The sequence below is a fragment of the Oreochromis aureus genome, linkage group 18, assembly GCF_013358895.1.
Source record: "Oreochromis aureus strain Israel breed Guangdong linkage group 18, ZZ_aureus, whole genome shotgun sequence".
NCBI classification, from domain to species: domain Eukaryota; kingdom Metazoa; phylum Chordata; class Actinopteri; order Cichliformes; family Cichlidae; genus Oreochromis; species Oreochromis aureus.
Window position 1 is genome coordinate 11,101,951 of NC_052959.1, and position 53,816 is coordinate 11,155,766.

General features: G+C 41.1%; 4 protein-coding genes across 6 annotated transcripts; 2 read left to right on the plus strand and 2 right to left on the minus strand.

The window, feature by feature from the left end:
- Nucleotides 1-13,840: 13,840 nt before the first annotated feature.
- dmbx1a (diencephalon/mesencephalon homeobox 1a) lies at nucleotides 13,841-21,239 on the plus strand. The gene is made up of 5 exons (XM_031731913.2): nucleotides 13,841-13,993; nucleotides 17,220-17,389; nucleotides 17,952-18,130; nucleotides 18,678-19,077; nucleotides 19,191-21,239. The coding sequence occupies exons 2-5, from the start codon at nucleotides 17,236-17,238 to the stop codon at nucleotides 19,628-19,630; spliced, it is 1,173 nt and encodes a 390-aa protein (XP_031587773.1). The 5' UTR covers nucleotides 13,841-13,993; nucleotides 17,220-17,235; the 3' UTR covers nucleotides 19,631-21,239.
- A 2,840-nt stretch (nucleotides 21,240-24,079) lies between these two features.
- nsun4 (NOP2/Sun RNA methyltransferase 4) lies at nucleotides 24,080-30,492 on the minus strand. The gene is made up of 8 exons (XM_031732327.2): nucleotides 30,321-30,492; nucleotides 28,798-29,017; nucleotides 28,390-28,537; nucleotides 28,148-28,302; nucleotides 27,864-28,024; nucleotides 27,620-27,744; nucleotides 27,332-27,464; nucleotides 24,080-27,200 (listed from the first exon to the last, which is right to left on the minus strand). The coding sequence occupies exons 1-8, from the start codon at nucleotides 30,411-30,413 to the stop codon at nucleotides 27,057-27,059; spliced, it is 1,179 nt and encodes a 392-aa protein (XP_031588187.1). The 5' UTR covers nucleotides 30,414-30,492; the 3' UTR covers nucleotides 24,080-27,056.
- Nucleotides 30,493-30,588: 96 nt separating this feature from the next.
- LOC116314034 (cytochrome b-c1 complex subunit 6, mitochondrial) lies at nucleotides 30,589-33,753 on the plus strand. The gene is made up of 4 exons (XM_031731923.2): nucleotides 30,589-30,745; nucleotides 31,141-31,194; nucleotides 33,148-33,309; nucleotides 33,385-33,753. The coding sequence occupies exons 1-4, from the start codon at nucleotides 30,698-30,700 to the stop codon at nucleotides 33,415-33,417; spliced, it is 297 nt and encodes a 98-aa protein (XP_031587783.1). The 5' UTR covers nucleotides 30,589-30,697; the 3' UTR covers nucleotides 33,418-33,753.
- A 462-nt stretch (nucleotides 33,754-34,215) lies between these two features.
- Nucleotides 34,216-43,631, minus strand: pif1 (PIF1 5'-to-3' DNA helicase homolog (S. cerevisiae)). 3 transcript variants are annotated; one of them, XM_031731942.2, is made up of 13 exons: nucleotides 43,565-43,631; nucleotides 42,776-43,337; nucleotides 42,486-42,609; nucleotides 42,197-42,322; nucleotides 41,129-41,282; nucleotides 39,984-40,098; nucleotides 39,065-39,171; nucleotides 38,713-38,852; nucleotides 38,027-38,133; nucleotides 37,843-37,930; nucleotides 37,552-37,697; nucleotides 34,790-34,981; nucleotides 34,216-34,478 (listed from the first exon to the last, which is right to left on the minus strand). In XM_031731942.2, exons 2-13 carry the CDS (start codon nucleotides 43,325-43,327, stop codon nucleotides 34,431-34,433), a joined length of 1,899 nt encoding a protein of 632 aa, XP_031587802.2. In that variant the 5' UTR covers nucleotides 43,328-43,337; nucleotides 43,565-43,631; the 3' UTR covers nucleotides 34,216-34,430. The 3 variants fall into 3 exon arrangements, with proteins under 3 accessions (XP_031587802.2, XP_039457783.1, XP_039457784.1); XM_039601849.1 differs by lacking the exon at nucleotides 43,565-43,631 and adding an exon at nucleotides 43,417-43,552; XM_039601850.1 differs by having other exon boundaries at nucleotides 34,454-34,579.
- Nucleotides 43,632-53,816: the final 10,185 nt, after the last annotated feature.

Consider the following 53,816-nt stretch of genomic DNA (forward strand, 5'->3'; position numbering starts at 1 on the left):
AAGGGAAAAACACGAGGGAAAGTGCAGCAAAATGGGAGATGAAACAGATACACGAGAGGAAAAAAAACAACAGAAAAAACAGGGGAAAGGGAGACTGTAGGGGGAGGTGAGAGGAGGGTTGGATGGGGGGGAACGAGGGTCATGGTTTTAAGCGCAGGGAATGCTCTCTCAGAGGTAACAGTGTGGAACCACCCAGGGCCTCGTAATAGTTAAATCATATCAATTAACCATGGGACATGAGGGGATTAGGGGTTAATCTCTCCCATGAGAGAGTGGCAGTAAATTAGAAAGGAAAGAAAGGGGAGGAAAAGAAGAGATCATAAATGGACTTGTTAAACAGGAAATGGCTGGCACGATAAATTAGTAAGCATGAAAAACCCTGTTTCACATAAATAAAAGGAACAGCCTGTGGAGGACTTCTTCGCTTATATTATCAATTACGATGTGAGAAATACATTTAAAGAAAATGAGCAGTGCCTTGCTACATTTGCATTTCATTACCAGCACTGAAGGGAGCAGAAGTGGCATTTAGGGATTAAAAATCAACACAAAACAGGAGATAATCCCGCAGCTCGGACACACCCGCCTGGGAACTGGGGACTTACGCTATTTTCATTTTGGATGAAGGCTTCCAAAGAGGTCCGGTATTTTACCACCTTCCCTCCAAAGCCCCATTGCCCCCTCCCGCATTCAGATTTAGAAATATCACATTTGATTGAAAATGAAATCATATGCATGGAGAGATGGTCTGTGGAGGGATCTATATTTGGTGGGATTGGAGGTTTGAGCTTTTTGGGGGGAGGTTGAGGAAGCCCCTCTTTCTTTGGTGTAAATGCAAAAATGGCTGAAGTGGGTAATGGAGCCGTGAGGTAAGAGGATTAACATCGGCATTGGGTCAGGACTGATAGGGAAGTATGGGCTGATTGGAGGACAAAAGGATGAGTGGAAAAGAAAGGAAAAGGGGAAAGAAGGGAGCTGAAAGAAGGGAAAGTGAAAATGGACAGAGGTGGGCAATTTGGAGTGAAAAGATGTGAAATGGAGGATGGAGAAACTCTTCTTGTCATCCACTCTTTTCCACAGCCCAAAGACTTGCTTCAGTTTCATAAGTGATCATAGGGGATCTGTGTGTGCCCCTGACAGGGAGCAGCAGGATAACGCTAAACCTGATACCTGAACTGGCTTTGGAGACAACCAGGGGCCGAAAGTAGCTCTGCAGCCAAGTGAAGAGCTTGGATCTAGCAGGAAGGCATGTGGAGACCGGCACGTTTCAGAGTGGAGCTGCAGGATAACTTTTATAGACGTCAGAGAAGAATGAGTGTGAAGTCCAAGTTAGAAGTACAAGTGATCTCCTTGTGCAGTAAGGTTAGACGTGCACAATTTGACCTGCCCTGACAAACAGGGCGTTCAGCTATTTCCCATGCAGCCCTATGAAAACGTGACAAAATGTCAGTGTTTGCGTGGAAGAGAAGAGTAGGCGTTTGGACACATTTTGCATTTGACATCAAGGAAAATTGGCACTTTGCAAACTGTGTGGAGCAACTCTCACTGGTAAAAACATGTCAAACTTTTACATTTTATATTTTAGTCATCTGAATCAACTTTAGATTTAGTCTGCTTTAATCTAAAACTAAAAGAATGCAAATGCCTAAATTATGATTAAAACTAAACAACGTTTTAGTCAATACACTATCACTAAATCAAAATTTGCTGTCAGAATTAGTACTGATTATAATGACTACATGAGGAAACACGAGCTTGGTGTTGTCAGTTAATGTTTTTGGGGCTTTTGTTTTGCTTTTATTTGACAAAACAATGAAAACCAGACAGGAGAGCAGGGAACGTGAGTGGGGGAAGACTTAAAGGGTCCTGGGTTGGACTCAAACCTGGGCTGTCACATTGTGCCTTTATAGCGTTGTGTTGCCAGGCTACATTTGCTCAACCAGGTGAGCTAAACATGAAGCCAGTACTCTCAAAATGTAAAAACAAAATGGCAGAGTTATTGCAAGTTTTACATTTTCATTTCTGCACAGATTAAACAAACGCCACATTACATCTTGTGCTGGAAAGTAGAAATCAGCCTTATTAAGCTACAACAGCCGGGTTGTTCTCCCTGTTTCAAGTCTTTATAATAGACTAAGGTAACATCTCCAGGCTCTAGATTCACAGGAGACTGGCAGTTGTGTCTATCGTCTAATTTTTGCCAATAACTTGAATGACAGCAAAGGGCTCAGAAAATGTGTGCCAACAGACCAAGAACTGCATCAAAACTTGTGCACCAGAAAGCAGCTAAAGGTGAAGTTTACAAACTTCTTCCCCATCTGCCTTTGTGAACCAAGTTGGAGCCGAACAATCAGTCATCCAGTGGGGCCAAAGACCCTCATCTAAATGTTCCCCTGACCAATAGGTCTTCCCTTTAGCCAATTAGCTGCCATCACAGGATCAGACTGAGCTCTTATTTGCCAGCCAAAGAGGCTCAGCTGCTCGACCCCCGGCAGTAGCCTAATGGAGCCACGTTGCCTCCTCGCACTCCTCCCCGCCTCAGTCACCCCGTCCCAAGTCTTAATTCATACACTTTGAAGTATCTTGGTCTGTGGTGAGGAGCCACTCAATCAATTACGAATGAAATAATCTCCTTATGATATTTCGAGGTTTCCTCAAGTAGAGGAAGGGGGCGACGCAAGAAAAGATTATGGAAGCCAAATCAGTCTCTCAGCTGCGTCTAAAGTGACAGGGGGAGAATCAGCTGAGAGGATGGTGAGAAATTAAATAAGAAAAAAAAAGATTATGTATAAGTGTGTCACCTCCAAACACTGCTGTGAAATCTCTAACCTGATCCATGAGGAGTGGAGGAGCGAGAACGGATTATTGCGAGCTGTGTTTAAAAAAAAAAAAGGGGGGGCATGATTGCTTTAAATGCTTTTTACTCACCGCTAAGAGAACAGTGGGTATGAGAGTCACTGAAGAAAACAAGCACAGACAAAGGGCGATAACGTGAGGGGAGTGTCATCTTATTGAAAATCAGACTTTATCTGATAAACACAAACATACACCATTTATAGATCCTCTAGGAAAGGTGTAGACCCACAGACGTAATGTATGCTTTATGGAAAAACCCAAGGGGAGTATGAAATAGATGTATTTTGGAAAACAGGAAGCAACATTACATGCAGCACATCTGGAAGTTCAATAGCTTAGGTTTGACTGCAGCAGCAGTTGAAAAATGAAGCCAAGAGCTTTTGGTGAGTCTGTTCCTCGACACTCTCCTGTCACAGCTGCCACCTTAACAGCACAAACCGGCATATTTACAGTTGTGCTCTCTACAGTTAATATTCCTATTCATGAATTTTAACAATTACCTATTTAAATAGTATGAAGCATATTTATACAATCTCTTATGTGCACTTGGTGCTTGGAGTCACACTATTTTAAATTATTTGCACATTTAAAATAGTCCTGTACACATAACCTATACACCAGGCCACCTTTAAAGGTATGCAGCAATTTCAAGCATAAACCAAGTACTTTAAAAAGGATCATGAATCAGCATGCATAATTTCACACTGTCCTCAGAAGCAAAATATAAAGAAATGAAGGGTGGGTCAAGACTTTTGCACAGTACCATAAGTTTCATGAAATCAAATGAGGAGAGATTTGCAGCTAATGGAAATTTAAGAAAAATTTAAGTGAGAAAGACAAGAGTCACTACCAGATTATTGGTGTTGGAACATAAAAATGTCATCCATTAACTGATGTAGGTTGTAGATGTTCAGTTAACTTGAGGGATGATGTTTTATCATTTCCTCTGGGATTAATAAAGTATCCTGATTCTGATTTTGTAGCGAGTTGGTATAGATCTGTTTCTCACATATCACCTGGTTTTGTGGCTGTGGCAAATTCTCAAGCATCTGAAACATAACAAGACTTCTCCTCCCTTTCCTCCAACCTCCTCCATCCACTCTCACACCCGCATCAGTGTTGCTCACACATCTTGCCTCAAGCCCTCTTGATTTTCTCCATGGCTGACTGTTGTTTCTGCTAATGCAAGCTCAGCCATCAGCACACATTGATCGCTCTCCTTCATCCTCAGCGTCCCCACCGCTATACCTGACTATGGCGACTAATTCCCCCGTTCTCACCCTTCTTCATCCCAGATTGAGAGGGTCGGAGGAAAAATCAATAACGGTGCCAAGTGGGACGGGGTCAGAGGTCAAAGAGGTCCTTGACAACTGTGTCAGGGGAAGGAAGCAGTGAGAGAGAAAGAGAGAGAGAGAGAGAGAGAAAATATCTGTACGTGTGTGAGTGTGTGTTACATAAGGAGTGGTCAAGAGAAACAGAGTGACCAAAGCCCTCGTGGGCGCAAATGTCAGGCTTGTCAAGGATCAAATTTATGACCATTGATTGAAGCTGTGCACGTGTGTGTGTGCGTGTGTATGTGTGGATGGTGATGAATGTGTGTTTTTTTTGATCGTGGTGGAATCTGACAGGGGTGAGGAGTCATCATATAAAGCTCATTATAGCCAATGAAACAAATGAATCCCATGAGATGTCCCACCGACGCACCTGTCAGTCACGTGTCTGTCTGTCCATCTGTCCATTTGTCCAGACAGCTTGAATGCAATGCCTGAACTCAGTAGAAAAAACATATCTAAGACTAATGATGCAAATAATGTGACTGAGGTGTTCCTTTCTTTAAAAGCTTATTCAAACGGCTGAGGATGTGCATGCAGACAGTGGACATTGCATTTGCATGTAACTGGATTCCCAAATCCACAAATGAGACGGACAACTTACAACCCCGACCTCTGCATTCATGATCACCAGAGGGCCACCGCTCATTGAGAAAATAACCCTACGTCTCACTTAATTTATTATTGCAGTAAACACTATAGTGAAGTGTTTATAGTCTTAATTGCAGGTTTAAAGCCTTATTTAATATAACACCATTTTATTTTAATAAATTGTGGTCCCATTTGGAGCAAATGAACTTACAAACAGGCTATGATTTAGGGTGTTACTAAACCTTGTTACTAAAAACTCCGTGCACCATTCTGGGCACGCAGGTCCTGAGAGGTTAAATGCACTAGCACAACAAACAACAAAGCCTTCAGACCATGATTCTGCTTGTTACAACTGTTGGACAGGACAGGTTAAAAAGAAAAAGGAAAAAAGAAAACACTATCAAATAAAAAAGTACTATAAAAGCACACAAAACAAAACAGAAATAGAAAAAGAAACACAACAAAATAATAAAAGATAATGGAAAAACGCAAACAGTAAAAAGCAGCAAAATGCAAAAAACAAATGAATGAATGAAAGCAATGAACTTGCTTCTATTTCTCCCTCACAACACGGATGAACCTTTTGCTTCTGTGCATGAAAGAAAATGTAGGTCAAAAACTAAAAGCCAATGTTTTACAAGAAGAAACCATCTATGGGTTATTTTAAAGACTGGAACAAACACGAGACACCCTGATGATTCTGCTAAAATCACATGTCATAAAATTTCTACACTTTTGTGATTCTACGGAATAAAGATTCAAATTTTTCAATCTGTTCAGAATGAAATTAAAAATTTGCAGTCTTCCTTTTTTTGTTTCCTACTAAAGAGATGCAGGAAATGCTTCCCAAGCTAATCTTTTGAACTGGCACCCATGTGAAAAAAAACTTGATAGTCTTCAGATATCCAGATGTGCTGTTAAAATGCATTTAAACTAAAGAAGAGCACACATTATCAGAGCATATCGTGAATAAGTGCTTAGCTTAGGACGTCCTGCTGTTGCTTTATTTAATTCCACATCAGTAATTGTTAACAGTAATCTTCCCAGCCACCCATAATCACAGGCTTTCAACACCCAGGAATTAGCTCACATCTCTCCCAGGGGATTGTGTGTGTATATTATGTGAGTGGATGTGACTTGATGACATCTATTTAATAATGACCGAAACATGCTCCACGATACAGGTAATTATCCCTGTCGTACTTCACTTGTTACTGAGATAGAGACGCAAATGATACAAAGTGTGACTCGTGTTGGATTTTCCCTTCTGGAGTGAAACTTTTGCTTGATGCTTACAAACAGATTTATGCAGGTGAGTGCTTTCTTCCGCAGACGCGCACCTCTACCGTACCTCCACGCTCTGCACGTGCAGGGCAAATGGGAAAGAAAGATGAAGCCTCGAAGAAATCCATTAGCAATTTAAATGGAAATGTAATGAGTCCATGGTGGCAGTGAATTAGCCTGCTGATCAATTGATCATGTCAAGGACAAATAGGTAAACAAACATATCCATTAGCCTCCTGCTCCACCTCTTCTCTCTGCTCCCTGCTGTGGAAGGGAGCTGGAGGATCACTGAGAAGAGTGACGATGGTGTGCGTCTGTGTGTTTGCACACGAGATGAGTAGAAGTAAGGGTGATGCAGCCAGTACCGCTTCAAGTGTGTTTTCATGGGGGAGGCTCCCTGAAAAAAAGTACAAGGTGATCCCTTGCAAACACATATACACAAATGTAAACACACAGACACTCACAATAGCATACCCCACTGTGACTGCCCAGCCCAGCTCGTTACACAGGCAGTTGGGCCCAGCAAGGTTCCTTTCAGAGGCAATGGAGAGAGCAGGGGGGTGACAGGGCCTGTGAGACTCAAATAAGGAGCAAATAAGGAAGGAAAGAGGAAACAGGAGACGCTGCCAGAGGACGGAAGGCTGGAGCCAGATGTGCTGCCTCGTCTCACCCTAACCTGTCTGCGACTTTCTAAGAGCGAGAGATCATGTCTCTCAGAAGAGAGGAAGACCAATCAAATGTTTCATTAGTGATGCAACTTATTTATTGCTATGCTAAAAAACTGCAAAATCTGACCGGGTGTTAAAAAATTATCTGGAAAAAAAAGAAGTAATTTTCTGCTCAGAAATTTGAATTTGCCAAAATATTGATATTCCATAAATCACTTCAATCCACATCCCCCATCAGACTCAGCTGATTGTATCTCTAATCTATCTGTCTGTAAAAACTCAATCAACGCAGCTAATTCATGTTAATAAAAACCCAATAATGTCTTTCTCTGTTTAAAAAAAAGAAGCATGAATACTCCCTGTTATTCAAGAAAAACAGGATGTTCTGTTACATGGAAAAAGGTCATGTAAACCTACACTTTAAAAATGTGTTTATATGGGAAATATGACTGAATCACATCAATGCCACGTGACATTACTGTGTTAGCTGTCTCAGGTGGCAGCTATAAGAGAGACTGCCCTTCTGCAACCTCTTGTGATCCTGTGAATAAATTAGTAAAATGTGGTCTGGTGTTGGGGCTAAACCTGTCTACCTGGAAACCCCGAGGATGGAGCTTCCTAACACCGACTTAATGTTGGGAAGGAGTGCATTTTAACCAAAACCTTTTAAATATCCTACATCCTAATTTGAGTCCTAAAATGTAACCAAAAAGCTAAATTAGTAAGCATGCATGAGTTGTGACTGAAAGAGAAACTATTACTGAATGATTTATCTGTGCATTGTTTTAATAATCTGTTAAAAAATACATTATAACTGTGCAGAATGGACTCAATAAGTGCTATAGCTAAATGCAAATTTCATTTAGACTGCATTAGTAAATCACTTTAACAACCAACATTCAACCATAAATTGAATTCTACTTTATACACATTTGTTATGTTTTATGTGCTTCACAATGATCGACAACTGATTTGTGTCATTTCTGGAATTTTTCAGGTGTAACACGTGCAATCGTCATGCTCAGTAAAGACAGCACTGGAGACACAGGAGAGGGTGACAACTTGAACATTTCTATCAGGAGTTATTTCATGCAGACTGCCTGTTCAGCAGGCAGAAAAAACCCCCACCGCCACCATCTCCACATCCAAAGCAGGATAGGACATTACCCTTAGCCTCGGAGGGCAAGGACACATGGAAAAGCATTGGGAAATTCACATATTCCTGCATGTGCTTTGTCTGTTTTGGTGACACTTACGATTACAACTAGGTAACACAAGCGGAAAATGCACTCTTGCTTTGCAATGTGAGCTTTATGGATGCACATTCCTTGTGTCTAATTAGACAGCTCATTTGCACGTCACATGTATGCATCAAAGAAGGGAATTGTGTAAATATAGACTCTTATAATAGGCGATCCACAAACGTGACAGGCAAGGGAACAAAAAAAATTAAAAAGTGCTGATGAGGGAACGGCAGGTTAATACGGGATGAAAAGAATGAAAAAAAAAAAGCGCCCGGCAAAAAGAAAGAGCTTTTTAAAGAAGACCATTTGTAAAACAAGGAGTTTAAAGCCAGATTATAGGCCAACAATGACACAATCCCTTATGTTCATTCCTGTAATACGCTGTGAAGAAGAGGATTTATACTTTATTGTGGTGGAATGCATCAAGGCTGCTTTCTGCCTCCTTCTGCGTCTGCCTGCCTCTTTTCCTCCTCCTGAGGCCAGGTGTAATCCCTGCATGAAGGAAACCAAGATGCCTTCAGCCAACTTATAATGGTTCAAGTATTACGAGCGATGCCACCGGAGGGAAAATTACTTCAATCCAGTCTAAAGCATTTTCTCTACACAGGCTGACTGCTTGCACAGAGCGATGTTTGGTTTGGGTGGCTGCTCGCTGGATCTCTCCCTGATTTCTCTCCGTGTCTCCTGGTCTGAGATGGATTGCAATGGATTGTCTTAATTGTCTCTAATGACTAAATTGTCCCAACTATTTGCTTCATTAGCCGTGTGCTAGCTCTATTAGGAAGGAACGAAGCCGAAGAGGAGAAGGTAATTGAGGGTGTTAATGAATGTAATATGATGAGTGCCATGCTGAATGTGCCTAAAAGTAAAAGAAGTGGGGAGACAAGTGGAGATGTTTTTGACAACTTTGACAGAGTGGTGGGGCATTTTATTCTGAAAAGATCTTGAATTAAACACATATTCAAAGAGAAAATAATTGAGATTTAGCCAAAAAAGGGAAGATAGTTAAACAAATTTAACTAAGCAAAAATTCATTATTTTAACAGCAATTTGGTCCATAAAATGCTGCAGATATCTAGCTTCTCCCACCACCTATCCCTCAGAGCTATGACTTAAACTCTGTGAGCACTCAGTCAGATAAATCCAGCTCCAGATTAAAGCTTGATTGTCCAAAGTGGAGCCGATACAGTGAGATTTTCTTTGGTAAAGACAGATGTTTGAGAGGAAGTGAAGGAATTCAGGCTAGAGGCTTTAGATAAGTCATAGCTGTAAAGGTGGACCCATTTCTTTTACTGGAAGAACAACCTGGGGCAAAGCAGGTGGTGTCATAAGGAGCCACACCTGAGAAAGACTGAGAATTAAAAACTGATCTTCTTTAGCCCGCAAAAAACCACAGGTGGTTAGTTAGAGAATATAACCCAAAGCAGAACAGGAAAACTCCCAAACAGCTGAAACAGGGGTAACGAGATGGGCAGCGATTTACAAAAAAATTAAGAAGAACTGTTTTAAACATAAAATTGCAAAGAATTCTGGGTTTCTTTGGCACATAGAAATCATTAAAATATTCAGAGAGTGAGGCTGAAAACCAACACTGAATCACTGGGAAATGCCTCTGCATTAAAAAAAACATGATTCTATGCAAATGTCCATGGATTTGCAAACAGTGAACACAGTTTACACTGCATCCAAAAGGACAAAAAGCAAGCAACAAACAAAAAAAGCAGCCAAAACACTGCCATGTAATGAAAAAATATAAAAATCTAAGACTCCTCTGGGCGAAGTGGAAAATCATTCTTTAGTCTAATGAATAAAATCAGAAATTAATTTTTGTAAATGTTAGATGCCGTGTCCTCGAGGCTAAAGAGGAGAGGGACTGTCCAGCTTGTAATAACCACCTGATGGGGGTGAGGCTGGCAGTGGGCATTAATGTACACAGCAGGACTGCTGAATAGTAATAATAATATGCAAAGGCATTTTCACCAGAATGCGCTGCCATCCAGACATCTTTGCTTATTTCAGCAAGACAATACCAAACTACAGTCTGCAGGCAGCTTCTCAGCAAACAAATAATACTAACCCATAAACACTGTTGGGACTCTTAAATTGCACAGTCAGCAGCGCTTGCATTAATGAATACACATTTAATGTTAAGCATGAGCCGATGCTGCAGGTTTTAGCCTCAAAATCAAGCCGCACATTAATCAGACTGATTGAAAGGCTTTTTAGTTCATCGCCTAACCCTGTTAAACAACGTTTCTAATCATGAGTTTACATTGATCGACACACTTTTATTTTCAGTTATGGACAAATTGGACACAGCATTAACACATTTGTGCCCACGTCCACCTTGGTGTTATCTTCGCTTGTCAGCATAGAGAGATCCTCACGTTTTCTTAACAAATGCATGTCTTAAAATAACGTCCTGCTTAATGAACACACCAGCCCTCGTTCATTTCGACTGCAAAACACGAGCTGGGGTCTTTAAGTGAGAGATGTGCTACACTTTGGCAGCACTTAACACTTGAAGCTTCCCCGCAGGTGAGAGCTTGTCAGTATGACTTACCTCTTCCTGAAAACTTCTACCTCCTCCGTGTGATCTCCTGTTCAATCCGAGAACGCGTGAGATTTTTTTTCTCTCTCTCTCTCTCCAACATCTCTTGTTTTCTCTATCTTTTTTTCTCCCCCTCTCCCATTCTCTGCCACTCTCCAGTTTTTTCCTCTCTTTCTTTTCAACACATAGGTGGATTAAGGCAGAGGGGCTTTTGTTTAGATAAAGCGAAGGATTAGGGAGAGATTTGCCCCCATAAAGTTGTGGGCTTGATGGGCCTTTTATCCCTGCATGTCCCTAAAGCTGTGTTGCCTCTGGATTAGGACTATACAATGGGGCCCCTTGTGCAGAGGGATCCGGGCCAGAGAGAGACAGAGAGAGGGAGAGGGAGAGAGCAGAGAAGGCAAGGAAAATAAATGAGACAGAGGGATTGAGACAAGGGAGGAAAAGAGGGCAATAAGAAAGAGAGATGGGGATGGACGGAGGAAAAAAGAGGGGGAATTATCCAGCTTTTAGAGGAAACTGACAGGTTGAAAACTTTTAGAGGAGGGATTTGCCGAGGAGATCCTGAGATCTTGTCACCAATAAAAGGGATTTCAGGAGGATTCAGAGGCGTGGTGCTGACAATAAACCGCAAAATTGTTGCTGTCTCTTTAAATTCATATATCAAATATATTTACAAAAAAAAGATATATATATATATGGAAAGCAGCTCTTACTGTGGAAGTGCTCCTAATATTGTGTGTAAGAGGTGGCTCCTGGCAAATTGCTTTGTTATTCTTGTCAAAAAAAAAAAAGGTCTCCCGCAAGAAGTCGGTTTTAAACTACACATCAAAATGATTAATTGCTCTGGGATGAACAGATGCTGAAATACCCTTGAATGGTGCAGGAGAGGCTGAGGCTTGCTGGATTGAACACCTAATGTATTCATGAAGTTGCAGAAACATCATTAAGAGTATTAATTAGCTGGCAGAAGTGAGCGCATTAAAGATAGTTTTGTTCTTTGTCAAATAAAAAGCTCGATTTGTTAGTTATGCAAATAGTCTAAATATTATGTGATAAAGGTGGAGGATAAAACCTGAAAAGAAAATCAATAACTCATCCTGAGCCAGCGGTTTTCTTTTTTTTTCTCCATCTAAAATGAACATTTTCAAATTTGGCGTTGCTCATCGTGTGGAGGTCATTGTTTGCCCACCTCGCTTTCAGCGGTGCATGGCTGGATGCTGGGGTAAGGGGAGCTGTTTTATGGCGTTTAAGCCCCTCAGATGCGCTGGACAGCTCTAGCCGCTCTAAGGAGCTTTAGGTGGAGAGGCGCTGAGAAGAAACTCTTTCTCGCTTTAATTGCTTTAGAGACGGTCCTCACAAAGAGACAGTGGCCAGATTTACCTCCCGTTTAAGTTCTTATTTCCATTGGTTCACAAGTTAATCCTCTTTCTTTCTCAGACCTCGGAGAGAACCGGAGTGATAGGAGCCTACCAAGGAGACACAACCAGAGAGGCACACGAGTATTTATTTTTAATTTTTTTTCAGGCGAGAGGAAAGGAAAAAAAAAAGACTTTGAAGAACACATGGAAAAGTTTTAGGTTGTTATAAAAAAAAGATTGGAAAAGAAAGATGACATTTCGACCACATCGAGTTCATAAATACTAATAATACTACTAATAATAATAATTTCACACATCTTTCGTCTGTCTCAATTTATGAGGATGAGGACGGATTCTTTTAGGCTATGTTTATTTGTCAGCCTTACAATTATTAATTTTATAACTTCTCAAACATACCACTATTTCTTTATTCTTAGGCTTTGTTTATACACATCTAACGAGATTTTTGCTTTCAAATAAATAAATAAATATACGTGTGGACCCTCACCTTTATCTTAATCTCTCTCTCTCTCTCTCTCTCTCTCTCTCTCTCTCTCTCTCTCACACACACACACACACACACACACACACACACACACACACACACACACACACACACACGTTTAACTTTCAGATGACCCACGCAAACTTTTTCTGATACATGCGCGCACACCGCTGGTTGCTCCTGTGAGTGACGCGCTCAGAGGCAGATGTGTTTTCTACGTGCCAGCACGCGTTAACATTAATATTCTTTATTCCGTGAAATCTTTTGTCCACCGTTCAGATTTGTTAGAGTGAGAAACATGGTCAGAGATTTTTTTTTTTAAAAAGGAAGAAATAAAAGCGTATAGGCCAAGCACTTTCCCAAAGAATCTCCCAACAAAATATGCAAGCTTTACATTAAAAGGATACTTTGCGCTGCCCTTAATTCGCTACCTAAACGGTTTTGCTCCGGGAGAAGAAATCTTCTCTGAAAACCCTTCAAGAAGAGAAGGGCATTATTGCCCTAATCCTCTTACCCGCAGTCATTTTAAGACAGGGGTTTTTGGAGGCTGAGATGGCGTCTTGTCTTTCCTATCCCATCCCAAATCCTTCCAGGCCGGGAGAGAGGCTAAAGGCAGCACCCTGGCATCTATTAGCCATCTCTCTAAAGTCTCTCTCTCCTCCACGGCATGAAGAAAAAGCCGAAAAGCAAACAAACTATGGGTCGGATGCTTGTGCTCTCGAAAACTAACGAAAGACAATCGGATTCGTGAACGAAGTGCAGACAAGCTGTCTGAAGACAGATATGAGGAAAAAAAAAAACTAAATATATTTCTTTTTTTCTCCATAGTTGTGTTTTCTGTATGCCTGATGAATTGTCGTGAGAGAATAACTTTACTCACTGATTCAAGGTTTAAGCTTAATAAAATAAAATAATAAAATAATTGGTGTATTGAATTACACCTCAAATATTCGCAGAGTAATGTAATTCATACCACTCCATCACGATGGTAAAACAACATAGCCTACATTCCCGTAAAGTATCCAATATAAACCTTCACTTGTCATGTTTCAGGTTTGTTTATCAACTCCAGAATAAGAGGGGGAAAAATGTGTCCACAGTCACGGGTGGATTTCAGCGGGCGTAATGTGCTTAAATTGATCATATTTGAAAAATAACTCCAGCCGTCAGTGCACCGACACGCCACTGGACCCTCAGCTGTGTCGCTCCCTTAACTGGCAGCACCGAGAGCCAATAGAAAGCTCGTACGACCCCAGCGAGGCTCTACTTAAAATCCCAGCTCGGGGATCTCGCGCTCCAGCAGATGGCGGCTTCCCACTTGTGCGCGAGACGCAGAGAGAGAGAGGGAGAGAGAGAGAGAGAGAGAGAGAGAGCAAGAGGAGCGCGAGCGGACGGGCTTGGACCGAAGCAGCACGCGGGGAGGACTTTTTCCATTGAGCTGACTTGTCATCTCACTGGCGGACAAAAAGGACGGTAAAGAGGGCAAAAACACACCCGACAGAGCCGCTAAAATATCAGAAAAGAAGCCCGGGGAGGAAACGGAGGAGCTTGAGTTCTTTCTGTTTGAGGAGGTGACAGCGAAGAAAACTACCGACGCAGGAGGTAAAAAACAAACAAACCTCAAAACAGAAAAAAGTCTTTAACTTCCTCTTATTTATCTAGTTGTGTCTGTCTGTTTAGCTGTTTTATATATATATATATATATATATATCTATAAAAAGAAAAGCAGACTCCTACAGAGCAGCAGCGAGTCAATATGAAGTTTATAATGTTTGTAAAGTTTGTATGAAACGAACTGCAGGTTATTAGATGCTGTTGTGCTATTAGCTATTTGCAAATTGGATGTTTATTGTTGCACTTGATGAAAATGAAAGCAGTGCTTTGGATGATTTTTTATTTATTTATTTTTTTAATCGTCTGAGTGCGTACGAAAATACACCCCGGTGTATGAACTTAAATTCATACTGTTCACATAAGAAAAAGGTTAACAGGATAAAGTAGAAAAAAATATGCGTACATATTTATTTGTGCGCAAAATTAATATAACCTCAAAATTAAAGGCCTCCTCATTTTTTGACAGCGTCTCACTTATTCTCTTCTTTTACTTTATGAACTTCACTGTAATTTTTCAAAAACAGTTTCTTTAAAAAACAAACAAACAAAAGTTTAATTTCAGTGTGATTAAAATGGCTTAAAATGTTTATTAAATGCTGACAATTAAATATATATAGACAGTGAAACACATAAATTTAAATCTGGTCTGAGCGTAACAAATATCCTTCATAACAGCAGCTCAGGGAAAAATTACAGATGTTCCTCGCCCTCTGACAGTTTTACAGTGACACAGCAAAGAGCAGATTGTCAGGTCGACTCAGTCCCCGGAGGGCTGTTAGCAAATAACATTTTTCCTAATTTAGTCGGATCAAAGAGTTGCACTGTACATGCCAATTTACATAATGACGGTTTCATTATCGAAGCACTGAGCAGGGCAGCCAGGAGGGCCCAGCGCCTGGAGCAAAGAGAGACTTATGAATGACAATAACACCGCGGACACGGCTCACAGCGACGGGCTATTGTGCAGAATCTGATAGGGACAGGAGATACAGGCTATAACTAGTATTTTTAAAGCTGCAAACCACAAGAAGTCGGGTATAAAGTAGAAGTTTACCTGCCCACTAAAAACGGGAAAACAGTGAAAGCATGCAGATGAGCTCACACTACGCTTATTTGCAGCTTTGGTGGATTAAAACCAATGACAGATGCGTTTTATTCCATCTCTGCAGGCATGCAGATGAAAACAAATACAAACATGTACTTTCTGCTCTCACTCCGCTGGATGGTGATTCATTTTTTATTTATTTTTTTCTTAAATCTTTTGCGACTAGAGGCTTAATTTCATTTAATTTCAGAAGATGCAATGCAGAAAAAGGTAGCTGAGGAGAACCGAAGTCTGCCTGAACGCGCTCGCATGCACGCACGCGCACACGCGGGAGCTCCGCCGCAGAGCTAAGCGCCGGGTCCCACTGTACGTCCGTCCATGTCAGCGGTGATGATAAATGGAGGGCCTCGCAGTCGAAACCTATTTGCACTTCCATTAGACGGGGAGCCAAATGGGGATCAACATGCATATTTTTACCCGCGGAGCAGCCATACATCTCAGCCAAAACGTTGCCCCGGGGCGATGGGATAAGAGGCCGCCAGAGAAGGGAAGGGGAGGTGTGTGTGTGTGTATGTGAAGGGGAGGGAGGAGGTACCCATTCAACTCAAATACTTGGGGGAGTAAAGTAAATGTTTAGCGAAGCACCTTCTGTCCCCGCGAATTAAACTATTCCCCACTGCCCTCTGATCACATTCATCAGCCGCCGCAGCCACTTAATAGGCTGGGAACTGGCACTGCGGGCGTCGCGCGCACACGCCAGAGCACGCACGCACACGGCACTAAAAAGCCAAGAGAGGAGCAGAAAGAAACGCCTTTTACAACAACGGCAACCCGTTTGTGCTAAAACTAGCTCAGCATCCTAAATTGTTTACATATTATTATCAATAATAATAATCATAATGAGGAGAAAAAGAAGTTACTTAACTGAAATTAAACGAATCACATGTTTATCATAGTCGCGATCAAATTAACAACAAAGTCTTAAATTACTATTATCCATCACAGCATTGAACAATTTAAACTGTTCACACCAATATGCACTGAGTTACTGGCCCCTTTGTATTACTGCATATTCTGATTTGCTACACGAAGAAGTCAAATCCATCTAGTTAAACAAAGCAGTTAAGAAATTCACGCCCTCAAAGTTTTAATTGATGATATTATTTGAGTTCTCAGTTTAAGCGCAAGAATTTACAGCCAGTTACAAAGCTGTCATCCAGCAGGAAGATTTATATCTTCTCCCTGTGGTCCCTCTGTTATAGTTATAATAACTGCTTGGGCCTCGGAGATAGCCCCTTCTGTCAGCCTCCTTGGTGCTAATACATATCTAATCGTGTCCTCAAGCGATCTCATCTATGAAAATCTCGGTCGTGAAGGAGAACTACAAAATAGAGTTTTTGGAAATTGCTGCCTGGTGGACGATTTCCCTTCGATGAGTTTCCTGCCTTTAAAGCTGCAAGTGTTCAGGCCTGTAAGACTTATTATTAATAGCATAAGACTACCAGTAAATGACTACCTTTGGTGTTAAATATGGGAACAAAAAAGAAAAATATAGCCTTAAAAATTAACATCACTTGACCGGATTATTCATGACTTAATAATACTAATATTACTACTACTACTACTACTACTAATAATAATCCTGCTATCTGGCTGCACGTTTTACCACCGACTCTCTTAACAAATCAGCTTGTATCATTTTCTAACACATTTCATGAGCGCGTTGATCTGTCAAAGCAACGTTTTCAGTGGGGAATTAGGTTCTCTTGAACACACAAACGCCGGGAATAAATTCATGAATAAGGCATCCGTCACGGTTCATTATGGCGAAGAGTGATAATTACCCCAATTAAAAGTCTTTTGTATAATTAATGGATTGAACAGAGCGGTAATTGGATGTTAATGGATAACACTTTAGTCTGAGTGAGAACATTAAAATCTATTGGCCCCTGAGCGCGTGGGCCTACTGTCACTTACTAATAAAAACGCTATGTGTGTGTGTGTGTGTGTGTGTGTCACAGCCCATCTGAAATGGGTGTTTCTAAACCATTTGTTCTTCAAATATAAAAAAAGGTTTTAGATCACGTGTTCAACAATGTTGCCTGTCAATCAGCAGTCACGCGCCCTCCCCTAACGCCAGACTGCCCATCCTTCTCTTCCCTTCCGCAGGTAGCGACCTCTCACCATGCAGCACTACGGGGTGAACGGCTACTCTCTGCACGCCATGAACTCCCTCAGCGCCATGTACAACCTGCACCAGCAGGCCGCACAACAGGCGCAGCACGCGCCCGACTACCGGCCGTCCGTGCACGCGCTTACGTTGGCCGAGAGACTAGCTGGTAATTGAGTGCACGCTCACACACACAAGCAGGAGACAGTGTTTATAGAAAAGAGCTTGAATTTGTTTGTTTGTTTTTTGTACAAAAAAAAAAAGAGTCTACATAGAGCCAAAATTCGCGTCTGTGATTTTTCTCACGTTGGCGTGTTGTTTCTAGAATATTTTTAATTAGGTGTCAATATTCGCTTTCACGATTAATCACCTTACACCGTTAAGGAACATAGCTGGGATCAGACTAAATAAACAAGTGAAATATGTGCTGTGGTAGGCCACAAAGACATTTAGTGACGTATTAGTCTTTTTTTTTTTTTTTTTTTTTTTTTTAAATTAGCCATTACAAAAATCGTTTGCTTTTTCCTTTTTGGTAAAAGTAAAAGTAGAGAGTGGATAATATTACAAAGGTGTCTAAGCCCTCAAGCTTTTTTTTTTTTTTTTTAAGCAATAAGTAAATTAATTAAATTAACAAATGGGCTGCCCTTCATGAAAGTGCCATACAAACCCACCCTGTTCAGTGAAATAAAACTTGCCGTGTGTTTTCTCTTCCAACGGCTGCGCATTTCAAGACATCATCCTGGAGGCTCGCTACGGCTCTCAGCACCGCAAACAGCGCCGGAGTCGCACGGCCTTCACCGCGCAGCAGCTGGAAGCGCTGGAGAAGACTTTCCAGAAGACCCATTACCCGGATGTGGTGATGAGGGAGCGACTTGCCATGTGCACCAATTTGCCCGAGGCCCGCGTGCAGGTAGGCACGTCCGAAGAAGAAGAATAAAAATATAATATAAAAATATATACCGACAGTTAGTGTTGGGTTTATAACGTTAGAGATAGAGATTTTATAAAAGATGGGAGACAGTTTTAAGTAAAACAAACAAAATTTCTTCGTTTCACAAAAACACAGCTTGAAACACTTAAATAAAAAAAACGTGATTAGCAGTAATAAAAACTGTCTAAACGATATTTATAAGCAGTGTTATGGCTTTTGTAGATTGTGAAGTTTTGCATTATCATCCACAAAAGATTGTTCATCTGACCAACCTAAAAAGTTGTAAAAAACTGCCAGCTTATAACTATAACATTTTTGAAGCTTGATTGTGAATTTAAAGCTTGGGCACTCGAGCATATTATCTTTTATTTTTCGATTAAAAAACCCCCAACAAGATCAAAACAAAGAACACAACAAATTAATAAAAACAAAAAACTTCTGGAACATAGAGGATCACTTATCGCAATGCACTAAAGTCTCTACCCCAGTTTCCTATTAACGGTCTATAATAATCTTTATCCTCCAGGTTTGGTTCAAAAACCGCAGAGCAAAGTTTCGTAAGAAGCAGCGCAGCCTCCAGAAGGAGCAGCTTCAGAAGCAGAAGGAGGTGTCCGGGGAAGGAGGAAGCGAGAAGGAGGACACGCCTCCCTCCACCACTATCCTTTCTGATACCCAGCTTCCACCTTCATCCTCCTCCTCCTCCTCATCCTCCCTGGAGACAGAGGGTCCTGTGGTTCATCCTGTTCCACTGGACATGGAGCTGAACGTCACGTCAGCAGAACATTCAGGCAGCGAGTCGGCAACAGAGGATAATGCCACCGACAAGGAGGACGAGAGCAAATCTCAGAAAGAGGAAATGAAGTGTGAAAGGGCGGTGACACCCGGGGACGACTCTCCGGCTTGTAAAAGACTCAGCCCTAAACCAGGTAAGAATACTAAGTACAAGTCCTTTTTATCCTTGGCAAACTTAATGCATTAAATCAGCTGACTACTAAAGCATATATATAAAACTTTCTTAACCCTCTTTGTCCCTGTACAGATTCCCCCCTGGTCTCTCCGTCAGTGACACCTTCGTCCTCCAGCAGCAGCCTGGCCAGCGCCGGTCCTCTCTCTCAGAGCCACTCTTACTCTTCGTCCCCCCTCAGTCTGTTTCGTCTGCAGGAGCAGTTCCGCCAGCACATGGCCGCCACCAACAACCTGGTGCACTACCCCGCTTTTGACCTCGCTGCCCCGTCTTCACTTCCCTACCTGGGAATGAATGTTAACATGCCCCCTGCGCCACTGGGCTCTCTGCCCTGCCAGTCCTACTATCAGTCCCTGTCCCATCATGCACAGCAGGTGTGGAACAGCCCGCTGCTGCAGGCATCAACTGCAGGCAGCCTCACCAGCCACAACAGCAAGACCACCAGCATTGAGAACCTGCGTCTGAGGGCCAAGCAGCACGCCGCCTCGCTGGGACTGGACACAATGTCTAACTGAGAATCAGAAGGGGTGAAAGATGGCGTAAACTAAGCCAGAGCCTGCACATTACCATACCCTACTGCGTGTCCGTGTGACTGTGATAGCTCTTTAGGAAGCATACAAGGACTCCTCCAGCAGATGGGCACAGAACATACAGAGATGTTCGTAAATAAAACATGCCAAAATGCTTTGGACCTACAGATCTCCATTTAACATCTCTTCAAAACGCACCACATGTCGACCACCTGCTCGACTCCTCATAGCTTCTGTTGCAGCTCAGCGTATCGTTGGAAAAAGAAAACCCCCAAGATAATGGACAGCACTGCTGTAAGATGCAACACTCCATAAAGTGAAAATACTTCCAACAGTCATGCAATGCTGGACCTTCCTAAATAAATGAAAAAGAATCATGAAAAATGGTGTGAACGGCTGGACGCACTCACTTAAACAAAGCAAAACAAGAGAAATAACAATGCAAATAATGTTTACAAGAACAATGTGAATAAATGAGGCACTTTGGAAGGAATCACTCGTGCAGCAAAGAGACATTTCAGTGAAGCCGTGTGGTTATGTACATACCACGTAAAACACAACAGCACATAAATAAAAATAAACCCGAGCCATGTTGTCCTCAACACCATAATTAAAAGTGACTAATTCACCAGTTTAATAGCCACTAATATGCCACTTTGTACAGAAGCTGGCTTGATAATGAGAAAATGATTTCAGTGACTAAATTCTCAGAGGTTTTAATTACATTTTGCCCTGGGCTGAGAGAGCTGGGCCTAGCGCAATTACGAACATGCGTAACACTTAATGCAGCATTTTTAGATTCAATGGGTCCCTACGCCAAAACTGTACTCTGAGGCAGACGCACGACTTTGCAATGACTTGTTCATCTCCTGCGAATACAGAACGATGGTAAACATATTAGGACTCGGTTAAATATTGTCTTGACTTGTATTATTCCCGCCTTAATAGTCTCTCGAGGAAACATGCAGCTTTTCATTGAAAGCCACACCGTCAGCACTTGATGAGAATCACACACGTCTCTGATGTTTTCCGTTAATGTGTTTTGGAAGATAATGTCTTCAAATGAAAAAAAAAAGCACATTATTTTAATATGTAAAATACAAAAAAGTCTATCTATTAATGTTTACTGGTAAAGTAATTGTAAAGTTCCTATTATGTTGTATAATTAATAATAATGGACTCTGTCTCAGATAAAATTCCTTGTCAGATTGTAAGATTGTATTTACTGAGCTCACCGACAGCCCCGTCCACCCCCTCCTGTCTTGGTTGTCTGTTTAACACTCCTGGATTGAACTGATATCTAAAATTTAAAGTTTTTTTTCCTTCTTCGAGAATTAATTTAAAAGAAGAACCTGAGCATACTTCATTTTTCTGGAAAACTACCACCCTCCGTGTTTTTCAATCAATCCAGGTGTAAAAGCAAAAGAAGGAGAAGACATCTGAGTGAATAATTGACCCGAGTCCTCTGTGCTCTGCTGTCTCGACTCTATTTGAGTCCTGTTGTTGTTTCTAATGCTGTTCCCCGACTGTTTCTGTCAAACTACTTGGTCCGGTGCTAAATAGATATGTAAAGGTGGAGGAGAGCGACCGGACCATCAGCAGTGTTGTTTTCTTTGCTCCTCTCAATAATGTAGACTTGAACTTGTGTTGTTGTAAAATAACTTCAAATAAAAACATTGCCTGAAGATCTTTACAATGAAGACTTCTTGATTTTTGCTGAAGATTTAAACAGGACGGGTGGTCACGGACAAGCCTTGAAAAAAAGTAATTAAACAGCACGAAGTTAAAGATATGGCGAGCATATAATCAAGCTATATATTTGTAATATTGTTACACCATTTCTCAGCGAGTGTTAAGCAAAACATAAAACCTACTTATTGAGTGAAGGACTTTAAAGTCCTGCAATTAATATAAGCAAGTAGATTTTTAATATATCAGTTTAGTCTGAAGACATGGATGATGAGAAGAGAGAACGAGCAAAGCAAAGAAAAGGCACGGGGACGATGGAAGAGCGGAGGGAAGGTCAAATTTAAAGAACACTAAAAATACAAACACAAATACATGAGAATTTGCAACAAGACAAAGGGTACAGGAGCAAAAAAAAGAAACACGTAATCTGAAATATCTGGGAAATAAAAAGCAGCGTGGGGACATACGGCATCCCCAATGAATAAGCAGGCCATTATCCTGAAGAATGACAGCCTGGGGCGGTGATTATGCTGCTATTATATCTTTAACAGCATGGTTTGTCAAAATGCAGACCCCCACCCAACCCTACTCTCTCTCTCCCTCTCGCTCTCTCTCTCTCTCTCACACACACACACACACACACACACACACACACACACACAAACACTCGCAGACACTCAGGGCAACTGGGCATCTCTGCCACATCCTCTAAAGCACGCCCTTGCTCCTCTCACAGTAAACTTTACATGTATTGCATGTGACATTGTTCTGCTCTTAAATGAATTGGCCTTGAATATATATATATATATACATATGTCTCTCTCAGTGTGTGTGTATACGTGTGTGTAAATAACTAATGCACCTTGGCTGCAGTTATGAACGACCGCTTCCCAAAATTTGGACAGAAGGGGATAATGATCTCACCAGATTAGCAGCGTTAATGTGGGTGTAACACCTCACCCTAAACCTTGTTGTGTTTTATTACACCACACACACGCGCGTGTCCTCGGCCAAGGGCATGCTGATGTGTGACTGATATGTCTGCATCCAAAGTGAATGTCCTTGTTATCCAGAGGAGGAATCTGTCCAGGTACATGGCAGGATTTCCTCCCATGGGGCTTTGGACCAGAGAACATAACAATAGTCTTGTTCCAAATGTTCACTTTTTTCCCCCTTAACACCCATTCCTCCCCCAACACACACACACCCTGGGGGCTGAACAGGGATTGCTTGATTGTACTGCTGCAGGGTCAAGTGTGTTGAGCCCTTGATGCTGGATCAGGCGCTTCCATCTCTAACACTCAGGGCTGTACATTCACTGAGGCCATAGCCACTTATTTGTAGGCAGTTAAAGATGCCCATTTACTTTCCTTAAAGCAAGTGATGGCGACGTGTGTGTTCTGTGTGTGTGTGAAAAAAATCCATCCAGTCTTGCAAACTTTTAGTTTGTAAAAAGCAAATATGCTTCTGTTTTATTTTTTCTGGACTTGTTAGTTTGAGTCTCTGTCATGCGCACACACACACACACACACACACACACACACACACACACACACACACACACACACACACACACACACACACACACACACACACACACACACACACACACACACACACACACACAGCCCCTCGGAGCAAGACCCCCCACACAAAAATCACAGTGTACCATTCAATCAGTGCTTTTTCTCCCTCCTCTCCATGGTTCTCTCAAAGGTTTAAACCATGGCAAGAATGAAAACTGCCAGCGTTGGAAATCTCGGCCCATTGAGTAGGTGACAGGGTCTGCCAGAATATGATCCTAATCCTGTTTCCAGCATTCTTTTAGCCCAGTGGCATTGCCATTTCGCAGCATATTCTCTGAGCTGTCAGAACCGGGGAAATCCCTCTAATAGTGCATTGCCCAGATACACATCAAAGCTCTCCTGGAAACCACCAGCACGAACATAAGGGAGAGGGAAGCACAAGTACAATCAGACTCACAGCTGCACAGGAAAAAAAAAGGCTTTGTCATTTAACTCATATTTGCTGCCAAAAAGTGGAAACAATTGTTGCCACTTTCCCTAACACTTTTCAAGGACACAAACAGAGGGAAATGGGTTACGTGGACAGAGAAACAAAGAAGCGAGTGATATCAAGAGGCAGACAACAGGTGGCTAAACTATGTATCCAGGGCCACCCTCCTTTAGTTCCACTTCATCTTCCATTTTCTTCTTGTCCTTTTTCTCTTAAACACTCTGACTGCCATCTCGCCCCTTCCCGGGTAATCTTCTTAAAGAGAAGAAAACCCCCATTCTCTCTCTTCTTAATCTGGCTGCAGTCTAAACCTTGGGGTGCATTTCCAATGTGGGCTTCACTAAACCAAGCTCTCCCAGCCACTTCACGGAGCATCGAGTCTGTCGACGGATGCTTAGATTACACAGTGAAAACGCGTCTAGTATATGAACCTCATTTTATGAAAATAACTCATGGCCCACCGTTAAATGGTACGGTGCTGTTTTGGGCCTGTCGGGTCAAACTGTAAGGTCCACGTGAAATATTTAAGCCACAGATTAGGGGCTGTTGATATGGATGAAACCTTTGCATGATAAACTCAACAGGTAACACAGTAGTTATAGTCACTGAAAACAGACCCCTGTAGGTGTGTAGAAAATCCATCCAAAATTCTTTTTGTTATTTATTTTAAAAAGTATTTTCATTTACAACATTTAAAAACAAATAAAACAAGTATTTTCAGTGTGTATAAAACGTTGTATGTGTCTATTGGTGAGGTTTGCTTCACTGCTGTGGCTGTAGATCTACTGTTCCAGTGTAACCATCGAGTAATTATAAATTATTCAAAATGGAAAACTCTGAAAATTAAAGAAAAAGGAAGGCCGACTGCTCTCAGTCCGTCTCCACTTCTCTCAAGTTTCTAACATTTCCACACAAGCATAAGAAAACACAACGTGCAAATGATCTTCTGATAAAATGTAAATAGACAACTGGATGCCTGTAAATATGAGCGAGCTGTGGAGCTGAACAGTAAAGAGACGAACAGCTGCACTCTGAAAATGAAGAGGGGAAAAAAAAAAACCACACACTCTATAGCATTTCTGTGCACTCTGTGGCTGAGAACAGCAGAGAGCACATCCTGCTGGGCTCAAGTCTACATTAATGTATCTGCAACAAAGACCCCCACTGCTGAGATCTTCTGCCCCGCTGCTAGCTGGGACACGAGTCTGAACTTCACCTCTGGGCTGGAATCGCCACAGCAGGAAGAGCAGCTTAACTACTACAACCTGCTACATTGTGCGTCTTTACCAAACAGACACCTTAAAGTTCACTTTGAACCACTGACGGCACAAACACTGATTTAACTATTAAAACAACCTGCTGTAGATGCTCAGTTTTAACATTCATTCCGAGCTTGTGAGGCACAAGGTGAAAACATCAAGCCGTTAGTGTTTTTGCAGGTTTATTAGCAAAAATTGTACTAGAAAACACAGCGGAAGCATGTGGGTGTGTAGTTAAATCCACAATATTCATCTTTCTAATACACAGCATGTCTCCCTAACACAGGCTTACACACAGGGACACAAACGCACAGCGCTTCATTGGCTAATTCAATAATAAAGCAGGCAGCCAGTCGAGTCTATAGACAGGCAGAATAGAGAGTAACTCATCTCTAACAGTCTGTCGTCTCCTGAGTGTTAAAACATGTAAATTTATGTAGGAGCCCATAGGAAACACATATTTACAATACGTTTAGGTAATCACAAGATATGCGAGGAGGCATTCGAGGCCCTGGGGACGAACGCAGTCAATACAAAAATAGTTTTTATGTGTCATTAATTCCCCCTGCATTCCCCGATACATCCCCCTTTTACCGCAGTAATACAGTAATCACTCACAATCGCACAGAAAATTATCTGCACTCATCTGTGGAATAAAAAAAAGCGGAGGGGCAAAACAGGGCGAGTCGTCCCATTTTAGCTCTCTGCTGCCTCTTTAATGTTCATCTGGGAGCCGCATGGCTGACGTCCATCCCGGCACGGGGATGGGAGTCAGCTCCGGAGCAGCTTAATGACAGTGGGATGTGGATGGTGGACTCGTTAAGAAACACACGCACACACACAGACACACACCTTTTTTCATGCTACATTGCCCGGGCCAGGACAACATAAAGGGTCATCGGCGGTGTGATGGAAAAAAAAAGAAAAAGAGGCACCTCTGCGCTCACATTAGGCTGTGATAAGAGGAAACATTTCACCTCTGAGTGATGTCGATGCAAAAACGGACTCAATCCAGCTATAGTAATGAAAGCTGCGCAGATTCAGATGTGAGAAGCCAAATGGTCAAAGAAGTCATTACCTGCCTGTTCATTATGCCCTCCTCTCACACAGCCATATATCGCATTATTAGGCAAAGCCATCAAACCTGATGAATAAGCAAAGAACAAGACAAGCCCATTTTCATTGCCGAGTTAAAGAGAGCAGGTAATTCTGATGGAAATTTGTGTTTTTTTCCCAAACCACAAACATCATCCCTGTGCAGCTGACAGAGTACAGGAGGACAAACACACACAGTGGAATTACAGCAGCATTTCCACATATATACACTCAGTGTCCTCTAGTGGACAAGGAAGATACAGGACGCTTGTGCTCTTGGTCTACTGTTGACACCTAGAGGGCAAAAATTAAACAGCAACTCATAAATAGCTATATATGAGTGGAGGAGACCTTTAAACAAAATGACACATCCTTCCTAATTGTATTCCTAATCCTCTGTCCATTGTTTTCTTGTAGCTATCGCCTTTAACTTATGATCAATTTTAGACAAACACGACTTTAATATTAATCTTTAATCACACTCAAAATGTGATATGAATGTACAGATGTACAGTACTGACTAACAAGTTATTAAATGGCTATTTGACTTTTTCTCACACTATCATATGCATATCCTGGCTGTGTGTCACATCTCTTTAATATGTCACAGTAGAAAAGATGTGTGCAAAGAACACTCTGGTACCCTCAGTTGAATTCTAGTGATAATGTAACTTTAAGTTACATTAATTTGAATTGTTTATGGATAAAAAAACCTAAACATCCACATCGTCAATAAGTTAATGCAGTGCAAGCTCAGTTTAATTATTCGTTTAACTGCAGTTTAGGGCTTCCGCATCAATAATGAGGACCAGCATGAATGATGAGGACATTGAAGGGACGGGTCAATGCAGGCCAGACTTTAGGAAGTACTCCTCACGTCCCTTTGAAACTAACAAGAGGTCATTCATCAGCTCGTGCAGCTAGTTTTAAAGCATAAGGACCCTACTAGCAAGCCGCAAAAAAGTGGATTAAGGATTAAGATAGGATATTGTGCGCTCAGAGTCACCTGTCCTCACTGATCCACTTCTGCACTGAGAAAAATCTCTTTCCTGTTCGTCTCATGCTTTACCTGAACAATCTAAAACTGATATTATTTACATTTGCTGTGTAGCCTGTAAAGGTGACCCAGCGTTAAGGCTTAGTAATCATATAGGACTGAGAAAACAGGAAAAAGGAGAAACGTCTCTGAGAGTCATGGTTGGCTCAGAAGGCTTCAAAAAGCTCCAGAACACAGTTATGATGAAAGCCCGGGTCCACCAGAAGCAGTTTGCAAATCCAGCAGACTCTAAATCTGGCAGCAGAGTTGCTCAGTATTTGAAAGTCTCAGGCGAACTTGTGCAACAGTCCACAGCCTACGTCAGCCTCTTTAGCTTGCACATGTAAATGGGTCCAAAGTTAGCTGCTAGGTGCGGGATGACCATCTCGCCCAGGTGGAGGTCCGGAGCGAAGTGGAAGGTGTTCCCGAACATCCGCGTCAGGGGCCTCAGATCCACAACCTGAGTGTGGATGTGATGGAGATATGATGAAATAAAAGAAAAACGGACAGTTATTCTAGGTGTAATTTCAGTTTCTTTGTGCCGCCACTTTGATGCATTTCTTATTGATACAAAAAAAGTGTCTCACTAACCTGTAGATGGATGCCATCTTTCTCTCGAGCTTGGTAGATAGCCTGTTCAACCACACTGAGGTTCTGGTTCTGTGAGAGCGTGCAGGTGGAGTAGAGGATCTCCCCACCAGGACAAGCGGCCTGGATTCCAGCTCTGCAGGATACACAGAGGGTTCAATTTACATAACATCTAAATAAAGGTTTTCACTACCAGCTGTTATTTTGCTTAATTGTGTGCATATTTATATGAAACCACAGAAGCTTTAACAGCCTCAAAGCCCATTTTGTTCACATTTCCACCAAACTTACAGCAGCAGCTCCAGCTGTAGCTGCGGCAGCCTGCGTCTCTCCCCAGTCCGACTCTTACTGAATATGTTGTTGTCGTCCTCCATGAGTGAATGTCTGTCTGTTGTGCAGGGAACGTCAACAAGGACCTGAATTTAGAGAAAAAAAAGGAAAAGCTGAACAAAACTAAGAGTTTTTGAATAAAAACATAATGACAAAGAGCAAAACATGTGAATAGGATGACTGTGACAATGTGGCACTGGCTTACTCTGTCAAAAGTGTTGCTTTCAATTTCCCCCCATTTAGTGCCATCGAAGGAGGTGATGCGCAGGTTCTCATTTGTCAATAACTGCTTAGGAACATAGCTGTGGAGGACCTTCCTCAGTCGTAGTGTTCGAGACACTGAGCTGTCGTTTATGCACAAAAACCCTTCGACATAAACACAAAACAGGTGGAAGGTTAACAGCAGAGCAGCAAACACAGAACCAGTAAATATAAAGAGTGATTCAAAAAACAAACAAACTGAAAAAGGGTAAAAGTAGTTTGACCTACTGATGGCCTGGGTCTGAAGCAAAGCCAGGGTCTTGCCTCCTGGAGCAGCACAGAGGTCAAGCACGCTGTGACCTTCTTGAACATCCAGTGCGAGACAGGGCAGCAGAGATGCTGCGTCCATCAGGTAGTAACCCAACAGGCTGTTCTTGTCTGGCCTGAAGAGGAGAAAAGAGAACCGAGGATCAGACTGCACGCTGGTAGAAGATGCTGTTGTTAGTAGCAGCATAGGAAATATTGCTCACCTTGCAGGCTTGAATCGTGTCACGTCGCCTCTCGGAAACACTAAACACTTGATGTTTGGGCTTAGAGATAGCTGCTCACCATCAACGTCAGAGCTCTTCATGGAAACATCACTAGGTTCCTCTGATTTTTCCTCCAAGCAAGAAGGAACTGCAAATTATATGCCAGTCACTAGATGATATAAGTGACTTTTTAATAGTGTTAATTACTAAGGTATTGACTTTTCCCAGTGAAATGTTTTAGCAAACAGTCTATTGAATGAATTTAAAATCAAGTCATTCACACTCCAGTGCTATCTTCATAAAATTTTCTGAACTCTTCAGAGCATCAGAGATTACCACAGCACAGTATTTCTGTCATTAGTAATAAGCAATAACCATAACTGTGACTGTGACGGCTGGCACACTCACCCTCTCTCTCTCTTTCACTGATGAAATCTACGCATCCCTGAGCTTTGAGCTCTGCCAGAACAGCATTATGGGAGAAATTATTGAGCAGGGCTCCATATTTTCTCTCTGACAGCATGGCGAGTCGCACTGAGGGCCACAGCTGCCCCAGCTGGGTGCTGTAGGTGGCGTCAAAGTGATGCACAGCCAGTCTGGTGGGTGGGAGCTTGGGACGTGTAGCAGCCTGTCAGAGAGCAAAGGAGGACAACATTTAATATAAATGTTCATGTTTATCCATGCTCTCTTTGTGCCAATTTCAATATAAAATTTAAATGCCCAGGAGAGTGGAAAGCTGTCTTTAATACATGTAAAATTAAAGTAGACCTATAATGTACATCTGTGCACAAATATATGTACCTGACCATTTTCAGAGGCAAGTTTTCTTTTTGTTAAGCCACTCAACACTGACCTATGAATCATTCCAGAACAAAAAAGTCTCCTGTCTCAAAGGATGAACCATAAAAAACAACTTAGCAAAGAACCAGTTTTAAATTGTATCTTTAGGCACTTTGTTACTGCCAGGCTGTCACAAAACACATCAACTCTTCCCATTTCTTTAGTTGAATGTATAAAAAAATGCCAAAGATAAAACAGTTTGATAGACATAAAACAGCATTTTTGGACTGATTTGACCAAAGAAACTGGACAACTCGAGAAAAAAGGGGCTAAAACCCCCAAACTATCTACAATGTGAACAGTATCTGAAAGTCATGTTGGGTGTTGGGGATCTCATCAAAATGGGTGAAACTATGAACACAGAAATGTATGGTCAAATTTTAATCCACTTTGCAACACATCTAGGAAGTGTCTGACTGGCAACAGGATAATAAAAGCAAATACAAAATGGATACAAAAACACAAAGTGGAACACTATCAGTCATGGATTGGGCCTTCCCAGAACCCGGATTTCAACGTTACTGAAGTAGTGTGGGATCATCTTGACAGATAACAAAACAAAAGGCAGCCAACATCCAAAGATGAGCTCTGAATGTTCTTCAAGAAGCCGGAAGAACTATTTCTGAAGATTACTTAAAGAAATGACAATAAGCTTGAATAAAGATTAGGATCTCAATACTGTGGATGCTTAATCAGCATCCACACTAATAAGAGAGTTCCTACTGTGCTGAAGAATAAAGGTGGTCAAGGCAAATATTGACTTTCAAGGTCGTTAGACCTGTACAACCTCAGAGTCAGAATACTTTATTAATCCCTAAGGAAATTATGTGGGTTACAGTTGCTCCAAGACAGTAACAGACTAAACTATTTAAATAATATAATATGTTACCGAGTTTACAATTTTTTTTTTCTTTTCGACTGTGTTTAGCAGCTACACGAGATCTAAATGCAAATACTGTCTGGTATTATTAACGTCAGTTATTTATTTTCCTTTTCTTTAATTCCTGTCAGTCATCAGATTTTTTTCAGGATGCCTGCTCTGTGTTATACTTATACAAATGCTTTTTTCTATCTTCCCGTTGAGCACGTACCCATTTCTCTTTCACTCGGTGTCGTCTGGGTGTCAAACATCTTAAATCTTTAACTTTTCTTAACAGCAGGCTGGTGTCCCAGAGCAGCGCCATCTTGCCGTGCCCCAGCTTTTTTTCCGTCCGACTTTGCGCTGACAGTTAAACAATGGTTCCGCATGCATTGAGTATTTGAATGGGGTAGGCCCTGACACAAAATGGAGATCTGTTATTGGTTCACTGGGACATCAATAATTTCAGTCAACCAATAAGAAACGTTATCCGGTGATCCTTCTAGTAGTTTCCGGCGTGTGACCGACCTCGCGTCCTCAACCAGAAGTAGTGAAACCGAGGAGTTTCAGCTTTCTGAGTTTTATTTTGTAAAATTGTCAGACGTAACCATGGTTTTCGAGAAAAAAATGCTCACACACGGGGACCCCGACGATGAGGTACCGAAAAATATCGTATTGTGTCTTTATAGACTGGTCTGTGTGTGTGTTTGACGAAGTTACCCAACTCTGCTGCTCATCTTAGCGGTGTACCCTTCGAGTTTACTGTCAGCTCCTTTTAAGACTTTAAATATAATTCTCGCCATTAAACGAGGCTGGCAGCTGAAGGTGTTTCACATACTCTACAATACTTTGAGAGACTGCTTATTTTAACTGTGACTGATTCAGTGCGTTTCTTTCATACGGCACAGTTTTATTAGGTGATTACAATATCTGGACATTCTTCAACGTAGTTAATAAAAATGTACACAAAACTTAAAAAAGCCCTATAAATCTGTAAGCTGTGTTGGTTTGTAACTGGATTTTAAAACATTGATATAAATGTCTCAAAATAGGAGGAAGATGCCCCTGCTGAGGAGGAGGAGGAAGAAGAGGAGGAAGAGTTGGTGGTAATTATTTATTTATTTATTAATATTTATTATAAAAACATGTATTCTGGTGATAAACAGCTTTTTATGTAGGACAAAAGGTTGAAAAAAACCTCAAGCGCCGATGGGTTACTATTCAAAGTCTGACTGATTTATCGGCGGGCCAATATTATCAGACGATATTACCTATGTGTCTGTATATTGGTAGCAGCAAATCAGCAAACGACAAATTATTATTTAAAAAAGACAAACAAAAGAAACACCCTTCTCCTATGGTATAAGTGTTGATGAATATTTTGCCCGCCAGAGGGCACTCTGCAGCTTCCCTGCTGGCAAAACTTGTTTGTTACACCACAAACACAATAACCAGTTGATCTGAGCAGTGTAAATAAGTTAATTAAAAAAAAACAAAATGCCAGTAATGGATATTGGAGATGTCTGTTTGTTTTCTGTGTTTGAAAGGAAAAGAAATGTATCAAAATACCAGATTTTTACATCTCCATATATATGTATAGGTCTTAAAATCTTTACTGTAATGACCAAGGAGACTTGCATGTTTACTGGAAGAGCTAGGAATGGAACTATGGCTGTTGAGATGAGCATAGTGGTGCACAACAAGGTGGGTTTAGTGGCTTAGTGAGGGATCTCAAGCTTAAAATCAGAGTTTTATATGTTAGGAAATCAGCTCTCTGTGTACCTGGTAACTTATGCTGAAAACATATAACCTAGTCTGGAGGTGATCTTCAGAGTTGTGAGTTAAAATCAGTTTGAAGCATTTTCACTGACTCCTGTGCATGTATTCATTTGGTGATGCAAAACATGTATAAATGTTTTATATTTTGTTTTAATCTGCTATTAAGTCTCTTTTGTACTGATAGTATTGCACCTACTAGAACACAGAACACACAGCAGAATAACTGTTCAAACATTCAAATTAATTTCACTTTGATCTGCTAAAATAATAATGCAATTTCCACATTTTCATTATTAGGCTGTAGGACAGTAACCATCAATGTTTAAATTGGGGCGATCGTGGCTCAAGAGTTGGGAGTTCGCCTTGTAATCGGAAGGTTGCCGGTTCGAGCTCGGGCAGTCTCGGTCATTGTGTCCTTGGGCAAGACACTTCACCCGTTGCCTACTGGTGGTGGTCAGAGGGCCCGGTGGCGCCAGTGTCCGGCAGCCTCGCCTCTGTCAGTGCGCCCCAGGGTGGCTGTGGCTACAATTGTAGCTCACACACATTCACCAGTGTGTGAATGGGTGTGTGAATGGGTGGATGACTGGTTGTGTAAAGCGCTTTGGGGTCCTTAGCGACTAGTAAAGCGCTATACAGGCCATTTTACCATTTAAATGGATCCAGTTTAAAATTTCTGAGCGCAGCCATGATGTTAGAGATAAACGGCAGCACAAACAGAGGTTTGTTTTATTGCTCTGTAGAGTAAATCACTTGATTAACATTTTTCTACAGAAATAATAAACAGCTTTGCATTTATTTTTTATAGATTTTAATCATGCTTCTGAGGTAGGGGAACACTCATAGGGATCATTTTGAGTCATATGATGCTTCCACAGCCTGTCTTTTGTCCCGTCTTCCTTCTCTCACCCCAACCGATCGCAGCAGATGGCTGCCCCTCCCTGACCCTGGTTCTGCCTGAGGTTTCTTCCTGTTAAAAGGGAGTTTTTCCTTCCAACTGTCGCCAAAGTACTTGCTCATAGGGGGTCATATGATTGTTGGGTTTTTCTCTGTATGTATTATTGTAGGTCTGCCTTGAGGCAACTGTTGTTGTGATTTGGTGCTATATAAATAAAATTGAATTGAATAAAACACCCCATTTTATTTGAGCACAAAGAAAGCCTGGCTTATTAAACCTCTAACTTCATTATAAAATCACCTTCATGGTTTGAGAGTTGTGGTTTTCCTACCAGAGTTTTTGCCATCATTTTCCTGATGAATAGCATGGCTTCCTTTCTTTTTAGGACCCTTTAGAAGCGATAAGAGCTAAGTGTGAGGAGACTGAACACTGTGTGCACTACAAGGAGCGTCTGGAGCTCTGTGAAGCCCGGGTCAGTACAAGGTCCAACACTGAGGAGGAGTGTACAGAAGAACTCTTTGACTTCCTGCATGCACGGGACCATTGTGTAAGTGTGCAATAGACAAAGGAAAGATTATTCTCCTAGTGATGATGCTCATTGTGCCATCTTCTGTCTCTACAGGTCGCACACAAGCTGTTCCACAATGTGAAATGACAACCCGTCCAGTAGACCCGATATGATTTCTGATAATGTAAAATAATCCACAAATGAAGCCTGTTGTTGTTCTCCTGAATTTCCTTGGACTACGTTCCTGACACCTGTTTGTATGCAGTGCATACTAATATAGCTGATAGTGACTCTTGATGTCGATACTGCTAATAACATATTGGAGCATGCACTCTAAAAATTTGTATCAAGAAGGGATTGGCTGTAATGAAAATGTGATGAGGTGGAATGTTAAAGTATGCTGCTACAGTAATGGAAACCGGCTCAGGTTTGGTCATAACTTCACTCTGCTGACCAGAAAATAAAGGTTGTCTTTGGATTCCACTTAGTCTCAGCTGCTTCTTTTCAAAGCGTCCGCATCCTCAGACGTGGGCTCCATGACTGATGGTTTAATTAGTTTTATCCAGCCACCAACGCTAAATGCTCTCACTGATGTTTACGGTAACACAAAATTGGTCTCTGGTTGACGGCATTTCTATTTAATGGCACATGCACAGGAACACTCGTCCCACGTTTGGAATTTTTGAAAAGCAGTTGAGGTAAAAGTTAATTGGCTCAGAGCATTTTTTTTTCTTCCCACAGCTTTAACACAGACACTGTTAATTCCCTTAGTTCATCCCAAAACGGGTGGGAAAATGTAAGGAGTGGATGCTGCCACTCGGTGACTAAAGGCAGCAATAGATTTTATTTTCTCCTTGAGACCTGCAAAGCCAAGGAGCGTCATTGTTTGAATTCAGTGTTTTTCCTCCCTTAAATATTAATGACTGATAAAATACTTCACGCAAATAATTTGGCTAAAATTTTATTTGAATACATGCAAAAAATAATTTAAAAAAATAAGCTCTGAAAATAAAAAAAAGTACAGTGATGAGCAGATGGTGGCAGTGTGACTCCAAGTAGAGATGGTAGATTGAAGTCTCAAGAAAATAAGGTTAAATGGTGAAATAGCTCAATAACTCATGCACATAGTACATATCATTAGAGTGGATTTAGAGCTAGCCTCACCATGCATTTTCTTTATTGTTGCTAACAAAATCTTCCATGGAGGCCTGCAGAGAAAAATGAGGACAAAGAAGATCATAAGTACAGCTGGTGAATGAAGTTTTTCCATCCACAGCACTCCAGTGTAGTTTGATCCATCTCACCAACTCTAGGGAAAAAATGAGCTCTCCAGATTATTTGGTCTCATTTTGTTCTACTTAACATAAACTTAACGTTGAAGTGAAACTGCAGAGCTTAACATTAAACCATTGCTGGGCAGCTACTCATATTATTTATATGAACATGAGAAAGTGATAAAAATGAAAATGTGAGATATGAATCAACAGCTAAGGTAATATTTGGTAATATTTGCCCTCACCTGCATGAGCAACCTCTCCTTCCTCAGTTTTCTGTAGAAGAGGAGGACATCTGGGTCTGCCCGGACCACGCGGGGGTCAAAGTCCATGACCCTTAGACCCTCGAGGTTCCGAGCCCGAGACAGGGCCACGTAAGCCTGGCCGCTCTCAAACACACGAGCTAAAGAGATTTCCACACAGTCCAGCGTCATTCCCTTCAAAACAAAAGCATAAAACCATAACATGACAGCCATCATTGTTAAATAAAAACAACACATGCACTGATGGAAGTCCAGCATTTGAAAAACCCAAAAGCTGACTACTCAAACTACTCACAGGTCTTAAAAAATAAAATTAAAAAAAGGTTGGGACAGGGCCATGCTTGCCACCATGTAGCGTCCACTCTTCTTTTAGCAACAGTCCATAAACATCTGTACTATGAAGAGACCAGCTGCTGGACTTTGGGGAGAGGAATGTTTTATTATTATTATTATTATTATCATCATTATTATTATTATTATTATTATTATTATTGTTATTGTTGTTATTATGTTTTTTTATACCCAATAATGTTCCTGACCTGATGTTCATCCAGATGTTTCTTTTTAGTACCACTTTTCCAGCCTTTGTTGCCCCCAACCTTTGAGACATTTGCCACCCCCATCAAATTCAGCATGAGCTAATACTTTTCAGGACATGGTAAAATGTCTCCGTTTAAACATTTTTAATGTGTATTTTTTGATTTGTTGCGAATAAAATCATTTCATTTTTTAATTTTACAAGATCCCAGCTTGTTATCAAGTGGAGGGAAACACAACAACAACAAAAAATATATAATTGTTTAGTCTACAGTATAAGATTTGTGACAGGCCAGGAGCATCAAACTTTCAAATTCACCTGACCAGCGTATACACCTCCAACTTGGAATTATAATTTATTCAGGTCACCCATTTCCCCTGTGAGGACATTGGTATGGAATCAAATTTTTATACCCTTGTGCCCTGACACGTCTGCTGTAGATCACCGGCTTGCACTTATTGGTCATTACCAATTAACCCAATTATCCAGAGGTGACCCTTTTACCTTTAGCTAGATTCTCAGATGGAGGTCAGGATATTGACTGTGTCGGTGCAGCAGAGCAGAAGATTGGTGATTGTTGAGTTACAGCTTGTGGTTAGATTGGGCCTCTATAGCAATTTCCCCTCAAATAGAATTGTTGCACTTAGTCTTGCCTAGCTTGGTTTTCTCTGCCTGTTATAAGATAATTATAAGATTTAAAATGGCCAGTGGGACTTTTTATGTGATACTGTTGTTTTTGTGCTTTGTAGGTGGCACACAGAACAGTGAGGAAGGGAGAAAACAAGAGAAAAAGGAGGAGAGCAGACCCTAGTCTGACCAACTCTTTAACACAAATTTACTCTACTTGCTCTCTGTTAAAATCTCAGAAAATGAAAAGATGATTTAAAAAAAAAAAAAAAAAAAAAAAAAAAAAAATCTTACATTTATAAAGATATTATTCTGGTATATTTTAAGATGTGAAAAGAAAACCAAATTAGTGGTGTGTCAAGCCAAAACAACTTGTTACTTTTACAATCTGTTTACTAATGTCAGCCATAGACAAAAAGTCTTTGAAATCAAGCTGTACATTCAGAACATGTTAAACAGAGGAACTCTACTTCGCTCACAGTGACAAACAGGAATCTGTGATCGACTGATTTTTAAATTGATCACAATGTGAATTAATGTTTTTTAAAAATATGTCAGCGATTGTAGCGATTAGGTTATGTAGTCTTTACTGCATAGCCACCACTGTTCCATTTTTTTTAAATGGTCCAAACTAATAAAAATAAAAGCAATAAAGATATTGGATGGAAAATATTTTCATGTAGTGGAACATAGAGTAAATTAAATATTCATTGTAATCCATATATTCCTTTTTCTAATTTTGATCCCAAATTTTTAATTTCTTACACTGAACACTGACAAAGTGTGCAGCTTTTCAAAGTTGATGACAGAGGGGAAAAAGATATTTAGCAGGTATGATGTTCACAATCTGCAAACCAGGTGACTAGATCAAGTTTAAAATAATATTTTTATAGTTACAAAAGGAGGGAAACGTGTTTCCAGTAACAAGTGCAAACATGTCCAAAGAGTTTAAGGCAACTAACAGGCGCTGCTTGAATCCCTTGTACAAAATTTCAATACAATCCATTTTATAGCTGTTGCGAGGCGGTGGACCACTGAACGTGATTTAGCATGCAAGATAATCCAAGTATAAACATATTCAAACTGCCGTTAGACTAATGATAAAGCACTACTCAAACTTTCTTTTTAAAAAGAAAGTTTTATAAAACTGAGCACCATCTGCACCTCTGAAATTGCCTTCTGCCTTCCTCTCACTCTCACGTTAACCAGGAGGCTAAGCGAATAATGTGAACTAAGCTGAGCTTCACGGGAGATGCTGGAATTAGACCTAATCATGCCATTTTTTTGCAGTTTGTCTTTGACAACAAATGACATGCAAACCCCCCGAAAACATCCAAACTACACACAGAAAGACCCCAGTGGATTAAAATGTTGCTGTGAGGCAACAATGCACCACCGTGCGTCACAGTTTTTAACTAATAAATACAAAACTTTAAAAAATTAAAAATGAGTCATGAAAACAGTTTATCAAAGACAAACCCACATAAAACACTGGTGCCCCATGACAACACCAAACAACGTGCTCTACAAAGAAAATATATGGTCATCATCGGGAAGTGAGCACCGAATGTGTACTGACCTGGCTCTTGTGGATGGAGATGGCCCAGGCCAATTTGAGTGGCAGCTGCTGTCGGCTCAGGTGGATCCCACCACCAGACTTAAACACCCAGCGCTCTGGCTTCAGCACCTCTGTGACGCCGCACAGGAAACGCACACGTGGGAGTCCTGCGGAAACAAACAGCATTGGGCAAGAAGCCAAGGAGGTAGACAAGTGTGTTTCCTAAAAAGTCAAACTAATCATATGCAATCCTCTCTTGCTACTGCTTACACAGGATTTTCAACAAATATATGTTCACAGTTAGGTACGGACCGTGTTTTCCAGACTCAAAACCAACCACGACGCCTCGTGCTCCATTCACCAGACCTCGAGCAACATCCAAGTTCTTTGTCAGCATGACCTTAAAAATACAAGCAAGCAGGAAAGGAGGTGTCAAAAAGGGTTTGTGTAAAGTAAAATGTTTTCTCTGGGAACACAGACACGCGCACACACACACCTGAGCTCCCACTTTGAGTTGGATCAGCCTCCCGACAGGACTGTGAGCGTCTATAGTCTTGACCAGCACTGGGTCGCTGTCTAGTGCCTCAAACAGACGCGCTGACCCTAAGGAGCAGTGAGAGATTAATTCAACTGAAAAGTAGTGGTACTTCTTAAAAGAATATGGTAACAGACAGTGATGGGGGAAAGACCTTAAACATATATATAGAATCTGGTGCTACTGTCGGCCAAATACACTCCAAGGTTTCCTGGATAGTTGTGTCCTTGAAAATACTGGTACACCACTACAGGAAATGGCAAAATTAGCACCCTGTTGAGACTGAAAGCACCCCTTTGGGGTTTATCTTGGGTGAAACTGGTCTTTTGGGGAGGCACAACAGATGTAAACACAACTTGCATGTATAGAAACAGCAGGAAAAAGAGTCAGAGTTGTGGAGCTTTTCACAAAGTTATGCATTTTTGCAAGTTTTTTTTAATTCTTTGGTCAGATGATCAGAAATGTCTATGCCAGTTAATAAAATAAATAAAATTCTCAAATTGCCAGGCAGGATAGACCACACTCTTGAGGGGAAATGGATTTTAACACGGTTGCCATATGTGTTGCCCATTTTCACTTGGATCCAAGCCAAACAAAGTAACATGTATTTTTTCTGTGGGCGGGGGGGCAATCAGAAGAATCCAGACCTGGTAACTGCTGGAGTTTGTTCTCGTTGGTGAGATCCACGTCATCTTTGTGTGTGCACAGCCTGGTCGCTAGAATACCGTCCCTTTCAATCTGATGGTAGGCGCTTTTCATCAGCTTGGCTGTGACTTCCTCCGTCACCCTGAATTGTGTTAATTGACAAAAAAAACAAAACAACAACAACCTTCCTTTAAAAATGTTCCTGCCCAGCTGGCTGCCCAACCTTAACAGCAACAATGACGTTTATAACATACGTACATAAGTGGAAACCACATGGTATACATGATGTAATACAATTTCAGGTGAGATTACATTAGTTGAACAAAACAAAATGTGATAATGAAACAGGGTTACCTCCCCACCCTCACTGCCTGCAGGAGGGAGATGAAGCTCTGGTCTGTTTGCCTCCGTACTTCCGTTAACTCCATATTGATCTGGATCACCTTACGCCAACTCTTGGCCTGAAGGGTAAGAAAGTGGAAAAGTTCATCTTCCCCAAAAATCCATTAATGCTCTCGAGGAAATATGCAGAACAGAACCTGGCTCGTGAACAGAATAGACAGTTTTGAAAAAAAAAAAAAAAGAAAAAAAAAGAAGAAGAAGCAACGACTCAGTGCATCCTCTCAGCATCAGAAAAGTAACCGCTTTACAATCCATAGAAATCACAGCTCTAACATCTAGTTCACATAAATAAATGCACTGAATATGATATTGTCATCTTTTAAAAATTGCTCTTCAAAGTAAGCCAGTGCATAATGGATGTTCTATTATTGAAATGTCCTTTTATTTACCAATTTACCAATATAAATGCAATATGGGCCAAAAAAACAAAGTAAAGTACTCATAGTTTTTTCCCCTTTCACAATCACTGTTCAAACATAACTTTCAAAATGAGTGTACAGGAAAGGACTGTCTCTTATCCTGTAAAATACCTGGAAGCTAGGCACAATTTAAAATTACATATGCAGTACTTAAAATTAATATCAGAGTCTCCTTTTCTATAAATACCCAAAGTTATGCAATACTTGAAAATTACTTACACATTACTTCTAATTATTTACACACACTTACATTTACTTGCAGTATAATTAATAATTCTGTTTCCTGACTTGTTACCGCCTCATTCTAATGTACCTACATTTTTATTTTATTTGTAGGTGAATATAATTACATTGTCATTTAAAATGAAATACAGGGGGTAGTTAGACCCTTTGTTGCAAGCTGTATTGTGAAGTGTTACCTAAACGTCTAAGAGGCTCCACTATGATCTGACCTGAAAGCAGAAGCTGGCTTTTTCTTTTCCTTTAGAAACTGGAGGCAGCTGAAGAAAGTCACCACATACGATCAGCTGAATCCCTCCAAATGGCTCGGTAGACCTCCTCACCGACCTGCAAGATTCCAAGGAGTTTTATCCAAGCTTTGTCTGTCAGACAAATGACTTCAGATTTAACTCTAGAATACTTTGATTCACAGAGGAGTTTGTGGTTCCATCAGTGACACCAGAGTGTCCATGTCTTTGGCTCCAAACCAAGCTCAAATCATCACACCCCCAGTTTTTATGAGGCGTTTGTGCTGATAGGCTGTGTTTGAGTCTGTCTAAATGTGGTTCTGTGTGGTATGAGCAGACATCACCACTTCAGTCTCATCTGTGCAAAGGTCATTGTTTCGGAAGTCTTGTGGTTTGTTTAGATGGAACTCTGTTTTAAATTTCCCTGAGCACCGCACAGTCTGATGTTCAGGTTTGTTGGGTCGAACACTTGTGTTAACACACGTGAATGCTGCAGACCAGAAAACTGGCCAAACCTCTGCTTTTATAGAGATGCTCACACTTGATAATGTTTAATTAATTTTATGCATTTGATTAGCAGCACCTGAATTCTACCTACCCTCTTAACTCCTGTTGAAGTAGAAAATTGTAAATTAGTTTTTCATGTGGCTGCAGAGAATCAAGTGAAAATGAGTTTTTCACAGGAGTCTTTGCAGAGATTTCCTTTCTGTATTTTTCCCCACATGTGTACATTGTTTTTAGGCAAGTTTTTAGTAATATTCTGAGGTTAGCATGAACTAAAATGATTAACATAATTTCCAAAACAAACCAAGTGAACTTATTTTATGAAACATTAATATTATGAATTGACTAAAAGGGTTTTAATTGATTCACTTTATAATTTATGTCTATGGATTTTATAATACTGCTGATCTAATTTGAAATGGCTTGTTACTGCCACCAAAATAGAAAAGTAAAATAATATTAAAAATTAAAAGATCTTTTTGACTTCAGCTCTAACAAAACCAGCCTTTGAGCAAACACTTACTAAGGACTATGCTAGTGTGTAAATTTACATTTTGGAACAAATTAACATTATAAAGTAATTTTAGATCTCAGTCACGGTGCCCATCTTTGAATGCCATACTCACCTAGCTACCGCCTCAAGCTTGTCAAAGAACTGAGCCTCCACCATGGAAATCTCATCAATGATGAGGTGTCGACAGCTAGTCCAGTGCTGAAGCACCCCGGGCCTCTGAGCCAGCTCGATGCACTGCTCCAGTGGGGCAGAGCCTGAGCCAATACCTGGAAAGAGCAATGATTCAGAGAATGGAAAGAAAGAAGATAGCCAGAAAGAACAAAAATGATTAACACCCTTGCAAATACTCAGCTCACATCCTACTGTATATTGAGATTTAATTAAAAAGGTCTGTTAAAAAGTGAAAAGATATCCGAGGAGCCCGCCTCAAAGATTTAAAGATTCATAAAAGTGAAATGGGGCATCAAGCAGACATTGAAATAAGTCCAAGGATGTGGTTCTAATTAATCGAGTAAAGAAACAAAGAAGGGGCCAATTATAAGGAGGGCTAAAATGATTATCCATATTTATCAGTTATATCCACTAAAACCTGAGGAAAACAGAACTTTTTTTTTTTTTTTTCTTCATTTTATCGCATTGAGAACATGAGTGTTTAGACTGCTGGTTACACTAAATGGCCTGAGGAGGGATTAAAATTGTAATTTTAACATACTTTCAAGCCAAAATAAGCAGCCTGTACTTATATAATGTTTTTTCTACATTTTCTATCCAATTTGAGCATTCAAAGTGCGTTCTTGCCACACACACATTAATCTGAGTGCTTTTTGTTTGCTTAAGGCTAAGCACTTGACCTCACACTCCAATGGAAGCAAATCAGGGTTCAGCATCTTGCCAAAGGACACTTTAATATATGTAGGCTAGGGGAGCCAAGGATCCTCAGACCTTCTGATTAGCAGAGGAGGTGCTCTAACAGTCGACTTCAAGAAAAGGATCAGCAGAATAATTATGTTTGTGCTTATAACCAATTTTCCCATTTCAGTTTTAGAAAAGGCTTTTTAAAAAAATTTGATACCTGTAAATTGACCAATTATTTGTGTCATCTTGTTGATGTCGTGGGAAATAAATTGAGCTTCAAATAGTTCCAGTGATTATATTAACACACTTCAGATAATTAACTGACCAGCAAAGTTGTGTAACGTTGTTCCTCCGATGTGACACGCAGCCACTCCCGTGCTGGCTGTGGCAAAAGTGCTCTTTGGTGGGAGAGATCCCATGATTCTCTTGAGCAAGAAGGATTTTCCTGTACCTGAAAACACACCCAAGCAATATTTACACCAGGCTGTGTTGATGAAAATGTCACAAAAGGCATTTCATAAACAAGATGCAGCCTGTAATTTAGCAGAACAGTCAGGCAAAACAAGTATTTTCTCAGTGTCGTCGCTGTGAAGCTTCATCTTTGCACTTTTTACCTGCACTTCCGGTGAAAAAGACATTCTTGCCACTCAGCACTGCACTGAGAACAGCAGCCTGCTCTTTGTTAAGCTTGCGTGATGGTAAAGAGAGGATGGGCTTCTTACTCGGGTTGGCCTTTACCTAGAACAATCACAATATCTGCTGACATCTTTGTTTAAGTGCAACCCACAGCGTGAACAGAGAGAATGTGTTCAGGACACCAGTGCCTCCTGTGGGAAACAGTCCTGCAGTTTAATGTGAAGCAACCTGAATGTAAATGGGAGAGAGTGCTATGTGTACAACTCACTGGGCTGAAGTTACAGTCACTCCTGGAGCGTTTGACCTGCTGTCCTGTACCTGCAGCTGTCATCCTATTAGTGCGGTCTGTCAGTCCGTTAGGAGCCACTTTACTTCTCAGCTCATTGACTTTCTGGATGTCTTTTTGCTGCAGGGGGCTGATGGCCTCGAAGCTGCGGGGCAGGCCAGCCTTGAGCTTCTCTCGGTTGCTCAGAGCCTTGCTGCCCTGCCAGGCCTGGTGTTTGATGCTCAGGGTTTTGAGAAAGAGGCTGAGCTGGTCAGTCGGACAGTTTGACATGAGGACCTGGATGTTTTCAGGGACCAGTTTCACGGTGCACTTCCCATCTCTGGCAAACTTGGTGAAAAGTTTGAACTCTTTCAGATGGTAGCTTTGCGGCACTTTGCCGTCGTGGACTCGCAGGACGATCTCCTGAAACTCATTCCGGCCCAGAATAACTGAGGCTTTGCGGATGACCTGCCTCCGGGTGGCCTGTCCGGAGCTGTTGAGCTGCTCCACCGTCACAGTGCACTGAAGCTGTGCGCCGTCCTCTCCCGATAACATCACAGCGACTCTGAGCACAAAAACAACACTTAACATGAATTAACAATAAAACTAATATCACTGTAGCTGCAAGAGTGCATGAATCTTACAAAGAGGAAACGCTACTATTGTTTGAGAAAGCCTGAATTCAGAAGCAGCCGTGCTTATATTACTCAACCAAAACAAACAACAAGGCTGAATATGCGACCCGGGTTTAAATCAACCTTTTACCGCTGTTTTTAAACACATTTTGCTAACCTTTGTCTCTCAGCTGCTCCTGCACTTCTGAACGCAAAACACCGATTTTCAAATTGTCGGTGCGTGAGATCAGCCAATAGCAAAGCGATGCTCCCGGCCAATCAGAGAGAGGAGATTTAACATTGCAACCAATGGGAGACGACAAATGACGCCCCTGTGCTTCCTGCGACCAATCAGTGAGCCCGTTGTCGTGACGTTGACTTTTGAGTGAAATACACATGGCTATCCGGAAATTACTGAAGGCAGGCAAATCCGGCCGGTGAGATCTCAACAAAGCAGCTGTTCTCACTTCAAATTCAACAGAAAATATATTTAACTTTTTGAGTCATTCGGAAGCATTTGTAGTCTACCTTATATACCTTTAAGTGCGCATGCGTCAACCAGTTGTTCCTGCTTTTTCTCTTTACTTTAACTTTCTTCTTACTTATTTCTTTGTCTTTTACTTTGACAAAGTAAGTCTTAGAGTGTTTGCCACATAATTCCCTTCGGAATTATTAAAGTATTCTGATAAATTCTGATTGATTATTATCTTCAATGTATAAATTCGTAAATATTTTTGTGATAAGACACGCTACAGTTAGCAAGAAACCATAAAGACAAAGTAGTGTGCAAAAGTCCTGAATCACACGTCGTTTCCTTATATTTTTATATTTTATATGTTACTAGGAAATGGGAACTAGGTGCAGAGATTAATGACTGAGTGAAACACACGTGGAAATACAGTGTGTGGATATTGGCTGCCTTTTGTTTTGCTCTGTTAATCCTGTATTGCTTCAGTAATGTTGAGGTCTGGGGAGGCCGAACCATGACTGATAGTGTCAAAGGTGTGTTTTTCTTTTCATGGATGAATCATTGGCAGTGTGTTCGGGATCACGGTCATGCTGAAAAATGTAACTCTTGCTAATCACACACTTTCCAGATGATATTACACAGTGGATTAAAATATGACCATGCTTTTTGCGTTTATAATTCCATTGATTTTGACAAGATCATTAACACTGCTAGCTGAAATGCAGCCCCAAACGATGACAAAGCCTCCAGTGTGTTTTAAAGATGAATGTAGACAATCTCCTGACCTCCTCTGTCCATATTGACGGTGATTTGTTTCCTCAGTTCTCCTCAATACACTGCACAACCAACAAAGTGCTTAAAGACACAATTTAAAACTGTGTTTGTTTTTTGTTTTTTTTTACTAAGTTGTCTGTTATGTGTAGAGACAACACTGTTTCTACAAAGCCAGTTGGTAACTCAAATTCTTTTAAATATCAGACTTCTTCCTTTTTTCTTTGGTAAAGTAAATCTAAAAAAGGAAAATCAGTGGAACAAACCAATACTTGAATCTGGAAAAAGAAATGTCCTTCTCTTCTTTTAATTTCTTTTAGTCATTAATAGTATTTCTCCTGACATTATGACTATTAACTTATATAAAAGGTAAAAAATAATAATAAACTATAAACAGCTGTGCACATAGAATAAATGTGGAGTAATGAGTCCTTGGCCTTGTGTGTTGGAATCTCAGTTTTACTTTTCAATCTTTTTGCTGCCAGTCTCGTTCTCTGTGCATCTGAGTCGCTTCCTTTGGGAACGGCCTTTTAAGAAATGTGAGTGAAAATGACAAGTCAAATCGGGATAGCAGGATGCAATCCACTTGTGATTCATAAAATGATCTGCATCCCCAGAGCCAGGACCTCAACGTTACTGAAGCAGTGTGAGATCATCTTGACAGTAAACGGAACAAAGGCAGCCAACATCCAACGATGAGCTTTGAATGTCCTTTGAGAACCCTGCAGAACTATTCCTGAAGACTACTCAAAGAAATTACAATAAAGCTGCCCAAGCAAGTTCAGGCTGTGTTGAAGAATCGTAAAACCCAGTCTTTGCCGCTTCTACTGTGTTTCCATGTATGTTTGCACGTCTTTCAATAAATCACTGCACATTTTTCCCCATTTTCCTTTGCTTCTGACTTTTAAAGGCTTAATTTAGTGAATAAAAAAAGTCTTACTAAACATTTCACTTGACACTTAGCTGTGATCATCCATATTGATGTGATTGTCATGTCTTCAATGTTAGTTACCATATCAAAGATTTTATGAAGTATCTCAGTGTCATATTTGCATGAATAAATGGACTCAAACTCAAAACCCTGAAGACCAGTGCAATTTTATTAAAAGAGCTCAAACACAATTAGAGAATGAAATTACAGTGCAGAGGCCGAGCAGCGGGTCACAAGAGAGAAAGTCTGATTGAGATTTTATTGCTCTCATTTACTCGTACTTACCTTGTGCACTCTCAGGTGGGTGAGGCGGGAGGCAGTGACTATGGGCTCAAAATGTGGTCATAAATATTTTGTACTTGTAAATCAGTTTTGTATGTGTAAAAAGAATTTGTGCGTGCGTAAAAAAGATTTGTATGTGTAAAAAAGATTTGTGTGTGTAAAAAGATTTGTATTTGTAAAAAGAATTTGTGCGTGCGTAAAAAGATTTGTATGTGTAAAAAGAATTTGTGCATGCGTAAAAAGATTTGTATGTGTAAAAAGATTTGTGTGTGGACTTAGCCAAAACCCCTGCAAGTTACAAGTACGAATTTTGACCCTATTTTTCTTCCTGTCATCTGATTGGTCAATGTCATGTCAATCACAAATGTAACAATCCAATCAGAGGACAGATGGGTTTGGCTGTCGGAGGGGCACTTTTTGAACTGCAGGTCCTTGAAGGAATAAATGCCCTTTACATGCCAACCCAGCGTTTTCCTTCCTCACCACAAAGGAAAACAGTCTGTGGTCGTCCGAGTTTGGTGATTTTTGTGTCACAGGTCTACGTGCTTTATACAGGGACTTCCACAGGCTTTTCAACAGCGCTGCGGACCGCGGGGGGGGCAGTGTTTTGGAAATGACAGTCTTCATTACAAAGCTTTCTTCGTTATGAATTAGCATACATGTTTTTATTGAACATTTGAAGAACTAGCAAAAAAAACAGAAACTGTTGTAGAGGACATAAAGTCAGAGATAGAAACGACAAGGAGCAGGTGCATCTAGTACAGGTAGAGCTGCTGCAAAAACCCACAGAGCTCAGCAGCCAGCGCAACAAATTCTGGATCCTTTGCTTTTAGTTAGCAGTTAGCATTAGCAGCACATCCTGCGTCTGATGTGAAAGGACCTTTATGCTGCGCACTGTGACTCACAGCAATGGTCCCGGGTCAGCCCTGACTTTGTGTTAAACTAATCCTAAAGTAATAATGGTATTTCTAACCACTGACATACCACAACTTTATCCTTTCAACAGCTGCTGAAAGTAAGGGGACCTAGCTGCTATCGGATATTTATATAGAGATCCTCCAGCTTCAAACTGTATTACCCTTCAAGGACCTGCAGTTCAAAAAAGTGCCCCTCCGACAGCCAACCCCATCTGTTCTCTGATTGGATTGTTACATTTGTGATTGACATGACATTGACCAATCAGATGACAGGAAGAAAAATAGGGTCAAAATTCGTACTTGTAACTTGCAGGGGGGTTTTTGGCTAAGTCCACACACAAATCTTTTTTACACATACAAATCTTTTTTACGCACGCACAAATTCTTTTTACACATACAAATCTTTTTTACGCACGCACAAATTCTTTTTACAAATACAAATCTTTTTACACACACAAATCTTTTTTACACATACAAATCTTTTTTACGCACGCACAAATTCTTTTTACACATACAAATCTTTTTTACGCACGCACAAATTCTTTTTACAAATACAAATCTTTTTTACACACACACAAATCTTTTTTACACATACAAATCTTTTTTACGCACGCACAAATTCTTTTTACAAATACAAATCTTTTTTACGCACGCACAAATTCTTTTTACACATACAAATCCTGATTTACAAGTACAAAACTGATTTACAAGTACAAAATATTTATGACCACATTTTGAGCCCATAAGTGACAGTGGACAGTAGACATGCAGGGAATTTCCAGGTAAGCGAGACAAACAGCAGCAATCTTAGTTTTTCAGGAAAGTCTTTACTTTTTACATGAAACAGCCAAAGCACACACCTTGAGAACGAGAAGGCAAAATCAGATTATGGGAAATAGTGGAAGTTTCACCTGGCCTTTTGAATCTCAGCGTAATGAATAGATGTTATGCAGCTGTGCTAGCTGGAGCTAGAGACAGCAGTAACCCCACATAAGTCCAGGACAACACCAGAACCCTACCCAAACTCCACCTGAGAGCAAAGAGAAAGAGAGAGAGTGGCAAAGTAGGAGGACGAGAAGGGCTTAGCAGAATGATGATATTCAAGACTTGATTTAAAGATGCAGTGTGCCTGCACACTCCCATAAAACTCTGATAACTCAATTCAGACTCAATGAATTTCAAACAGAATGCCCTGATCTTTCTGTTAGGGAACACTATGTGCTTTTAAGGCAATTTCATTGCGTCTGGTCACTTTAAGAAGTCAGACACGCTACCTTGACGTGTATTTAAATATATGATTCATGTATTATTTAATTACTCAGCAGACAGGTACCATATATTCATCTTATAATTGCTCTTCCCTGTCTGTCTGAAACATCTTTAACATTGTGAAATGAATGAGTATTTATATATATTAAAAAAAACCAACTAATAATGCAGCCTTTTTTCTGGGGTCACTATTTGCCCTTAACATTTAATCTGCCTGTCAATTCCATTTCACCCATTTAGTTTCAAACTTTTTATGGCATAATAATGAAAATCCAAATTTAATGTTGTTTCAGAGTGGAGAAAAAAAAAGTAAAGCTTCTGGTCCCGACCAAAACAAGACTGCTGGGATTATGTCCATTGAAATGTGACTGTGCTGACCTTGCTGCAGGCAAAATGATAATCAGCCAGAGTTTCAACCTTAAGCTGTAAAATGTCAGAGGAATTTTAGATGCTCAGCAAGCAAAAGCAACCCACATTTGCTTTTACTGTAGAGCTCATTCTTTTGGGCAGGTTGTACATCAGGCTGCGCTCTCTTACAGTTCAGCTGCTTAACATTTAAAATGTAATCAGAGGTGTTGCGTTCCCCTGTGGGCAATGGACTCCACCATCTGCACCAGTGGTACATTTATTGTAAACACTGGCTTCTGATGTTTCTGCAGATACTATGGTGACCATAACACATCACATGGGCCTGTTGAAACAACAACAAGTTTTAAGACTTTGTATTCCAGACAAACAGAAAGCCGGCAGCATCGATACTGGTTTCCCAGCATTATGAGGAGATGGAAATATGCATTTCAGAAGAGGCTGTTTAAAAGCTTAAGTGCACATGCGATCATTTAAATGCATTTCAACCCATTTTCCCTCAGCAGTTGATGCATTAGAACACATTTTCATTAAAGGTGACCGTCTGGGTTCGGTCTGCTTTCATATAAAGAGATGGAACCGCAGGACATTATATGCAATTTTCATCTGACCTTTAACTTTCGCCATTAGGTGGGCAAATAGTAACTGTTGGTGGCTCGCATCTCCCACAATCCCGAAATGAATTTACTGGTGGTGACCTGTGGGAAATGTGTTTGTATCAGATTATAAACCAAATAAAAGTGATACATAAGATAAATGTGAGATTTTGTACTGACTTGTGGATGCCTGCATTACACTTCACATAATTTTTGCATAATATTTAGGCTATTTCTTTCTAGTTTACTTCTCTTCTTCCTTTTTTCCCCCTTCCTTTTTGCCTTTGTGGCATTTCTCCACAGAAGTAGAGAGCAGGCAGAAATAAACCTTACTTGTACGCCGTTAAAATAAAGAGCACATCCACTCAACCTGTCACGGTTCTGGGTCATTTTGACCCATTTTCTGTTTCTCATATTTTGGTGTTTTTCTAGATTATGATTTATGTTCTGATTCTTGAGTTGTGCTGGTTTGATTTTGTATTACGGGTTATATTTTCTGTCAAGTCTGTCTCTCTCTGTCAAGTCCGCGTCTTTGTAAATTGTTTCTTGTTTCCTGTTTTACTTTGAAGGTTCATGTCTGATGTCAGTGTGTTCAGTTTTACTTCTCCCCTGTCTCGTTAGCCTAATTTCTCCCAGCTGTGTCTCCCTCCTGTTTCCCATTCCCTGATTACTCCCGTGTGTATATAAGCCCTGTGTTTGCCTTTGCTCTCTGTCATGTTGTACCCTCTGTGTTCCAGTCTTTCACTTCCTCTGTTCTGAGTTTTGTTTCGCTTTTGTGAGTTTTATTTTATGAGGGAGTTTTGCCAGCAATAAAGCTGCATTTTGAGTTGCACTCCCATTGTTGAGAGTCCTGCATTTTGGGTCCTTCTTCCTGCCTGCACACAGCCTATCATGACAGAACGATGCGACCACTACATGGACCCCGCAGCACTCGCCCCGTCTGATGAGCTTCGGGAGGACATAATTTATTCAGTGAATAAGTTATGTGACCTTTGGCTGGATCATCCAGAGGAGGAGTTTCAGCGTGCTGTAGTCAACCGGCTACAACGACTGGTTTCCGGTCTTCCCTGGTTTCTGGACTCGCTTCACCCGCTCAGACAGGATTTCTTTATAAATGAGCTTCATCTTCACCCCCCAGCCGTTACCGGTTACCTACCGAGCTCGGCAAAGGATGTGGTGCCCGGCCCGCCGGACTTGGAGTTGCCCGGCCCATCGGAGCCATCACCGAGGAGGAAGCGACGGCTGCGCCACCGGCGCGTCACCCCACAACAGGGCTCAACAGGGCTGTCTCAGCCATTGGTCTCTGCTGAGAGCTCAGAGGAGTTAACTCTGCCACTGCCGTTCTATGCTGGAAGCTCTAGTGAGCTCATTCAGTCACCTAAGGACTGCATCCTGCTGTTACTGCCTGGGCAGAGCCACTGTCCTGCGCAGCTCCAATCAGCTTCATCTCTGCCAGAGGTTTCTGTGCCTGCTGGTTCTGTCTCCACCCTGCCAGAGGTCTCCGTGCCTGTTGGCCTTGAGCCTGCCTCCGCTGGAGGGTTCGAGGGCCCGTCCAGCCGTCTTCAGTCTCCGCTGGAGGGTCCGAGGGTCCGAGGGGCCCGTCCAGCCGTCTTCAGTCTCCGCTGGAGGGTCCGAGGGGCCCGTCCAGCCGTCTTCAGTCTCTGCTGGAGGGCGCATCAGAATGGGGTGGGGGGGAGAAAGGTAATTTAGGTAACTGTGATATGGTGGTTGGTGCCAGACTGGCTGTGTCACAGTCTGAGCTGGCGGACCCAAGTGCAGGCAGTGACGACAGAGTAGCTGTGAGTTTTATTTATAGTGAAAGACAAAATGCAAACAAAGCAGATCATGGTAGGGACTTAAACTAACAAAAGAACATGAGGAACGTAGAAAACATTACCAAAAAATCCTGAACACCAGGAATGAGGAGCTTGAGACATAAACACCAATGAGGAAATGCAGACTGTGGGACGCAGGGGATGATGAACAGACGACAGGGAGCAAAGGAGAGCACACACTATATATACACAGAGGATAATGAGGAAACAGCCATATCACCCCATTAGATCACTTGGCTCTCGCACTGCAGGCTTACTTGTTCCTAGAGTATTTAAAAGTAGAATGGAAGGCAGAGCCTTCAGTTTTAAGGCCCCTCTTCTGTGGAGCCAGCTTCCAGTTTGGATTCGGGAGACAGACACTATCTCTACTTTTAAGATTAGGCTTAAAACTTTCCTTTTTGCTAAAACATATAGTTAGGACTGGATCAGGTGACACCCAATCCTCCCTTAGTTATGCTGCAATAGGCGTAGGCTGCTGAATTGAGTATTTCTTCTTCAGTCACCTTTCTCAATCATTATGTGTTAATAGACCTCTCTGCTGAATCACACTTGTTATTAATCTCTGGCGCTCTTCCACAGTGTCTTTTATCCTGTCGTCCTTCTCTCACCCCAACCAGTCGCAGCAGATGGCCGGCCCTCCCTGAGCCTGGTTCTGCCGGAGGTTTCTTTCTGTTAAAAGGGAGTTTTTCCTTCCCGCTGTCGCCAAGTGCTTGCTCATAGCGGGTCGTCTGATTTTTGTGGTTTCTGTATAATTGTAGGGTCTTTACCTTACAATGTAAATACCTTGAGGTGACTGTTGTTGTGATTTGGTGCTATATCAATAAAATTGAATTGATTTGAATTGAATTGAATAGACAAGCATCTCTGAATGTGCATATCAAACATCGAAGCAGATAGGCGGCGGCAGCAGCAGCAGCAGCAGAGGACCACAATAGGTCCCACTCCTGTCAGCTGAAGAACAGGAAACTGAGTCTATAATTTCACACAGACTCACAAAAATAGAAGACTGGATAAATATAGTCTGTTTTGATGATTCTCAATTTCTGCTGTAACTTTCAGATGGTATATGGTCAGAATTTGGCATAAACAACATGAAAGTATGGATCCTGTCTTGTATCAATGCTTCAGGCTGCTGGTGGTGGAGTAATGACGTGGGGAATTCTTTCTTGGAACATGTTGGGTCCCTTAGCACCAACTGAACGTTGTTTATATACCACAGCCTTCCTGAGTATTACAGCTGATCATGCCCATCCCTTTGTGACCATGGTGTACTCATCTCCCATGACTGCTTCCAGCAGGACATCACCATGTCACAAAGATCAGATCATCTCTAACTGGTTTCTTGAACATGATATTAAGTTGACTGCACTCAAATGGCCTCCATAGTCTCCAAATCTATCCAATAAAGCATCTTTAGGATCTGATAGAACGGGAGATTTGCTTTGTAAATCTCTGAGGAATGTTTCCAGCATCTTGTTGAATCTATGACATTAAGGCAGGTCTGAAGGCAGACGGGGATCCCACATTAGGGATTTTAGTGGTCCCTGTCATGTTGTACCTCAAAGTGTCTGAGTGGATACTCAAATGAAAACAGATTTTTTTTTTTTTTTTTAAATTGCATGGAGCTAATGGAGAAAAATGAATTCATTTCAATTTTTTATATGTAGCGCTGTGATATTTAACAGCTGCATTGAGGCAACTACAATAATAAGACCCTACAATAATACAAAGGAATGAACGTTTGGTGTGAAGCTTGCTTGGTGTTTAACTTGTGATATTATTTAAATATTATGTGATTGGTGTTGATACTTGTTTGCATGTGTGTAACAAAAAAACCCCAAAACTTTTCAACAGGGAATTTGAGGAGAAATATATGCGTGATCATACCCACATCTGATGTTTTAGAAGTAAAATGATATATCCATAAGAGTTACACATTAGTAGAGATATAATATTTTTCCATATCAAGAGGAACTAATTTTATCATAGGATATTTTATAGTACTGTGCCACAGTTTTCTACAAAAACCAGTCATGTACAGATTTTCACAAGGAGACTGGGGCTTTGCATTTCCATTCTCAAACTGGCAGACATTTTCTTAAATTAAAGATGAAGAGCAATAAAGTCCTCCATCCTTCATAATGCCTATAGGAGGATCAAGTCTTCTCATAGTGGTTCATTATTTCACAGCTGGAACAGGGCACGTTATTATGCAGCCTGTTATATGTGAGTATAGAAATGCAGACTGTGACACTGAATCTAGTATAATAATAACGCCATCCTGCCTTGATAGCATGAAGTGTATAGATGTGGTCAGGATGATAGTGACAGAGACAGATTTAAATGGTTTATTTAAGAAAAGAAAATTAGCAGGTTTTATGCTGTGTTTATTTGAAATTGGCAAATGGGGGAATCAGAAAGTAAAGTCTTGTTGCACCACTTTTCTAAAAAGTCTGTCATAATATCTGTGCTTGAGCTAGCAGGCCTTTCATCCTTACAATCACGCTTCTTCTAATTTCCTTGTCAGGAAGATGGTTAATATGAAGATTAGATGGTGTACGCATAAACTTGGTTTCTCGGGAGTGCCTCAAACTCAAATTCTTTCTAACAGCCAGCAGTGGGCGACTGAAAAGTCTGATTAGGTCATTTACAGAGCAGTCTTCAGTTTTCCAAAAGTTGATTCTGTTCATCTGGACGTAACGTTTTCAGTGGGAGAAACGTTTCGTCACTCATCCAAGTGACTTCTTCAGTCTCAGCTGACTGCAGGTTTCCCCAATCTTAGAAACAGTACATTTGCATAATGACTGAAACCAGCCCACTGAAGGAACAATGGGAGGTCAGTTCCTTCATCATAATTATGCAAATTCTTGTGACCATTGATTAACAACCACTGATCAAAGATCACTGATCAATGGCCATGAGTACCATTCACAGAGAGTTGAGGAATGGCTGCAATCACAGCATTGTAAGATGGTGAAAGATGCACCCTCAGGC

Excerpts from the sequence above, each read along its gene's own strand:
- dmbx1a (XM_031731913.2), top strand. The coding sequence starts at position 17,236 with ATGCAGCACTACGGGGTGAACGGCTACTCTCTGCACGCCATGAACTCC. Across the intron at positions 17,390-17,951 it reads GTTGGCCGAGAGACTAGCTG|ACATCATCCTGGAGGCTCGC; the intron begins GTAATTGAGTGC and ends GCGCATTTCAAG. Across the intron at positions 19,078-19,190 it reads AAGACTCAGCCCTAAACCAG|ATTCCCCCCTGGTCTCTCCG; the intron begins GTAAGAATACTA and ends GTCCCTGTACAG.
- LOC116314034 (XM_031731923.2), top strand. The coding sequence starts at position 30,698 with ATGGTTTTCGAGAAAAAAATGCTCACACACGGGGACCCCGACGATGAG. Across the intron at positions 30,746-31,140 it reads ACGGGGACCCCGACGATGAG|GAGGAAGATGCCCCTGCTGA; the intron begins GTACCGAAAAAT and ends GTCTCAAAATAG. Across the intron at positions 33,310-33,384 it reads TGCATGCACGGGACCATTGT|GTCGCACACAAGCTGTTCCA; the intron begins GTAAGTGTGCAA and ends CTGTCTCTACAG.
- nsun4 (XM_031732327.2), bottom strand. The coding sequence starts at position 30,413 with ATGGCGCTGCTCTGGGACACCAGCCTGCTGTTAAGAAAAGTTAAAGAT. Across the intron at positions 28,538-28,797 it reads CAGTGAAAGAGAGAGAGAGG|TTCCTTCTTGCTTGGAGGAA; the intron begins GTGAGTGTGCCA and ends TATAATTTGCAG. Across the intron at positions 27,201-27,331 it reads AAGATGGCATCCATCTACAG|GTTGTGGATCTGAGGCCCCT; the intron begins GTTAGTGAGACA and ends ATCCACACTCAG.
- pif1 (XM_031731942.2), bottom strand. The coding sequence starts at position 43,327 with ATGTTATCGGGAGAGGACGGCGCACAGCTTCAGTGCACTGTGACGGTG. Across the intron at positions 42,610-42,775 it reads GTGACTGTAACTTCAGCCCA|GTAAAGGCCAACCCGAGTAA; the intron begins GTGAGTTGTACA and ends TGATTGTTCTAG. Across the intron at positions 41,283-42,196 it reads AACGTTACACAACTTTGCTG|GTATTGGCTCAGGCTCTGCC; the intron begins GTCAGTTAATTA and ends TGCTCTTTCCAG.